This window comes from Pyrgilauda ruficollis, unplaced genomic scaffold (assembly GCF_017590135.1).
Source record: "Pyrgilauda ruficollis isolate IOZ18807 unplaced genomic scaffold, ASM1759013v1 scaffold66, whole genome shotgun sequence".
NCBI lineage: Eukaryota > Metazoa > Chordata > Aves > Passeriformes > Passeridae > Pyrgilauda > Pyrgilauda ruficollis.
Genome location: NW_024528377.1, coordinates 4,800,196 through 4,872,284, shown reverse-complemented (window position 1 = coordinate 4,872,284; position 72,089 = coordinate 4,800,196). Strand labels below are relative to the sequence as shown.

The 72,089-nt window shown below is 39.8% G+C and overlaps 1 long non-coding RNA gene across 3 annotated transcripts; it reads right to left on the bottom strand.

The window, feature by feature from the left end:
* Positions 1 to 31,023: 31,023 nt before the first annotated feature.
* LOC121362716 lies at positions 31,024 to 53,248 on the bottom strand. Of its 3 annotated transcripts, XR_005956559.1 has the most exons (7): positions 53,149 to 53,248; positions 38,980 to 39,038; positions 38,130 to 38,214; positions 37,020 to 37,151; positions 36,113 to 36,273; positions 32,547 to 32,688; positions 31,024 to 32,104 (listed from the first exon to the last, which is right to left on the bottom strand). It is a non-coding gene; the product is annotated as an uncharacterized LOC121362716 (long non-coding RNA). The 3 variants fall into 3 exon arrangements; XR_005956557.1 differs by having other exon boundaries at positions 31,024 to 32,688; XR_005956558.1 differs by lacking the exon at positions 38,980 to 39,038 and having other exon boundaries at positions 31,024 to 32,688.
* Between the last annotated feature and the right edge of the window lie 18,841 nt (positions 53,249 to 72,089).

Below are 72,089 nucleotides of genomic sequence, written 5' to 3'. Positions count from 1 at the left end.
AGCAGTAGGAGCTAAAACCCTAAACTGAAACCAGATCTGACTGTTTCACTCAGAATAGAAAGCTGGGCATTGAATTAAAGCACTGTGACTATAAAAATGTAAATTTTTATGAGTATGCATTAAGTATAAATCTTCCATGTATCTCAAATCAAACAGCTCTTTGTCAAGATAGTAAAAAGTTCATTTTTTCAATTGTTCAGTGAACAAATAGCATTCTCTAGACAGGTTAGTGATTTTGTTCATATTAAAATTCATTCACATAGCTGAATTATTCCACTTTTCGCATTATACTAGTCTTAACCCATTTTGTATCTTTTTGTACATTTGCATATATAGAGGCATGAATATATATATGTGTTCATTTTACCACCAAAGAGTGGAAATTACTTCAGTTTGAAACAAATGAAAATGTTTTTGTTCCAGAACTATGATAGGAAATATCTTAAGGCTAACAACTATTGGTTTAGAGAGCAGCTTTATCTGCTGAATGGATGAAGGAAATGGGAGTGGTTAAAAAGTGAATAAATGTGAACTCTATCTTGAAACCCACAAAATTCCCTTCCAGCTTTCCATTATCACAAAATCGTGGAGCATACCTCAGCTTAACTCTTTTTGTCTTTCAGAGTATTCAGAATATTTAAATGAAATCAGGAACATGCCACTCCACATCATATTTATTCCAGTCCCTAGTGCTATGCGTCCTTTATTAAAACCAAAGACCTGAAAAAGCAGTTGGTAGCTTGCAATTAAAAAAAAAAAAGGCACAGAGTTTCCTCCACTATGAAGCAGATTTAGTGCAAAAGCAGATGCAGCCAGCAAAGGGCTGCAAGCAAATTGTGGAAATGTGTCAGTGGGAACAGGCTGGAGAAAGGTTACCCTTGTCCCAGGGGTACTTGGCAGGAAAGAGGGTCAGAATTACATATCTGTGTTTCCTTTTTGAATTACTGTTGGTTCACAGTCCTCCCCAGCCTACAGGAAACACTGAACACCTTTGCTTTCCAAGAGCAATCAGGTGTTCTTGGTTTTTTATCACACAGGAGCAGCCTAGGTGGGTTCTGCACTCCTAAAAAGAGACAATTACTTCTTGAGGACTCCCTAAGAGGAGCTCAGAGCCTTTCTTAACAGAGATTCTGGAAAGAATAATCTGTTCCTCCTTTGTTTCATTTTTGGAAGCCTTCCTGAGGAGGAATTTTTGCATCAAATATTGTTTTTCTTCTGGAGAGGGAGACTGTCTTGTAATACAAATTAAAGACTACACTGCAGAATATTTTTTAACACTAGAAACTGAAAACAAAAAATATAAATGCCATGTGCCTCGCTGTCAGCACAAGTTCCACAGTCTCACAGTTATGATTTGGCCATTGGATTAACATGTAGTCTAAGATCCAGAAGGAGGAAAAAAAATCCAAAACCACGATACTTTTCTTAATCCTTACAGATCTTAGGAGGCTGAACTAATCCTTCACAGGGGCTTGACTCCCAAATGGCTGGAGAGCCAGATGAGTTTAGAGGCCAATATCATGGTTCATAGATGCCTGTACTCTGGGAAAAGCTGTTTTCTGCTCTTGATGCCTTTTTTTTTTTTTGTATTTGGTTTTAAGCAGGCAGGGAGAACTGCAATAGTTTGCATCCTATCTACTCAGGAACCTCTTTCTGCAGCTACAGCTATTAATTAGATTTTTGTAGGGTCTGAAAGCATCTTTTATTCCTTATCACTACCTTTTTAATCATTAGCAATCAGCCTCAGCAGGTTATTAGCAATCCAGCCAACATTCATTCCTATTTTTTGCAAGTGTTTAGCTGCAATTGGATGACAGCTTCAGGGGTTTCCTATACACACTTTTTGGTTCAGATGGTTTTGTCTAGTGCCTTATCCCAGCTCTTCAGTAGCACAGATACCCAGGAGGCTGCTCTGGTTAGTGTATTAAACGGATCTTCATGGATCCTGCTCAAAAACTATCAGGAGAATCATACAGCTGGCAGAAGGAGCTTGGATCTGATTAAAGCTCATGTGGGTGGCCAGTTTTCTGAAGAAAACAAACTCCCAGAACTGAGCAAGATCAGCCTCTAGGGGAATTCAGGTTTGCCCACTGCACAGTCTCCCAGAACCAGCCAAAAAAAAAAAAGTGCTGGGCTTTACCTGACTTCTTTCATTTCACTCTGTAATGATTTTTCAGCATTTGAACAACCTATGTAATTTTAAACAGCAGAAGCACAGGCAAAGAGCCCCTGGAAGTGTAGCTACAGAGACCTCCAGTGTAAAAGCTGGATTTGCAATCTCAAATAATGAGTTGCTCCTTAGTAAACAGCCTGGGGAAGGGATCAGACAGAGGCAAGCACGATATGCTCTCACTATTGGCAAGTTCACAGCACACCAAATGTTAAGTCAAAGGAAACACAACAATGTTATCTAAAATACACAAAGGGCATGAACTGATATGGATAATGGCAAATAGACTATATAAATAATCTTAAGAAGATGTTATTAAAAGCCAACACTTCTGTGCAGCCAATGAAATGTGAGCTACAGTGTTGTTTGCCATTCCCTTTCAATTGCACTATAATGGAAACTGCTCATTTCCCTGCTCAACATCAGTGGCAGAGGTTTCACCAGGGCAAAAAAAACCCTTACAGCTGGTGTTGGTGGCCACAGTTTAATGCTTGTTGTGTTGTGGGACTTTTGAGGGAAATTAAGGGTTACCTGCCCCAAAACTCAACACGAATAGCACAAAAAAGGAGCAGGAACCTGCCCAGCTCTTGGGCTGCTGGAAGCAGCAGCAGTTCCCGTTTTGTGGTGAGGTTTTTTCTGGGTGCTCTACCTTCCCTAAATGCTTTGAAAAGGAGGATTGTGACACTAACATCTTAATTTTCCTCACTCTTTTCTTCTTGCCAGTAGATGAAATCCTTAGCACGTTCCCTCACTGTGTCTCTCCAGGGATAAAATGTGCATTGTAGAATCCAGGTAAAGTTTGAATCCCACTATGTTATAATGTGAAAAAAACCAAACCCAGAGAGACAGAGGTAGAGACATTTTTGTTCCAGGCCTAGCAGAAGTTTAAAACATTTTCTCCAAGAGAAGAGATTAGATTCTTTGCCACTGCTTCTGGAAAACAGAAATGAAGCAATACAAACTGTTCCCCAGTTTCCTGTCTTTTATGTCCTTTCTATGAAATTTGGCTCTCCAGGTTTCAGGTCACATTTGCATAAGAACCCCAGCATTAATTATCATTTTAAAAGCAGCTCTCAAAACCATTGACTAGACAAAGACGGATGTACAAGTCCCAAGAGGAAAGAGAATGTTTCAAGGAATTGGAAACAATTCTTATTCAAAGTCTAATATAGAAGCTCTGTTCATTGTCATTCTTCCCCTGGAGAAATATAATGAGCATTTCTCTCTTCTTGCAGTGACACAAACAAATATGAATGGACTGACACTAGAAGAGGTACTTCCAGGTATAAAGCTTAAATCAAACCCAGTCTGCTCTCAAAGCATAATGAAGTTCTCCTTAGTTTTACCTAGGACACAAATAGACTACCAATTACCACATGCAACATGAATTTTAACAATGAATATTTACAAAAACTCTCTAATTTTATGACTGACAGCAACACTGAGGCAAATAGCAAGAGATTAATTTGCTCTCCTCTCACACAGGAGTCCATTGCTGTAGGACAAAGAAACACTACAACTAAGAGGGCCACACAGAGAAGAAAAAGTGCTGTTTTATGTGGGTTTTCTTTTAAACAAGCTAAAACAAAATGCAATTGCTGTTCTGTTCGTGGATTTTTATTAATAAACTGTGGCTAATGCTGCTGGCACCTTGCTTCTGTTATTGAGATGAGTCCTTCCAGCTTCCAACAGTGCTGGTGTTTTCTCTTGGGAGGGGATATGGTCTGCAAGAGCTCCATTAGCCTAAAAGAGAAACATCTGCTTGGGGTATGGAGCAATCTATTGGCCCAGCTCAGCAGTAGGTTCACTGCAGCTGGTCAGCTCTGCCCTGTCTTGTGTGCGTCACGGAGAGCAAAATGAACCAGCACTTACTGGTTTTCAGTGCATTCCTAAAAGGAGATATGATTCAGATTAAAGAGATGATTATGTTGGCCATTTTCCTTTAATATAGCTTTGAGCTGCAAGGGTAGGTTTTCCAGAAAGACAATACTGTTGAACTAAGGAGAAGGAACAGGCGAGTTGTTATTGCCTTTTTTACTGGATGTGGATTCCAAGTAACTGCATCCAAACCCAAGCTAGAAAATTACCAGGGTGGGACTACTTGAATGGTGCTTTGGCTTTAAAGTACACCAATGGCCACTTGTTGTAACACTGAAATGTAACTTTGCCAGTAAATCTAGAAAATTCTGTTCATGTAATTGGAATTGCCTCCACGTCAGGAGGTGCTTAATAGGTTCTGTTCCACATAAAAAACCCCATGGCACAGCCTCTGCTTCCTATGAAACGTTATTCAGACTGAAATGTGTTTTTTCAAGGAGATTCTTTCTAACTTAACAGTAGAGGTAGCCCTTAAAGTATGAGCTACACAGAACTGCAATTCTTAATTCCATAATTCGTAATTCACAAATGTGTCATTCAATTTTATAACAGTGCAAGTCACTAAAAACCAGCTCTGTCGAAAAAGGGCTCAATTCATTTCGCTATTGCACTGCTTTAACTGCTCCAGACATCCCTGAGTACAACCCAGACTGGTAAATCTGATGTTACCTCCTTAACTTAGGTTATTCTAACAAAATTCATTGGCAAACCTCAACAATTCTGGTTATGTCTGTGGTACATTGATAGTGTAAGTTGTTTTAATAAGGATAAAAACGTCTGGGACAGGAAAACATTCTTGTGTCTGCAATTCTGCTCTGCAATGGTTATCTAGGTGGTTTATGGTGCAGCCCATACAGAGGCAGATTTGTTTTGCTACAAATGTATGCTTTTATAAGGTGTTTTGGGATCCACTGGTATGGAAAAAAATATTATTTCCTATGTGGCTTTTTCCCAAAACTTATAGGAGAAAGAAATTTCTGGTGGAGAGCAAAGGTGAATTTCCACACTCTGCCATCAAAACCCTGGCTTTGCTTATACAGAGCTCCAAAGATTTTTCTCCCTGTAGATGTAATAACAGCATGCACAACTCCTACACCCAAACCAACCTTCCCTAATTCTCTGTCAAATCACACAAAGAATATAGCACTACAAACAAGTTCACTCTTCTTTTCACCCTGTAAACATTACAGGCCCACTAGGAACTGCAACAGGCATATAATAAACCAGGAATGCAAATTCACACACAGAATTTTACAGAAGAAGGTTTTGTACACAGAAAATGCAAACAAAATAACCTGTTATAAAAAGACACTTTGTGAGTCAATCCAGTAGAGACAAGAAAAGCTCCCTGGTGGAAGGAAACACCAGCACTTGTATTCATATTTTCCCTGTTACTGAGGGTGTCAGGAAGAAAAAGCATCACTTTCACATTGTTTTAAAGGTTAGTATCAGTCTATCTTAATTTTTTTTTAGTATTATCTCTAGCAGATTGAGAGTTGCAACACCCTCACCATCTGCTATAAATTCAGTACTTGGATGGCTTAATACCAAACCCTCAAAGAGCCATCAGTTTGTGCATCAGTCCATAAGCTAAGTTTTATAGTTTTCCATTTCAGAACCTTGCTTAAAGCTGGTTTATTCTTCAGATCCCAGTGACTTTGCTTAGGCTTGTCAGCATCACATCAAATATGTTTTAGACCCAATCTTCCCATTTGATTCTCTCTCTCTTTCAAACATTTTTTTCCTTTTATTTTGTCATGGATGCACACAGTTCCAATGAATAGCTCTTTTAGTTTGCTTCTTTAAAGCCAGTACACCGCTGTTGAGGAGTTTTCCAAAAAAGCTCTCCTGTCACTGTGATATTGCCCTTGTCCATCCATCACCACCCTCAAAGTCACCTTCCAACCACTCCTGCACTCTCCCTGGACTTGTGACACAAAGCACACTTCAGAAGCCAGGACACCACTCTGCTCTTTTACATCTATCAGCAGACAAATATTAATTCTATAAAGGATAACTCTAAGCAAAAAATGAAAAAAAAAAAAAAAACCACAACAAAACCCAAAAGAGCTCACAGTAGAGCTAACATGTTTTATGAAAGAAAGATGGTTTTCCTAGCAATATCTGGGCAAAAGGAGACATTTTGTACTATGCAGCTGGAATAAACAACTGCTGTTCTCCCACACGGGTAACCCTGAAAACACTTGAAAGCAAATTTCCATTGAGTAATGTGCTATTTCATTTTGGGGTTTGTTTGCCTTTTTTTTCTTGTCTTCTTGTACAACTCAATCCAACCCATCCAATGCAGTGAATGGTCACAGAAGACACTCTCACACATGACAGTAAAAAAAATATTTACCCCTCTAGGAACCCCTAATAGTTTTTGCTCAGCATGCACAAAAGCAAGCTCTGGCTGAAAATCCACTTACTGTCTGAGTAAAAAGTGAGTGAAGGGTTCTGTCACATTCTGTTTGGCTTTGTTCTTCTCACTTATTTTTTTTAACTGTTGAGAATGATGAACTGGACATCAAAAGCTAATTTGTAAAAACCTCAAGGCTCCAAGATCTGGCTCAGCTAGAACAGTTTTCATCCCTATCATCATACTTTCTATTTCTACTTTCAACTATACTAGGCTGGATAAGATATTATTCCCATGTCACACAGAGGTGGAGTGCTGGGAGGAGATTTTCCCAAGTCCTCACATAAAACCACCTTCAGGACAGAGAGCACAGGTGGTAAAACTCAACTTTTCTCCAAAAAACATTCCTCTGCTGTTAACAAAGTTTTGACAATTGGCATCGTTCACCAGTCTTGATTTCATTTCCTGTTGGAAAAACACAGGCAAATCATGCTACTAGCAAAAGTTCTTGGAAAATTAATAAACTCATAAATTAAACACTTGAAAAACAAACTGATTAAAAAAAAAAACTAGGAAGATTAAGGAAGCACAAATTTGCAGGAAGGAAAAATAAAAATTTTCCGAGAACAGCCGGTACTTTTTAGTTTTGTGGCAAATTGTTTATAACCAGAAGTGGATATTATCAGATATTATTACTGATGCTGGGCTCACATGGATGGGATGGCAATCTTTGGCAGGCAGGTCCAGGCAGCTGCCAGAAGTGTCAGTGCAGTGGGGAGGACAGAAAACGTGAGTGTGGGGTGGCTCCGGGGCTCCCAGAGCCACCTCCACTGGAGTCACACCATGCCAGCACCCAACCTTGGCGATGCTGGAGTCACCCCCTCTGCAAAGGGAAAAGGTGGGAGGGCCATGGAAGCCAGCTGGATGTCTTGGAACAGCAGGAAAAACCCCCCTTCTCCCCAGGAATCACTCCCTAAAAACTTACACTTCACTTAGGATAACATTTGGAGAGTGGTGGCAATGCCCAATGAATTTTTTCACAGCTGATGCTGCATTTAAGCTGTTTGTAATAGCATAATTAGTGGGAAAAAATATTTGGAATAGTTTTAGAGGTGGATGAGTACCTATATTGCTAGCATCAAAAAAGATCAACTTGCATTCCTGAAGGGGTGGCACCTGGAAATCCTACACACAGATGGAAAAATCAGCTTGTCAAATCTGAAGGTCTTTCTTGCCAAGATTCTTAATCTTTATGAAAAAAGACTATTTTCTTAAAAATGCATTCAGATACAAAAAAATTTATAATATTATCATCTCCTGTTTTTGAAGCTCAGGCCACTTATTTCAATATTATGTTTGTAATTCTAGTGCCTTAAATTTTATACATTTTTGCAATACCATCCAATTTCCTTCTTCAGTAAACTGCTGAAAATTTTAAAAGCTATAGATCTCATCTCCAACTAAACCTCACAAATCAGTGCATAAACATTATAGGAATAGACACTGCAAATGCAAGCAAGCAGGATAATCCCAAAGTAAAATTGCTACTTCTTGAACATAAAATAACACCAAAGTCAAGGAATAAATGTAAAATGTGGCCTATGTATGGCAATGACAACATTCTCTGCTAATCCATCACTCTCATATTGATTACTATTTTGATCTCATAAGTAGTTTCATGAATCCAATTAATTTTAATTAATCGTGGGGCAAAATATATTCATGTGACTCACAGTGGCAGCGTTTTGCCCCAAGGATGAGGCAAAACACACAGAAGTCAGTGGAAAGATCACAGTTGACTTTAATGGCCAAAGCTTATTCACCAAAACCAGCTCCAGTCAGCTTTGTAAAGACTCTTTGTCTTTGGAGGAGCTGCAGACTCAGCTCTAAATATTGCTTTTGATTAATAAAAAAGATGAAGACCTTACTGAAACCTTGCCAAGAGCATGCACACACAAAAAAAATACCCTTGAAGAGGTTTGTCTTCAGCTCCCTGGAGTGTGAGGAGCCCTGCCAGGTTCCCCAGTGATAACTGCAGCACAATAAACATAAATAATAATAAATAAATGTTTCACTCCAGCAGCGCCCTATGACGCACGAGCCTTCTCTTTTCGCAGGTGTTCCCTGGAAGCCAAGGAGTCCTTTTGATGTTTATTGACAGTCAGTTCAGCTTCCAAATGAAAATATGGTTGTTAGGATTAATAAGTTTGCTCTGCCATAAATCTCCGGGTTATAGGTGAGAGAATGAAATGGCAAACAAATACTGAAAAGGTCAAAAGCCCAAACGGCTGAAACACATATATCACCTCTGGATTCACTCTGTCAGCATCTCAGAGGGTCAGGGACTGTGGTACTGCTGTTAATATTTAGCACAGAAATGGTATTGCAGTTTTCCTGTGATGTAGCAAGGGCTCTGGGAGAATTCACCTCCAGAACTGGTGCTCCAGGCTTTTTTGGATTCTTTAGTTTTGTTACCACTTTCCTTTTAAAAAACACAATGACTTTTCAGAAGCCTGATTATGTATTGCCCCGAGTCCAGGACTTTTTCTGGGGAGCAGGAACACCTTCAAGGTCCTTAATCAAACAACCCTTATGCTGTCATATGGCAAAACCACAGAAACACTGTGGGCTCTAAGTCAAGAAAATGTGCCCAATAGATTTCCTTGAAAGGAAAGTGACATTAGGATCAGTCCTAGCTCAACTCAAGTCTTTGTAAGCAGGCAGCTAAAGGCTGGATCAGGTGTATTTAGGAGGAAAACCACATTTTATTATATCCCACTATGAATTCTGTTTGGGCAAGTTCACATCCTGGAAAGGTACTCTTGACAGAAGTCAGTTTTCTTCCCATTTGCCTCTGCACAAAATTTTTCAGATCTCCATGTAACCACCCTGCTGTGTGAAGAAAAGCAATAGAGCAGAAAAGGGAAGCTTCTCTTTATCATTCTAGCATGGCTCTGTCACTGACAAATCTATATTTTACAGTCACATGCTTCGTAGTTAACCCCTCTATCTTGTGACCACATAACAGGTCACAAAGCAATGCCAAAAAGCCTGAGCTGAAGGAAAGCAATTAGTAATTTGCAATTAGTAATTGGCCTAGTCCTGGCTGTCAGCTTTCTACCCAGGTACTTGGTGTGCCGTGTCTGCGATCCCCACTAAGATTAAAATTGTCTTTCATCACTTCTGCTCAGGAGTGGGCTCATTTTCTAACTGCAGATGCGATCCAAGGGGAAGCAAATTGCAAATTTCTCTCAAACACATCCCTTTCCTCATGTCAACAGGAAGGGTTCTGCAACATACAGCTCTTTGTCACATTTTCCCTGTTCCTGGGCTTTGCTAAGTTGACAAATGTCACTATTACTATAAATACAACTGCAAGAAAATACACAAAATTTAGATAGCATTACTTAGCTTCTATTTGGGCAACTAATTCAAATGCTTGTATAAAGCATGAGTTTACAAATAAATTTGTGAAGGGAACAGTTTTATTGTTCCATCTCACCTGAAGCTCAAAGCTGATATCATATGGCAGCAAAAAATTTGGAAGACTTTTTAGAAATAGAAGAATGAAATGGGCCTGAGAGTGGCTCATTTTCCCTCTCTGCAATTAGAGGTGAGCACACACATGACCTCTTTCACAAACAGAAGCTCCTGAATCCCTTATTAACTAAAGAATCTGTGCCTTATCAGATGAGTATTTTTGCTATTTCAATTGGAAATCTGTTCCATTACATTTGTCTTCCCATTGCTACAGAATTGTCTTTTAATTTCCAGTTAAATTCTAATTACAGGCCATGTGCACTAATTTGTTTTTGTTATCACATTTTCCTGGATGGACATCCCCAGTTCCAGGCCCACCAAATTCTGCCTTGGACCTAAAATATCTGTCTTGTTGAAAGTTTTATTGAAACTGGAATAATATTTCAGAAAAAGAAAAAGTTGTGGTTCTGATGAAGTGCCACTTTCCAACACACACATAAACCATTTCAACAAATAATTCCTGACCACATTTATTGCATAACTGAACATTTAAGGGTACCTCAGAGAATAAGTTAAATGGAGTCCAGTTATGTTTTCTGAGAAATCTCCCAGCTTCCTGATTTTCCTGTGGTTATATTCCTAAGCAGTATGCAGCATTACATGGGTATGGTTTGCTGAGCAACTGAAAGCATTTTTGATTTCACTGGGGTGTTTTAGCCAATCCATATGAGCAAGATCAAACATTGCTGCCATTTTTGGACTGAAGTAGACTCAGTTCCCTAGGGATGGGAAATATTGGGACCATAACTGAGAAATACATGCATTAGGAAAATGGAGGCTAGCTAAGTAAAAGATATCTGTTTTGTTTTTAATAAATAAGAGGAAGATGAAGACCCTATTAACTTAACACCCAAACTTGAACCAGACACTGGGTTGGCTCTAGTGCCAAATTTTCCTCGCATCTCTTTCGGTCTCCAAGTGAAAAACTGAATATCATGGCAATAGTCCTACCTGGAAGCTGGCTTTGCTACCTGGGGAGAAAAGAACTGCCCCTTGCCCAGATGTGCTCACAGCTCCTTCTCCCAAGCCCAAGAGTGCCGTGTGGGAGGAACTGTGACCCCACGAGGTGAGGACCAGTTCTCAAAAGCACAGTCAGCCCTGAAAGCCTGGTGACTTACCAGAGAAGTGATGATGAATTTCTGCACAAGTTCCTATGTTTTCAGGGGCTGATTGTTTCCTCTTTGCTAAAAAAGTCAGCTTTTTTCACAAGCTATTTGCACCGAGCTGCATTTAGTACTGTCAGCAAGTGCACCACGAGAGCAAACAGAAGTACATGCTCGGTGTGAACAACTCACTGAGACAACAAGAAACCTTCAACCAAACATTTTAAAAAGTTCCTATCCACTAATTGGCCTTTAAACAGATTGCACTGTGATCAGGGAATGTCTAACCGGGGAGGAAGTTTGTTTTTACAAGCTGTTGAATGTGATAGGGTGTTTTTCTTTAAATCATAAATCTGCTGACTTTTGTGGAAGCTTTTGGAAACTATGAAACATGCAATTGTTTCAGTGAGGGGTTTGCTGAAAAATGCCTGATGGTTATCTTTAAATTATTAGTTTGACTCAACAGGAGAAGTTGAATAGCTATAGATGGATAGATATTTTGCAGGGAAATACCTGGTTGTATCTGCATCATTCATCTACAGTTCTCAGCACTCCTCAAAGCCAACCATAAAAGCTGCTCTGGGCATCACTGGTTAACAACAAGGGATTTAAATGCATTTAAAAAGCCATACTATGAGGAATCTCTGCAAGAACAGAGTTAATATAAGCTCCTTGTCTGGTCCAAAACCCATGCAGTGAGTGATAGCTTTGGCTTATCATTAGACAAGCAATTTAGTGCTTCTCTCTGACTCCCAACATCCCTTAAATGGTGACTGCAAGACCACAACTGCTTTGAGCTTTTCATTGTTTAATGGCAATCTTATGCAAAGGAAAAGTGGATACAGACTTGAGAAGAAAGGGACAGAGGATCTCAAGGTCATACAAGGCTTTTTTTTTTATTTTTTCTCCTCTGCATATCACAGGGCTTTTCTTCAGCGTTACTGCTGGGATCAATTTTTTTCTCCTGAGGGATAAAATTCACCTCATCAGAAAGAGTCAGTAGGTGAAAACAACACAGCCTCTCAAATCTACAGAAGCCCAAAGGGTTAAATGTTATCTTCACTTCCAATTATTCCTATTATCAATTAAGCCAAAGAAATAATCACTAACCTACCCTTATCTGACATTAGCATGCACCCAGCTCAATGGGCTTTAAAAGCATGAGCTTTGGCTCCCAGCTGCTGTGGAGCAGGCAGGCTGCATTTATGCTCCTTTTACTGACACAGGAGCCAGAGCAAAAAAGGAAATGGTGCACCTGCTGATCATCCCCCCAAACTCCAAAGAAACCTTATCAGAGATCTCAGAGGGTAAGAACTGCTGGAAAGGGGAAGGACAGTAAAGGTAAGACCATGGGGATTAATATACCTCCCTGAAAGCCTGTGAAGGACTCTGAGATAAGAAGAGAAAAAGATAAGTCAGAAAGTTTGTTGTTTTCTTGGTGAATTTTTTTTTTGTGTGTGTTTGTTTTTGGGTTCGGTTTGTTTTTGTTTTTTGGGTTTTTTTTTTTTTTTTTTTTTTTTTTTTTTTTTTTTGCAGTCAGGTTGGGAAACCACACTTTCTTCTTTCCAGGAAAAAAAAAGTCACACTCAGTTCTGATTCAAGATAAATTAGTAGAAACTTGAATTTCATTTCGGAGTTGCCCCTTTTCCATGCAGATGAACACAATGCTTGCCCATACTGTAAATTCATGCCAACAGATGAGAAAATCCATCAGGCTGAGCGTGCCCAGGGCAGCTCCTGCAGGGAGCAGGGGCCTCGTCACTAAAATCAGGTCTGATCAATTGGAAGCCTCCAAGCAGGGTCATGTGAGGAGGCTGCCAGCACCAACCCAGGACAGGAGCTGAATGCTGCCTTGGGCTCTGCAGTGACAGGCTTGGTGTGACACCTAGAATACTCACTTTCATCTAAACACAGAGAAAAGACCCTTCTCAAGATAAATAATCTGTTTGTCAGACAACCCTTACTGCCAGTCATACACTGAAATAAACATTTCTTGTATTTACCAATGCTATTCCCAAATGATGTTTTATGAAATTTGGTGTAAAATCTATTCTTTTCAATGTAGAGCAGCACTAAGTTCAAACTAAATGCATAATCAATGAAGAAATTTATGATGTGATCAAAACAATATATTGAATTTAGTCAAACTAGTGCCTGTGAAGTGACCTGAAACTCTGTCCAGGATTTATGATTTCTATAAATTAGCAGTGGTGGAAGTCAGCTAAAGAGCATGAAACAATTGAATGCTTTTGTTAAAAACATTTAACACTATATTCCTCATTTCAATTAAACAATCATAGCTATAAATTTTCTGCAGGAGGCATTATTTCCCACACAGTCCAGAAATTACCTCTGGGACTTCATTTTCCTCCAGACAAAGCATGAATTCTTTCGCAGCGTATGTGAATATCTGTGTGAGAGTGCAGTTTATAATGCAATAGATTGTTTAGCCTCCTGCAGCTCACAAATAATAGAAGGAAATTCCTTTGTTCACTACAATGGCATCTTTCTGTAGTAGAGAAATAAACCTATTTACAATCTGGAGTAGGGGCCAGCATTTCATTAACTACCTTTCTCAGACCAGGAATATTTATGGGATTTAAGAAAACTGTGTCATGTCATGTAAGTGCCTTAATAATGAAAATAAACATTTCTAAATGGTTAAAGAGAATTCTGTCTGAGACAATGGCTTTATTCAGCGTGGTGACCACAAGTTTATTTCAGTGCTGGCGCTGCAGGTGAGGGATGGAAACCACCAGAAGGAAATAAACAGGCAATTGTTCAGTTTTTACTGCCTCTCACTTGCTGCCACCTATGGCAGAGCTCCTTAGCAAAAGAGGATTTTATTGTGCTTTGTCACAACTCCATTAGCAGAGTGGTGACATTAACATTTCTACCCTTTCTCTCTTTTGTTCAGATTGCCAGCTCTTCCCAGCAGAGTGCTCCAGAGAAAAGACCTCTGGAAGCACACCTAGAATTTCTTTTAGAAGCTGAGAGAAATGGGAAAGGACAGGCTACAGAGCGAGGATGAAATTTCTGCTAAATACAGACAATTCTTCCTAAATTTTCTTGTTCAGCTATCACAACACAGAAAAATAATGCAAAAACCTCTGCAAATGCTGATAATGATGATACAACAGTGACAATTGAAAATTGATCCATTTCCCTGGGATAAGTAACTAAAATTGACATGTCAGTTCTAATAAAATTTCAACAGAACAAAAATTTCAAATGAAACTACTTTTTACATCTTTGAATCCCTATTCAGCCTTCCCAAAAAAAGCACAGAGTTTGAACTTGGCAATTTTGATCGCTTTTAAAAAGAATATTGTATTACATGCAATACTATATTGAAAAAAACCAAATCACAATGAAATGTGAACATATGCAGACTTTTTGTCCTTTGGGGAATTTCTACAATTTTACATTTCCCACCAGAAATTCACTTTACTAAGATTTTATCTCAACTTTTTGGTTCTGGGAACCAAACAACGGGAAACTCAAGAAAGTGATGATTTGTGGACTGAAAAATGAGAGAAGCTTAACAAATAAAAATCCATTAAAAAAAATCACAAAAGCTGCACTACAAATCTATTGAGACATATGAAAATTGCCACTAATTCTTTCTGTTAAAGGCCTGGTGTGGAATAGTTAAAGAACATCCCTCAGTGTGAAGGTTCTTGGTAGAGAAAACAGAACATGGAGGGAAGAGAAGAACTTTCAAGCCTTGCTAATGGTACAAGAACGTCATTTTTTCACATGAGTGTGACCACTGTGTTATCACCTACCCACGTCTGATAAAAACTTTCCCAGGCTGTTGCTGCAACAAGGAATTGCAGCAATGATGGAGGCAGGCAGGGAGCAGCACTCTGCTCCTCTCCCAGCAGCTGCCAGAACCAACTGCTGGAGCAGATGAAATGTAAACTGCAGCTCTGTCACACATACTTTTGAGATGTGATGTCCTGGCCAAAGGAGGACACCAGCTTGTTTATCTTTAAAGAGAGACAAGAACACTGACCTTGAAGATCAGATCAAGTATAAAGTGGCCTAAAACAACAAACAAAATGTATGTCATATCTCCAAGATTCATTCCTCAACTTTACACACAAAACTCATCAGTGATTCTGGAGAGGCTGATCCTGTGAAGTGCTGTTGAGAGTTGAGAGGCCAAGAAACTGCCAGTGGAATTTTGGATGCTCAGCACCTTCCAGGATCACTCTGATGGGAAAAAAAGAAAACCAAAATGCCCCATTAGATTAAAATCAAAGAGCTTAATACAGATAGCAGCATGCTGCTCTCTCTTGCTTTTAATGGAATTATTTCTGGAGCAAGAAAGACTTGCCCTCAGTTGAGGAGGGTGAAGTTAGGGAACACTTGAACACACTGGGCACACACAAGTCCTTGGGATCTGATGGATGCAGCCATGAGAGCTGAGGAAGCTGGCTGATGGCCCTGCCTGATTATCTCTGAAAGGCTGTGGCAACTGGAAAGGCTTCCTGAGGAAGGGAAGAAATAAATGTCACCTCTGTCTTCACAAAGAAAAAGAGGGAGGGTCTAAAGAACTGCAGGTTTTTCAACCTCACCTGCATCCCTGCAAATCTGGTGAAGCAAATAATCCTGGGATCCTTTTTCAGACACGTGAAGGATATAAAGGATATGAGAGGAGCAGTCAGGACAAATTTCCAAAGGGCACATAGTGCCTGACCAATCTTGGTGGAAGCCAGGAGAGCAAGGGATGGTGTTTATTTGACACTCTCTCACATAACACACCCCTGGATAAATAGTTTAAATACAGGTTAGGCACATAACAGGGAGGGGGATTGAAAATGAATGGCTGAGCCCAGAAAAGCATCATGAGCCACAGAAAGTCCAGCTGGAATCCAGTCACTAGTGATGGATCTCCGGGGCTGATACCATGTTTTTACCTTTTACCCCTTCCTTAATGTCCTGGGAAATGGGGCAGTGCAGTGAGTTTATAGACTGCATGAGAAATAGAGGAGTGAGTTGTGTCCAAGGTGGCTGTATTGGTGTCCAGAGGGACTTGAGCAGATTTTGAAGGTATTGAAATCCTGACTATATCAGCATCACGCTGGGCAACCTGCTCTGGGTGACCCTACTTGTTCTTCTCTAACTTTACTGAGTCTGGGGCTCTACAACCTGAAATTAGTTTGGATGTATTGCCACAAACAAGCAACAACAAACCCCCAGATAATAGGTGAGAATAAGCAAAACCACAACAATACCTTCATCTTCTAAATTGTCTGCAAGATCCAGGCAAACAATGACTATTCTTGAAATATTTATCTGTTGGTTATTCTATTTACTTGTTTATTTCAGCCAGCTTGGTGATCCTGCCATATCCAGCTCCCAAGCAAAAGTGTGCATCTGCAATTCATAAGTGCAAATTTTAATCTCAAGCTTAAATACTAACGCAAAACAAATTTTAAATCCTACTTCCAAAAGCAGTTTCTCTAGAAATGTAGGACCAGAATTAAGTTTGCATAATAAAAGATAAAATCTTACAGATTGTGATCAGTTGTAAACCATAAACACAGTTTGAACTCCAGAGCTTTAAGACTAAAACAGCTGACATGGAGAAAACAGAATTCATCCCAAGTAGAGGTGGCTTTCTATGATTTTAGGAAAAAACTCCATAGGAGTTGGTTTTGCTTATTACTTACATTTAATAAAGCTGCAGATGCATTAATAATAATTAATTACTAATATTATTCTATCTGCAACCATACTAGGCACATTTTTATGCATGTCATTGGACATTTTCATACCTACAGAAGTTGTGACTCACCTCAGCCTCACACAAACAATGGCAAATCTGCACTAGCAACATCTCATGTCCACTTCAGCAAGTCACACTTATTTATTTTGAACTTCAACAAATTAGTGTTATGGTCACTGGATAACAAAGACTTGATTGCAGTACTTGTACCTGCACTGTTCTCAACTCAACTGCAATTAAAGTTCAAAGATCTTTCCACAGACCACACCTATACTCAACACGAGGTGTACCTTGAGCTAGGTAAAATTTATCCCCATAAAAAGAAAATTCATCTTTTCAGGATTCATGAGGCATTTACATCAAGGTTTGTGCTGAGCCACTGTGCAGGGGTGTGTTTGACCCTTGGTCTGCCCAAGGGCATGTGTTACAATTCAGAAGTCTCAGGGCAGGGGTGGATTTAGTTTAAAGCCTTGAAATCAATGGTAAAATAAAGAGATATATATTTTTTAAAAGATTTTTTTTTTTTTCAACTCAAAATCAAATTTGGTCTCACAGCAGAAAAAAATTGAAGAGAAGATAAACAATGGGATTTTTTTCCACTGAAGGTTCCTTGGTACGAATATCAATGGCATTAGGAAGAGAGAAAAGAAACAGTGCATGGCAAGATTTTGAGACTTTCAGGACTGCAAGCTCTGTATCAGTCATTCCACAGCCTCTCTTTTGAGGGATACCAAAACCTGCTCTTATATCTTCTTAACATTTCCTATCCTATAATTCTATGCTACAAAAATTCAGCACACAGAAAAAGAGGAGTCACAATGAGAGAAGTGCTCCAGGATTTCATTAGTGTTGGGTTGATTTCATTTACACAGGACAACACAAAACCACACGTATTTCCCATCAGTTCACAAAGGAAATAAGCACTAAACCCAAAGCACCACTTTGTTAAAAAGAAAAATCAAATGGCAGTGAGGCAGAAGAGTTTTGCAGTATAAAACGTTTGTAATGGAACTTGTCATTTTCCAAAGATTTTATTTGTTTGCACATATTCCAGATAGAGACTCTGCAGGAAGATCTACAGCTTCCATCTTCATGGATTTTCTGAGACAAAAGCAATAAACTGTAGGGATCTACACCCTTCTGGGTAGAAAACGTGCACTTGCAGCATTGAGTGAGGATAATTAGCACAGAAGTTCTCATTAAGACCAGTCTGACAAGCTGGGTTGTTGCCAATACCTTTGTCCATTTGCTCCCTAACAGCACAGAATCTGCCTAGTGAAATAATACCCTGAAAAGATCAAGTTTGAAAAAGTAAACTCTAATTCACTTGCCATATTTTTCATTTAAAAACAAAAAAAGAAAACAAAGGAAAGCAGAAAAATGGACATGATTGCTTGCTCTACTTTCTGATTTATTACTCAGCACAAAGAACCAAGAATTGCTTATAGGAATTTATCTTTACACAGAAATAATTTGTTAACCAGTATTGTTTATTTTGTTGGAGAGATCAGTTAATTGTACACTTCATTGTAAACCAGCCAGACCTCTATTGTGCTCAGCTATAACAAAGTGTATAAAAAACACACCACAAAGTTCAGGCAAAGACGTCAGCAGAACCACTGAGGTGTTATGGGCAATAGATCTGAAAATCAAGAAAGCTGGGAGCAGACTAAGCTTCCACTGAAGGCATGCTCTTTCCTCAGACCTCACAGCCCAACTTTTAGATGACTTAACAGCACAGCTGGCCAGAGCTGATATAAAGTCCAAGGAAAATTGAAATATATTATAGAAAAGTTATTTATATCTATAAATAAAAAGCATTTGTTGCTTCCAAAAGGAAATAAATGATAGCTCAGGAACCATCTTACAAAATTTTGCTGAAAAGAATCTAAAGAGATGCTAAAAAAATCCTTACAGCAGCTTGAATGATTGCAAGTGTTAGAACTACATGGTTCAGGTACAGTTGGTCCTACCACTAATGTTTCTTCAAACATTAAGTTTTACTTGCTTTATTAATTAAATCTTGTTGGCTTAATTTTTAATATACTTAGCCTTGTACTCTAAAAGATTCTAGTGTTTCTCTAATAATGACATTTAACATCTCCTAGAAGGGAGTTTTATATGTGTGTAGGCTTTAATGAAGTAAAGATGGTTCCCTACAGCAACAAAAAGCAGGGGCTGATTGCTGCAGAAATAAAAGTAACCCCAAGAACAAGACTTTTCAGTTCTAACATATTTATATTCAATGCTGGCATACAAAACCACAAATATAGAATATTCCTAAGCCATACAAAAGAACCACAAATTATTGGTCTAAATCCTACAGGTTTCTACCTCCACCAGCAACCTAAATTTAAAGGCTGACAATTCAAAAAGAATGAAAAATAATAGTTAGTTCCTTTTGACCTTGAAACCTGGTGTTTTTTATTTTAAATTATTAATATTGAACGTCACAGAAAAGCTGAAGTCTCTCTGTTAAATTGTTAGTTTAGCTCCCAAATTTTGCAAAGAAAAATGTTTTATTTTCAGGAGCAGATGTGAAGTCACACATGAAACTGAGACCTTAGAAGCACATAAAGGTAAATCTTATAGAATTATTAGGTTTGTTGACCAGGAGAGAGAGACTTTCAGAATGAACCTTGGCCAGCTGGCAAAAAATATATATTTATTATTCTTGTGATTGGAGGGATCTGTATTGAAAGATAATTATCTTCTCAAAGGAGCAGAGACAAGATCAACTGCATCCTTGTGAGAGAGGTAAGGATTGCAGTTCATAGCAGATGTGAGCACAGATCTTGAACATTTCTGCCTATTTAAGCTGAGAGAAGGTTGCACAAGCAGCCCAAGTGTACTAATAACAAGGGAACATTTTTACAACATCACAAAAAAACCCCAAAAAACTTAAAATTTGATCATTTAGTCCTGCTTTAATATTACCTCAGTTCACACAAACATAACAAGCATCCCATTTAAGGTCCGTTTGAGCTGCAGGATAGAACTGGGAGAACTAAAGAACCAAGTTCCAAAGGTTAGCTTGCATTCCAGGGAATGTTTGGCTGGTTAAGAGCACATCACCCTGCAAGGAAAGGCGTGAATAACTAACATTCCCAAACTGGGTTGAGACCAGCCACTTCCAGTGTGGATAACAATGTGCTGGGGGAGAACAGAGAAGAGTTTCTCCAGCATGTGATGCAGAGGCTGGATAACAGTGCCAAGGGATTTGGTTTAAAGCCAGGTAAGTCTAAATGAGGCACCTTTACATCTGACTACAGCAAACACAAGGGTGCAGAGGAGAAGCCAAGCCTGTACAATTCAGTATGTTCCAAAAAACCCAGAATCCCATGGAAATATACAGTGCTGCCTTTCAAGGCAGAGGTGTCACTGCTCTACCAGTGCAGAAGCTTGTAAAAGAAAGCTTAAGTGTCAAAGATCAGAAAAAAGCTCTACCACGTCAGCCTCAATCATAAATCCTCTAGCTCAAAGCCCCACTGAAATCACAGACAAATCATATTGTTAAATTGCAATTACTGTTTGACGTGGTGGTTAATTATTCCCTCTATTCACAGCAGATAAAAGTTTTCCATTGAAAATGCTCTTTCTACAAAAGAGATGCTAGAAACGTGCCTTGTGCTGTTTAAATGCTGTTGAAATTGATGCCAAGAAAAACACTTGTGCCTGGCTGACACTCGAGGTAATTTGGCAAGCTGCCCAAAAGTTTTACCGTACACCCCAATTTATTGCTGTGTATACAAAGCCACCCCATAAGCCAAAAGCTACGCTGAACTACAACAACCTTGTATGCTCTGCAGAAGAATAGAAGGTGACAAGGAACCAGTGCATTTTTCAGTATTAAAGCATATGATGAGAAACTATTTTCTACCAGAGCACATGCATCGGAATGCTTTTGTGGTGGAGAACTTTTTGTTTTGGTAAGTTTTAAAGCCTGTAGGTCATCTGGAGACTGTTTCCAGCTCAGGAAGTTTTTGAGCATGTGGTTAGACCACAAAGTGATCTAAAACACTTTAAGAAAATGTGGTTTCTTTTTCCTCCTAAATTTCTTTATGTCACATTTGTCAACAAACACATCACAGCACAAAAGGCATATGATCCCACAGCAAGCTGCCTTTAGGAGCTGGCGTTCTCAGCCAAAACTCCCCTAAACCCCATCACCTTGATGGCCAAGACATCCCTTACCATGAACCTACACAAGCTTTATTACCACACTGCTCTGAAACAGTGCAATTAACCCCAGGGTTAATGAGGCAAAGGCAGCAGGGCATTGTTTCATGCAGCTCAAAAATCAGTGAAAACCTCTTCAACTCACCCACCAGCAGAGGTGCACCAGAACTCTTTCATGAGCACAAGGACAAGTAGAATACTTGGTACTGCAGGCAGAGTGAGGAGATTTTTCATTTATGCCTCAACCAGAAGACCTGAATTGCTCTAGGAAAGACTGGCAGTGTTCTAAGCATCAGAAGAAGCAGAAAGCAAGGAAACCTTTCCTCTGTTGTCAAAACAATTTGGACCTCAGAATTATTATCAGAATAATCACTATCCCTGGTGAAAATCCATTTTGCTCAACTCAGCTACTCCAAAATTGTGATCAGGGCTTCTAAAAATTATGGGATTGAAAAATGGCAAGACTGTAAGAAAAACATGACTGAACACTGAGGTCATGGAAGTTGGCATTACCAGTGTTGAAGTACTGCTTTCAAGTCTTCAAGAGGGAGGCCAGGCTGGTTGGAGCAGTACAAGTCCCTGCTGCCCTGATCACCATCTGAGATCAAATTTTTTCTACAATTAACTCCTCTGCTCTGGAAAAAAAAATATTCAAAATAACTTGTAATTTAACTGTAACATTGAAACTAGTAATGTTGCACTTTGAAGGATAAATAAGACTTCTTTCCAATAACAGATAAACAGAATAATGTTAATTTGTCTTTGCATATCTATTTATACCTATAAGGCCTTACACTATCTGTTGTTTTTCATAATGACTTCTGTTGTTTCCCTTAATGGCACAAATGAATGACAGATTCACTTTATAAAATGCAACTTAATTCTCTCCATAACAGAAATTTGGTTAGGGTGATGGAAGTTGCCAAACTCAGCTGTCCATACAATCCAAACATAGAATATTAAAATTTTGCTTATTTCAAACAAAGAGAAAATAAAACACTAATAGCTCACAGAAACAGAAAACACAGACACTGAGTCCCCAAATGTATTTTACATCTAACCAGCTGCATAATAATTTGATGAATCCCAGATGCTGCTGTAAAGCAAGGCAAGAGCTTAACTAAGCAACCTATTTGACACAGATATATATTATTGAAATTTATTCCTGTAATAACAGTGAAGAGAACAGGTTATGAGCTTCAGCCTGAATTTCCTACATACACCAGAAACCACAGTCCTGTCAGTAAGCCACCTCAGTGGCCAAAAATGAAAGGTGCTCTGGTATTTACTATGAGAAAGTAAGACTTTCCCAGGCAGCCTACAAGAGAAGAAATCCCACCTCTTTTCTTCCAAAGTACATCCATTAAAAAGGGCCCTGAAGGAGGAGCTGAACTCCTGGTTTTGCTCAGGACGCTCTGAGAATTTCACAGAGCAACCTGCACATTGGAGTTATGTACACAAATCAAACCCAGAAACCACTCCAGGCCTCCAGGGCAGCAAAGGTTTGAGGCAGGATGGTCAAAGATTCACTCCCACTTAAAGCCTGGTCTAGCAGCAATAAGGCAGAGGAACAGAAAACAGGAGAACATGGAGAGTGGGAATGGGGAAGAAAGAACATCAGACTTCTGAGAAAGGAAAGGCTCCACATTTTCTCCAGGGGACAAAAGTCAGAGACACCTGGCATGTCCTATGAACATGGCATGAAATGGATTTACAGAAGGATCCTTATCTAATATTTTGTGTGGCCATCAAGCCCTCCAGACTGCAATCTGTTTGCTGCAGAATGCCCAGCTGTATGTAGGGTTCAGCAGCTGCATCAGAAAGGGGGAAAGGAGAGGCAGAGAAAAAAGTTCTCTTCCTGCTACATCTCTGCACAGATGCAATTGGTGTTTTTTTCCAAACTGATCTGGAGGAAAGCACACAGCTAAGGTAAATGTTAAGTTTTACCTGTAGGTTCGTGTAGTTACAAAATTAAGGGTCTTCTTTAGGCCACTTGCCCTCGTGCAGGAAGCACAGGGAGTTGGGAGGGGACACAGCCAGGACAGCTGACCCCAATTAACCAATTGTCCCAGAACACATGGATCATGATCAGCACATAAAGCTGGGGATGCCCACAGAGATGGCTTTTGTCTCCACAGCTAACCATTATATGTGATAGAGCCCTGCTCTCCTGAGAGTGCTGAACTCCTGCCTGCCCTTGGGATGTGGGGAAAGAATTCCCTGCTTTGCTTGTGCTTACAGAGTTCACTCTAACCCTTAAATTCATGAGTTTTCTCACTTATACCCTTCCAATTCTCTCCCCTACCCCACTGGGAACAAGTGAGCAAGCAGCTGTGTGGTGCTTAGTCGCTGTCTGAGGCTAAACCATGACAGGGTCTTTTCTCCTTTAGCCTGTTTAATTAAATTAAATAATATCACATGACAAAAAAAATCTAATACCACATCTCCTTTAGGACTCCCTAGGGGAGCAATCTGCTTTTAGTTGTGCTTCTTAACAGATACCTGTAGAGTTGTCATTTCCTCAAGTGCAGCTCACAGATGTTCTCAAACCTCAACCCCTTGCATCACATTTGGCTTTGGGACAACTACAGAAGTCATCACTCCCTGCCTCCCACTTTCTCCTCTGCCAGAGGTTACCATAACCCCAGCAAGGATGAGGCTGGATGGGACATTTCCAGAGTCCAGGAATTATTAGCTGAAATGATGCGACAAGTCAAAAAGCAAATTGCAGATGCACAGGTGCTACTGTGTGTGCCCAAAATGCTGGGTAAGAACCCAATCAGCTGGCACACACCAAGCTCTGCATCATCACTACTATTGCTCCCACTACTCCAGAGTTTAAAACAGCAATACCTCTGCATACCTTCCCAAGGGCTGGTCAAACTATGGATGACCAGTTCCAAAATAAAGGAAGAAAAGGGGAAATTTAGGAGTGAAAAATGTAGGGAACTGTATTAAAAAACCTTCAATTGAAATATCAACATTAAAAACACATGAAGATACCAGTGATTACTCATCATTGCTACATTGTCTAGCTTACAAGGTTTGCTAAAATGTCTCTAGGTTGTTGAGGAATTCGTCCGAGCCACTCAGGGATGAGGCCACAGCCCCACCACATGCACCACTAACCCTGGGCCTACAGGAAACTCATACCATCTATTTTTGTCATAATTAATTAGACATGTTCATTAAATACTTTTCTTTGTTTCACTAAGCTGTCTATACATAATTTCTAAACCTAAATAATTTTAAATTCAAAGTCTTTCTATGCCTAAACCTGTCTGCAAACTCACTCTGAGGCTCTCACAGGAGAGCCTCTGCCACAAGGTCCAAAATCTCATTCCCTGTAGTTATTCCATCAGCAGGATTACCCATATATGCCACATTATACACTTGGTTAAGTCTTTTGTAAAATGTGAAAATCCGACATTAAACCTTTCATGAGAAGTGAAGAAAAAAGATCTCAGGTGAGAATGAAAAAAGAGATGGATTAGCTAAAAGGGTTAGTGGCAATCTACTATATATCCTGCTACCCCAGTTTAAGAACTTATTCATGCTGCCATCCCTAAAAATAAAAAATAAATAGCCCCCTTTCCAGAAATGATTAGTTTGGAGTCCTCACTGGAGAAGAAAATATTTGCATATCATTGGCCAATCTTACTGGAATTCTAGCCACAAAATGTAAGATCTTTTTGAATTCAGCCAGGGCACAGACACTAATCTTACAGGCAATGATTAAGTTGTCAGTTTAAGAATACAACGTGGGGGCTTTACAGTTGTCTTTATATTGTGGCATTTGGTTTAATTCCTTATATGTGCAATTTTGAAAGACTTTTATTGTTGTGGAGTTGGATCGAGAATGTAAAGCACCGGTGGCTTTTATGAGCCTGTCTGGGCTATCCAAACAAAAAAATCCTTGTAGTAGGCAAGTTTAAGGCACTACCACTCATGAATTTTAATGAAAAGGCCAGCATGCATATGTAACACAGCCCTGTGCTGAATGGGCTCTAAAGTGTTTTAATGTGTTACCACTGGCTAAATTCTCAGGAAAGGCAGAGTGCTTGGGACATGTGCTTTAAATCAGAATGACGTGCATTTTCTTCTCACATCCACAGCAGCTTGTTCTGGCCACGGTGCCGTGTGTGGAATACAAGGGACAAGGAAATCAAGATGGCCAAAAATCTAACTGTATATAGAGATTGTATTTCACAGTCGGTTTTGCCTTTTTTTTCTTTCCATATTCCTAAATTCTAACTGAGAAATGACTGATGAGAATGTTCTTTGCGGTGTGCTGCAGCCAAATGAGCTCAAACGAAAATAAATGTCCACACACTGGATGTCACATTCATCTATTTCTTTCAAATGCCAAGCCATCTCTGGTTCCAAAAAAAAAAAAAAAAGAAAACAACCCACCAAAAAAATTCTCCAGCAAATCAAATAACTTGAAATCCCATAATTGTTTGTTTTTCAGGGTTTCCAAAAGTTCACAAGGACCTATTTGTGGCATCTTCAAAAATACAGTTTGTCATACATCCATGAAGTTAGAGATCCGTGGAATACTGACTCCTAACTTAAACATCTCCTATATTGCAGAAAAACAACCTTTCCTTTCCTTTCCTTTCCTTTCCTTTCCTTTCCTTTCCTTTCCTTTCCTTTCCTTTCCTTTCCTTTCCTTTCCTTTCCTTTCCTTTCCTTTCCACCTCTGGTTCTGGACTAAACCCATGTACGTGCACATTCATTTTCACAGTTTATAAAGGTATTATTTTCTTTAAATGAACAGGCCTGAAAATACAAAATGTGCCTCACAGCTGACCTGTGTCCTGCTGTTGTGGCTTCTGAAGGTGTCACCAGCCAAGCTCAGAGATTATATTATAATTTCAGTGCCTTTTTTCTTCTTGCCTGCAGCCAAGATGTTCTCTCGAGCTACAGAAATTTCTACATGTAGGTAAACCTGAGAATACAATAGGCCAAGTGCCAGTGTTTTCCACAGTAATAGGAAAGAAATACTCTGTCAGAATTTCCATGAAAAAAAAAAATAAAATTCAAAAGGAAAAAATATTGTCTGGTTTTGTTTTTTTTTTTTTTGGTTCAAATTTCTCTGATTCTTGTCCTATGGCAAAATATGAAAACTCAACCTTTTTTCATGAACACACTTAAATCTGAGCATACTTCAGGCTAACTGCTGGGATCATCTGCACAGTCTGACCTGGTTCCAGCCTGCACAGCAGCCTTTGGAGGGGAATCCAGAATGGGGCTGGAATTCAGGAGTGCAGTGATGGGAACTCCCAGGAGTTATCATCGTGTCTTGCACGTCAAAGTCTCCTTCAGATCACTCTCCTCATCACTCAAAAATCTGTGTCTGCTGTCTTGACCCTAAGGAAAAGTGGACATGCAGCTGGGTGCAGGGTGCGGAAAGCTGGCACACCTGTGCAGATCCTATGATCCTGCACCTAAAGCTGCTTGTCCCAGGAATGGGCAGGGAGCTTCCTGAGCTAGCTGTGAGAGAACGAGCTTGGCTGCCATTAGCAAACCTTTGTGCAACACTACACAGCTTAACCTAAGTCCATTTATTCTTTTAAGTCAATTCTCGTGCTGTTTCCTCTCATCATTAAGTGGTTCTGTTGCTGCTTTCCCCACCACATCCTTTTTCCAGTGGAAACGAGGTCAAGTACACACCCAACAAGTAGCTGATGCTTGGACAGCCGTGGGAGATGTAAGTCAGGCTGAAAGTCTCAGGTGGGGGGCTCAAAAGAGGATACCTATCTTAGTAATTCATACCTTGAACCCTAAGCAATGTATAATTTAGTGCACATGGCTCACTCCACCTCTCTGCACCACCATCTGTCATGTTAATTAGTGGGGCAAGACAAGAGAATGTATACAAAGGATGTCAGAAAAATGTATTTTTTGCCTGCTATCAGGTGGGAGTAGAGTTTGAGAAAGACTTCAGGGGATACAGACACAGCTTCCTGGGCAAACCCTCCAGGCTGCTGGGGAAATTAACTGAAAGCAAGGCAGACATAAGCTCGCAGAACTGCCTTCATTTGGTGATTAGGTGATTTGAAATCTCTCAGGAGATTCCACAGCAGCCCGATAAAGAACGATTAGTGGTTCTCTGAGAGTGTCTGGAGGAGCAAGCAACAATTACTGTCAGACTTATCTGGGTGCAGAGCAGAAGAGGGAACAGAGAATAGAACCATACTTAGGAGGGGGAAAAAGTGGTTTTATTTCACTTTGCCTCTAGGAAGGAGCATATAATATGTTTCTGACACTGGAAGAGACTCCGGGGTGTTATGAAGATACTGGACAAGATGAAGCTACAAAGAGGAGAGAACCATGAAACAAAATGTCCCTTAAATAAATGAAAGCTTGCCCTGTAGATCCCTTGCCTGAGACATCTCTCAGTGTGGAGGAAGGGGTTGATGGTGAAGGAAAATCAAACAGGAGAAGATGTCTGCCTAGAAATTCCTCAGTATGTGTAGTTAGAGGCAGGGAATGCCTCCAGCAGACAGTATGCAGTAGCCTAGGTTGACTGCAAGCTTTTTCAAAGAGTAAAAACTTGGTAGGCAATCCAATCCATATGCACCCTTAACTAACTCAAATTTTCTTTCCACCCTGCTGAACGTTCAATGTGTACTGAATTTAAGTTCTGCAATAAATCAAAGCAATTAAAAATAGTTAACAGTTGCGTTTACATGAGAACAAGAATTTTCAGATAATTATTCTGAAAGTTGGAAGTGGAACCAAGCAATCTGTCTAATTAGCTTTAAACCTACTCCTGCTTTTTGGAGTCAGATTGGAAAGGATTTGAGGGATTTGAATTTCAGAAAGTGTTGCTCAAATACTTTAGCTTTAACACTAGCCTGAAAGTTCAGTATGTGTCACAAACCACTGTAATAATAATGATGGTGATAATAAAACTTTGATAGCAGCCATCTGCCCATTCCAGACAGCTGAATCATTTCCAGAGCTCCCTGAGAGCCAGCACTGACATGGATTTTTATACACTATATCACAGACAGTATGTGCAGGCTCTGCAGCCGAGACCTTTCTGCAATGACGTCAAAGAGGCTGGGCAGCCAGCTCCTAAAAGTGCTGCAGGCTCGTCCTAATGACATTAGGATATAACAGATGAGGAAAGGAAGATATGTGTATCAATGTTGCAATAACAAGGAAGGACAGCACACTCAGCTCGGGAGGCAGCACTTAGGTTATCCTCCACAGAGCTGCTCTCCAAGGTTTGCGTCAGCGGAGGGCTTGGGGTGTGAATTCCATGACTAAGGGGCATAACTCAGCTGGAGAGTGTTTTAGTGTGAAGCCTGGGGAAAAAAAATGAAAAGAAAAAGGCATCAGAGCTGTTAAGGCAGAAGTTAAACATGAAACTGTAAAGAGAACAGGCTCTAACACGTCATTTTAGTGGTCTGCTGGTAGACAGCAGAGGGTAAAGTGTATGATTTAAAACAGTTTATAAGACACAGCTAAGGAGCTTTTTCCAGAAGCAAAAAGAAAAGAAAAAAAAAAAAAAAAAGAAAAGCAACTCAAAATAAATTAATGGAACAAAAGATTCAATGATCACTCACAGACTGCTGGCAGGGATGCACAATGAATCAGTTTGTTTCAGCCCTGGTGATAACCTACATAGAGCCACATCTACACGTGACCCTATCTGAGCTGGAGGTTGCTGGCATGTAAAAGAGGGACATGGATTTTTTCCCTAAAATCTAAAAGCTGCATGTCTTCTGTGATGCATCTGGACCTGTCAGCCCTCTGGGTAAGCTGGGAAGCTCACAGCAGGTATTTATAAAAAGGCATGCAGAAGGTCTGTTTCTTATCAGAGGGCAGAGAAATCTACCTGGGCTTGTCATCTGCCTGGATTTGTGCAAAGCTTTTTGTCCCCCACGGCATCCTTGTCTCCAAACTGCAGAGACATGGATTTGATGGATGGACCTCTCAGTGGATAAGACATTGGCTGGGTGGTTGTCCTCAGACAGGTTGTGGTGAACAGCTCAGCACAAGCACAGGCTGGGCACATTCAGTGAAATAGCAGAGAGTGAGTCCAGCTGAAGGTATTATAGGAATTCACCTAAAACAGGATGGATTTTAGGAAGTTTTGATGGAAATCTTTGTGTTTTTAAAGTTCAAATCAGTAAGTGTTTTACAAACTTCTAAAAAAGAATGAAAAGGTAAAAACTCCACAACAACACGCTGAATCTCTACCAGTGATTAAGATGTAAGGTGCAGATGAATTCCTAGTGCAAGGGGGTGCTCTCTTCATTGCATAAAACACACTTTGTAGAATTTTGCTTTTTCCACTCAATAGATACTCATATTTATGTAAATGAGACTACTGGTATTTGTATGAAATATGCTAATAAATAAGTTGTTTTCTCTACCTCTAAAATATCCTGTGATTTAGCCATTCATAATAGCATAATGTGAACATTTAGAGTTTCTTTATGCTCTTATTAAATTTTTGCTTCATATTTTCACTCTACTTAGCAGTACTTGCAGTATTCCAGCTGTACCTCTCAGAATAGGTATGCAGTTTAGCATAATTACACTTATCTATAATTATCAACATTTAAAAGCTTGGGTTTTACTCCCTGTACCTTCACTTTCATCTTATTTTCTGTAAGCCATTGAAAAGAGCACCTCTGGTTATATCTAATTGCATTGTAACAACCTGCTTTCAAAAGTATTTTTATTTACTGTGAATTGTTGGTCTTGAAAGGAGCATTCTGGGGACATTTAAAGGCTTTAGATCTTTAGATATGAGGAATAAAGAACGAGGCATTACCACACTGGGAGGTACTAAATGTCTCCAGGTCCTATATTTCAGTGTATGGTGCAATAAGACAGAAGTTTCACTGGGACAGGGAATTATGAATATTCCTCTGAGATTAATTTAAGAGTGAAAAACAAAAGGATCTCATTTGAGGTAATTGCAGTAATCAAGTGCTATGATTACCTTTGATTTATTACACTATAATGACCATGTTACCTGATGGAAAGAGAATGTAAAAAGAATGCATTAAGTCAGAAAATAGATAAATAAAACAACCCAATGGCAAAACCTTCCTAGGATCTAAATCCTGCAAGTGTTTCTAGTTAAGTTATTAGCAGCTGTTCTTTGTCTGTAAAGCCATCTCATTCAAACACTCTGCCATGCTGGTGACAGGGCTGTGTGGTAGAAGACAAGCAGCAAAATATCTTCTTTGCCTTGTGATTTTTCTCCTCTAGCTGGGCTTAGTCACAATGTGCTGAAAGTGACAATTCAGGAAAGCCTTATGCCCCCTAATTCTGCTATTTTTTGTAAGGCAACAAACTTTGAGTTCTTAGATAAACTACAGCAGTGGCAAATTTTCAGTAAGCAACAATTCTGACGGAGAGCAATTTTAAAAGTCACGCAAAGATACGGAAGGATACAATCTAATAGCATCAGACTTCAGGGTGAAGATTTTAACTGGGCTTTCTTCTGGTGAGAGGTTATAAGAACTACCCCCAGAGCTGTGTGGGAAAATGAGGAAGAGCTGAGGATCAATGAACACATCCCACATTTGGTGCCTGGGGACAGAGCCACAGCCAGCCAGGACGCAAACCAGAAACTCTCCTGGCACAGCGTTTGCCTGAACCTCTCCCAGCCCTTTGCTGCACTCAAAGTGACCAAAAGGATGAGCAAATGCTTCTGTGATGGTCCTTCTACCTCAAAAAGAGACTCACTTGGAGCTGGAATCCAAGGCCAGGGAGAAAGAAGCCAGCAGTTGCAGAGGGCTCAGTAACAATTGTGGAGCTGCTGGACTCAGCTCTTCACTGCCAGCTTTCCAGATGTCCTCAGGGTGTCTCAAGCTTTTGCTGTCACAGCTGCCAGGCTTTCTTTCTCAAAGAAAAGAGGGAAAGGAACTGAAGGGATTAGGAATTCTGAACAGAGGAAACATCTGAGCAGGAATATAAATGCAGAGAGTGAATGGTGCTGACCTGAGAAACATTCAAAACACCAGGATCACGAGCTTAAATTACATCACATGAATATATTTATTCACACAAAATGCCCTCAATTCAATGCATAGAAGCCAAATATTATCTCATGAGATGCAACAGACTGGAAATACAGGGTCTATACTATTTTCAAAATTTCCAGAGGAGCAGCAAAAAATAAAAAATCTGATCTTTGAGATACCCCAAACTAAGACTTGAAAGGCTGCTGCATTACTCAGAGGCCAGTTTTTCCAAGTTAGAGAGAGCAAGTTGAATATTTGACTACTCAGATCTTTGATCCCTCACTGTTCCTATGGACTCAGGCTGCCCATATGGATTGGGAGAAATCTTGAACCCAGTCTAATAAAACAGAAAGTGAAATAGTCTCTACAAGACTTTCAACTTTACAACAATGATCTGGCCTGTTAAGTGTTAATTCAGGAATACCTTGAGAAACATCTATAAATTTTTAGTAAATTTGAATCCAGACGTAATTTTTGTAGCTAAAAGCTGTCTCTAATCATAATTCTCATAAATATTCATGTGATCAGTGCTCTTTTATTTTTCTGCCCATTTAAGATTCTGATCTTTCTCCTGGGATCAACTGCTTGCTAGGATGACTTTCACAAAAGAAATCTAAAAACACTGATAATGTACAGGGATGGGATTTTCCAGTTGACTTTATTCAGCACATTTCAATATTAAATGAGAAGACTTTATGTTCACCCTTCTACTATATCCAAAAAAGCATGTTTTAATAAGGATAGCTGGTGAAAAGCATAGCTTATTTCCAAATTTCAGAAACATATTTGTTATCTTCCATTATCCAAAGAAGTAACAAATATGAAAAATGAAACTCCTGTCAGGTGGAGTTATGACAATTCTTAGACACACATTTACTTATGAACTTATATAGCTCTTTTTACATGTTGCAACATTTTTCCATGTAAAATGACAGCCAAAACTCTTTTTGTTCACAGATTTTCAATAAATAGCTCTCCTTTCAATTTGATATCAACACCACATGACTGCACAAGTTTTTATGCTGAACCCATAACAGCAGGAATGATTCTCATCTCATTATCCCTCCTTTTTTCATGATCAATTTTATTTTCCCTCCCCTGGCCATCCATAAATCCTTCCTGCTTGATTTTGCAATTTTCCTAGGGAAAAAAAAGGGATATTGGATTTTTAGGAAGTACATTTCAGATGAAGAAAACTTCTCACATACAGCAATGCAGGACAGAGTTCAACTCATGCAAACAAACCAAGCTTCTTAAAGGTTAATTACACTAAAGTAACCTTGTTTTCGTGGCCTGAAGGATCCCACAAAGAGGAAAGGAAACTAATCTCACCTAATACACTTTTTCCAAACTTGCTCCAGCCTGGAGAGCCATGCCATATTGTTCCATTAATTGGACAGAAATTTTTGCATAGTAGAAGGCACAAGCTGTTTATTTTACTGGGAGGCTCTTTTGTTCATTGCCATTTCACAGATCATTTCCAAAACCAAGAAAAGTCTGAGTCCATTCAGTAGACTCATGAAGTACAATTATCTGACTTTACATATGAATAAACCCAAATATAAGCCTTTATTAATCCTACCTAAAATCAACAGATTCAATCTTAGTCACCTAGGCTCCTTCAACGCCCAAGAATGCACAATAGGCTTGTCCAGGGAAGAATTTGTCCAGAAGTGAGATCAGTGGCTGGGAAAGGATGAGTGATCCTCTGGAGAGCTGCCTGGCTGAAAAGAGAATTTAGTCATGCAGCTTACAGCAGAAACCCTTGGCTCCTGGGCAGCTGAGCCCAGATGGAAGGAGCAGCACCCCCGGGGCAGCTGGGGCGCGCAGGGACAAACGTCACATCTGGATTTGGGCACCTACCTAACATCTAGGAATACACAGGGATATAGTCAGTATTAACAAGAAAATAATTTTAAAAAAATTAATTTTTTGAACAAAGCTACAAAAAAAAGGACATCATCATCTTCATCACCATAAGCAGCTGTAGAATGATGAAGTAAAAATTATTTCCAGGGCAGGTTGTCTTGAGAACTTCTGCCACTGTGCTGGAAGAAGGGGAAATTCAGAATGACAAAGTGAACAAATGAAGGTCTGGGAAGACAGGCTAATATTTCACAGGATTCCACAGCCTCACACACAACATTTCACGGAGTTTTCACATTCTGCATGGCTCTTCTGCTAAAAAAGCAAAGAGGAGGGAGGAAACACTGCCTGGGTTCTGCACAGGAGAAACAGAGGCTGTCCTTGCAGCTCCAGCTGCATGTCAACAGGGCAGCTCTGCCCTGAAATAGGAATGCAGTGCAGCAAGGTGTGCAGTCAGAGCACAAGCACAGTGCCAATCTGACCAGGTATTTTAGGTCCAGCAGCTGTTGCCCAGTGCTGAGCATCACTCTTCAAGAAAGAGGTGGGCCAAGTGAGGAGGCTGTGGACACAACACCAAAAAGAAACATAAAAAATATATATATATTATATGGGGGAAAGCCAGAAAATGGTGTTGCTCCACCTAATACAAAAAAAACCAACCCAAACCCACAGGATTACTTTTTTCATGGCTCAGATTTATAGGTTTTAATGGCAGTGAAAAAGAATATTGGGAAAAATCAGGAAGTAGCACATAACTCTGTGTGAGTGTTCCCACCTTTGGAGATCTTTAAAGAGCAAGCTGGATAATCTTGAGATGAAAAAACAGATGAGAATTTTTACAGTCCATCGAGTCATTTAAGTGCCTCTACTCAAACAAATTTTGTAGTGTATAACAGAAGTATCTGTACTGTGAGGAGCAGGGTGGTGGGGTAAGGTCAGTACAAGTTTTTTATCCCCAACCCCTCTGATTCTATTCCCTAAACTGGGAAGTGTGGCCAAGTGGTTTTCTTTCCTTTAGGAGCTGGTTGGGAGCTGACAGCAGTGGAAGTGCTGCTTCCAGGGCTCATTGCTTAGGGCTATTTTCCAGCATCACAGTACTGGAATATATCATATACCATGCAAATCGTTCATTTTATCTTATCCAAGTCAATCTGTAACTCATTTTTACCTCTTCACCAGCTAGATAATTGGTTCTGGAAGTGCTTCAAAAAACCCATTTAATATCTTGGCCCATGTTATGATAAAATCCAGATGAATACCAGCTCCTTCTCAACACCTTTACTCCTGGGGAAGGAGGAGAGGAAGAGAACAGATGCTCAGCATGCTCCAGCCAGCTGGGAATGATCAGCAGATCTGAGTGACCACCAGGAGCCCAGGGCAGCATTTTGGAGCCTCAGTGAAGATACAGGGTCCCCCTGGTGTCCTTCATTTGACAGAAGGATCTTCCTGACCTCCTAAGCTTCTTGTCACCTCCAGTGTGTCAGTGCCGAAAATGTGTATGCATTCTTAGAAATTTTCTTATGAAGAACTCACCTGGACTTATCTGCTTTTGGATGTCATTTTTGGTTTTTTTTCTTGGTTTTTTTTTTTTGTTTGTTTTATAATTTTGTTACAATTTTTAAAATAATTTAAGTATTTACCAGAAAACAAAGAAAGAGGAGAAATAACATTATATTACAGACTATTAGCAAGACAGCTATAGCAAACAGCAGGCCAAAAGAGTTTATATAGAAATATCTTTCATTATAAGAAACTTGACATGACACACATCAAACTGAAAAACAGTAAAAAGTTGGTTGTAAGTCTAATTTCATTTTCTCCTGTAAAGAAAATATTAGTTCATTGAAATTTCTGACTTTATTTCTTTATTACTTTCATATGGCACAAGTTCTCTGGTCTTTTAAGAAGAAGAAACACTAATTTATAATTAAAAGCAAAAATGTTATTAACAAGTCCCCGTGTTTGCAAAGACAACAGGGAGCTTCTAAAATTTTTTGAGGTCTTGTGGGCATGTTATGGTAAGACTACATAAACCAGATATTCACTATGGCATATGATATTTAGAGGAAAAGATTACCCATTAATTCTCAAAACACTTCATAGATGAAGATTTGTGAAAAGAAAAATGCAGCTAAAATATTTGTTACTGTATATTGCATTTCCTGAAAGGCTACAGAGGGATTTTTTTTTCCTGGTCATAAGAAACCACCAATATAAAATATCCTTTTTAAAAACCACATTAGAAACCAAATTAGAAATAATTTTAAGTTGTTGCATTCTCTGTTTTTGTTCAAGGGGCGCTGAGGCAATAAAGATGAATTACTGATTACTGGGGCTGAATTATCAAGAATGAAACTGAGGGGACTTTCCTTCTGCAGAGGTAATATGAATTGTTGGCAGTTAATGCCAGAATTATAGGTTCATTTTGGTTTTATATAAAACTTTATTGAATTAATTGAACTATGTGCACTGCGTCATAATGGGAAACATCAATAAACTCTAAGGGAAATTTCATTTCATTTCTGCACTGAAGGCTGCTGTAAGAGCTTGTGCTATTCAGCTCAGATACAGCTGCACAGCATTTGGCTGTTTTGCCTGGCTTTGTTAATCCCATGCCATGGAAAAGGGACCATTATCCACTAACATTTTATAGACTGTTTGTACTCCAAATATTCTATGTCAAAACTAATTTAGCAAGCTAGGTTCAGAAGGAGAAGAAAGTGCTTCATGCTAGGAGTGGAGGTTAACTTTTGGGAGGTCTCAGATGTCTGTGCAGGGCCAGGGACAGCTGGCAGGGGATTCCAGAGCCACCAACATCATCTTCTTGGAGTGAGCTGCTGCACTCCTGGGCTCTGGGCTACTTTCTCCTTCCAGGAGCCTGAACCTAAGAGTTCTGCTGATCCCTTCCTCTGCAAAACCTACTGAAGGCATTAAATGGTGAGTTATTTAATAATTGAATTGAGGCAATGTTTGCACATCATAATTCTTCTTATTATATGTTCTCTCTCTTCCCCTGTGGCACTCGAGAAGCTGACACAGACTGGGGTCACCCACAGCACGTGAATGTGGCCTTTGGAGCATCACCAACCCAGCTCCAAAAACCTCTGTGAACAAACCCTCCTGCACCTCAGGCTGCTGCTGCAGCAGGACAGACAGGGGAGAACATTAATTAGCTTATTAAATTTTTTTTTCATCAGGATAAACCCCTCCTCCATGTATCAAACAGAGCATCCCAATTGTTTTCTTGTTCTGTGATCCCCCTTCAAGAGAAAACAGAGTTACCTGTCAGTGTGCACTCCTGCATCTTTATAATGCTTGACACTTTGAAAGTCTTCGTGCTGATAAAAACTCCTATAAGCCTGGTCAAGGTTGCATCAATAAGAACCAAAGAAATTTAATTTGGTCCAGTTTCACAGATGCTCGCAATTCTGAGTTGGTTGACTCTGCAAATACAAAGGAAGTAAAAAAAATAGAGGTGACTCCACCCCTTATTTTTATCTGTATCACAACACTCAGGCAGAAAGGGTTGACAGAACTGTTGTTTGGCTCGACCTGCCCCAAGTTTAGCTCATCTGGTCTCCCTCCAGTAGTTGGATAAGAGTAACTATGCCAACAAATGAGGAATAAGCCTATTGTAATCCTATTTAACATGTCTGACTGAGCCATTTGGTTCAGCTGCTTCCCTGCAAAAGGCATGATGCAGTAGGAGCAGCTCAAACCAGGCTGCTTTGGGGAAAACCCTTTCACCTACCAGACCTGATGGCAGCTCTGATATGAAATACAGCATTTTCAGTAGTTGTGACATGCAAATAGCTGGGAAAGAACTGAGGCTGCTGAAATAAATGTTCATGGTGACAATAAAAATCAGTTCAAGCCAATTTATAACATGCAGAAATTCTTTCCAAGGAGAGGCCAGTGAATTGGATTTGTTACCACATCCCAGGGAAGCACTGTGTTTATTGATGGCTCACACATTCAACTGTGACCATCACAGCACTGATCCCAGAGCATCCCATGCAACTTCTGGGCAATGTTTTCAGATGCATTTTATCTGAATTTGCTACAGATCATGCTAGTGAAACAAAAATAAATGTTGATTTCCTGTAAGAACAGCAAAATAAAAGGTTTTCTTCACAGGCAGACAGATCAGAATTTTTGGATAAAAGTTATTTCAACTCTATTCACTTACTCTGTTGGCCAAACTCTTCCTCCCCACCCAGCCAAGGACTCGTGCCAAGCTCTGGATAAATCACTGGCAGCCATTTCCATGACATGGTTGGCTTGAAAAGGCTTGGGAGGAATTCCAGCGCTGAGAATTCAGCTGCAGGTGGAAGAGCACAATCTGGAACAGGCAATGGCAGTCATCTCCACACACTGGCATTTGCAATCTCTTTTTCTGGCTCACAAAAACCTTGTGCAATCATCAGCACTTGGTGTAACACTCCATTACTGCTCACAAGCATCTCCATCCCTGCGTGCACAGCAACAGGACTGAAGCTATTGGCTTGACTTTGAAGTGGCAAGCCCTTAATCAATTCATATTCTGTTCAGTTGGTGTCAGCATTCCTCAATAGACAGAAAAAGGTGCTTCAGTTCCATCTCCTAATGGCTGGCTGAGAATGGCTCCAAACCCACAGAAATATGCATAGCTCACAATCAGCAGGACCCTCTGTTCATTGTGATGGATGAATGTGGAGTTGGACAGCAGTTGCTCAATATTTTGGAATGTCTCTGTATGCTGGCAAGCCCCTCTCTTAGGATCTTCCTTGCTAACAGGCAGCAAGGCATTTTAATTACTGCTGACTTTTCTACAGCAGTTTTTGCTGTAGTGGTTAGAGCAAGAGGGGGGAAGGCTCCCTTCACTCTGCTTCCACTCTCACCAGTACAACCCAAATACAAGGTGCTTGACCTTTTTTTGCAAGATTACACTGCCAATTCCTGCCCAGCTTTTTGTCCACTATGACCCACAGGTGTTTATTTCACTCTGCTTCCACTCTCACCAGTACAACCCAAATACAAGGTGCTTGACCTTTTTTTGCAAGATTACACTGCCAATTCCTGCCCAGCTTTTTTGTCCACTATGACCCATGGGGGTTTATTTTGGTTTTGGGCGTTGTTTTTGGTTTGTTTTTTTTTTTTTCCTTTTGGAAAGCTCCAGTGGCTTCCAACCTGTGGGGAGCTTTTCTATCTAGGTGAAGTCAGCATCTTTAAATCTATATAATCCTTGTTTCTCATGTCCTACACCATGGTATTAAGCTCCTAATGTTCTGGTATGTTGGCAGATGAAGATCCTACTTACAGGTTTCTAAGGCAGCATTCATCTTTTTTCTGCATGCGTCATCTTAATGCATATTCGGGCTGATTCCTTCTTTAGGCCCTTTCCTCTGCAAACATCAACATCAGAGAATTGATTTAGCAAAGAGATGACACTGAAATGCTTTGTCTTGATTTTAGCCTCAAAGCACTTCAGCTGAAATGCTTAGCAACAAAGCACATCTCAGCAAAAAAAAGGCAATGATGCTCCCTAATTTTCATTTGTGAAATTGAAAACTCTGGACAATGAAAAGTGGTGTAGGCAATAAAAAAGCCTTCAGCAGGAGTATGATTTTGTTCTTAAGCACAGCAGGCCCACAGTGACAGTATAATGGCACTTACATTGGCTTTATAGCTATTTTTTGTCTGGGATTTCCTGTTTTGTTAGCTCCACACTAAAATGAGCGTCCTCATGGTAAAGATTCCCACAATCCTGGCTAAATTAAAGGACACTCCTCAGCATGTCCCCCTCAATGGTGCACGTACTGTCATTCAGATCACCAGCAAAGGCTGTTTTTCCAGAAACCTTACAGCTGCACTGGAGGTGGTGACTTAGTCTGGAGCTCATCCACACCCTTCCCATGGCGTGGGTGAGCACACTGAAGGCTTTCCTTTAATCAATTCATCCAATCAATGGAGCTTTTGGCTCCTCTTTATTGAGGCCACAAACTAGCTGGGCTTCCACAGGAGCAGCAGTTCTTCTGTTTCATGTCTAACTCTCTGAGGTGGAAGCCAACGCACAAAACTGATCGTTCTGCAAAGCAGAAAATGTTTGTAAAAGGGCAAAAGGCTGCTCTGGATCAAAACTTCCTGTCCTTGGGCTTGTAGCTACTCACCAAGCAGCCCAGAAACCCAGCTGGTGGAGGAGCTGGTGGCACATTAAGGGCTGCACAACCTAGAAAACAAAATTACTTGGTAGAAGAAGATCTGAGCCCAGAAATCAGCCTTTGTCATGAAGGTTTGTCTAAATAAAAGAGATCAGTGAGGAAAAGACTTGCCAGGTTTCTTCCCACCAATCCTAGCAGTCAGATTTTTGGGACAGAAATCAGCAGTAGGGACCTGTCCTTGATTAATCTCTACATGGAAATGTGATAGCAACAGTGGAAGTTTTTAGTGCAGAAAAAAAAAACCCGCTTGGGTTTATGTCTAGACAAACAGAAATACCTTAGAGTTTTGTTTATTTTTTCTGAATTGTAGAGGATTAAGAAGGACTGTTTTCATGTAATTTTGGAAATAGCAAATCTTGTCAGATCTTATCTAGACTGCTGGCAAAATCTATAATGCTTGCTGTGCTTAATGTGTAACTTAAGAACTTAAAAAGGGGTAGAAGTGTTTGAAAACTAATGCTAATCTAATACTAAAGTAAAATTGAGTTAACATTGAACAATTTTCAAGTCTCACTAGCATCTCAGTACTTAAAATATCTTCCAACTTAAAAGAACTTTGCACTATGAAGCAAAATGCACAGGAATTTGCTTCTAAGATAAAAAAAAAAAATAAATTAAATTTTAAGAGAAAATAGTGCTTAATGTGTAACTTAAGAACTTAAAAAGGGGTAGAAGTGTTTGAAAACTAATGCTAATCTAATACTAAAGTAAAATTGAGTTAACATTGAACAATTTTCAAGTCTCACTAGCATCTCAGTACTTAAAATATCTTCCAACTTAAAAGAACTTTGACTGCACTATGAAGAAAAATGCACAGGAATTTGCTTCTACGATAATTTTTTTTTTTTTAATTTTAAGAGAAAATTAAAAAAACCTGAGACCTAGAAATGATTCAGCAAAGAAATTATGTCATCTCTGATAGGAAAAGCAATCCAAGAGAGGAGCCTCAGTACAGTTTATAACCATGACTAGAATAAGCACAAGAAATGGAACACAAGAGATATAATAGCTCTTTTTCCTGCTATACATCCTGCTCTGACACAAAATTGACATGACAGACTAAAGTACAATTCACAAGAATTAATTGCCAAATGCTGAATGGTTACTATCTTTACAGCAACTGATATTTTTATTTCACCTGTTTGCCACAATCCATGAGCTGTTTCATTACAATCTCTCACATGTTCCCGCCCTGTACTAGTGATAATAATCTTCCTTCCCATGAAAAATAGACCCTGTCTCTTTAGGATCATGCAACAGAGATAGGGATAGGTAGCAGTCAAAACACAAAGCAAAACCCCAAGTTCTTTGCCCCAGACACAAATACATGACTCAGGGTCATGCATTTTTTGATTCATTGTGATTTATACTGCTCAAATATCTCATCAATATATAAGAAATAAAACCAAGGAAGTAGCTACAGTAGGCAAAACCAGGACTCCAAGAACAAATTCCTCCAGGTTATTGAGATTCCAGTCCCTGAATCATAAACCAGATTCATGGGTTTGGCCCTGGCCTCTGTGCAAACAATGTGGAGGCCCCTCTTCCAGCGAGGTTCAGCTTTTGCCAAAATCTTTAAGGAACAGTATGTCACTTTCTTGAGGCTGAGCTGAGTGATGAAACTTTCACAAGGAGCAGCTGACCCACGTTGCTCAAGAGGAGCACTGTCCCCGGAGAAGATGAGCAAAGGAACGACACTCCACTTTGGATGAGAAATTTCATCAAGTAATTTGCCAAGTTCTTTGACTCACACGAATCAGAATCTGTCCCTGGCCACCAAACCCACACTCTGACCTATGTTTAATGCAGTGCTGCCCGCTGATCCTACCTTGGCACAACACATTTATTGTTTCTGGTTAAGATATGGCAACACAACCGTGCTGTTTCTTTCCCTTGTACATAAGGTAACAAAAAAGGAGGATGGCCAGAAGAGTCAGAAATATGTTCTGGCTATAAATAGACTCCTTAATTGCTTAGCACGCTTCAATTATTTTGTTGCACAATTACAGTTGTCAGTTCTTCACTCCAAAGAATCTTTCTCCACTGCTAATCCAGAACTATGATTTAAAGAGAACAGCATTAGGAATTTCTGTGTGCAGCAAAACACAACCAATTATAATCAGCACTGGCGAATTCTAATTTGACATTAAACATAATTAACTCCATGAGAAATTACCCTTATAATAATATTCAACAGGAAGCAAAGGCATCTTCAGAAACTCATGCTCACTATTTGGTATAGTCACAAAGTTCCTGTTTTTGATTAACTGCCTGACGCAGAGGCCCAGGATTTTTGGGTAGCCCAGGTATCCCTGGTACTACATTCTTCCAAGCAAAAGACTTCTTCTATCATCTCCCACTGCAGCAGAGCCTAAGAGGATCCAGAAAATTCCTAGGATCCTAAGGGAAGACGGAAGAGAGCCTATGGCACAAAATAGACCTTTCATTTTGGGCTCCTAAACCTTTGACATGAAAGAGAAAGGTAAATTCAAGTATGCTCTTGAAGTCCTGGCAACCTTCCAGCTTAACATCAGGAACTGGATGTTCTCTTCAGTTTTGAAAATTCTTCTCCAGTTTTAAGCCCATCTTCTGCCCTTCCTTACTTCTGACAGAATGGTTTAGACCTGGTTCTCTTCTGACAGAATGGTTTAGACCTGAGGATATGGTCACTCAGAGGCATCTTGTCACAGCAGCTGAACAAATGGCAGCTCCTCAGCCTAGGTGGCTGAATGAGGAAATTGATTTTGTGGAGCAAATAGTCTCTCTTATGTCCAGGTCTTCTCCCTGTTGCAATCTTAGCTACAACAACGTTGGGTTAGAGGTCTCATTTTAGGTGAAAAATGTAGCATGAAATAAGAACTGTTCAATTGGTTTGTTCTGCTGAGTTCAAAATGGAAAAGTTCAACTGTTCATCCAGCTTTGGAAAGCCAGATAACCCAAATCAAAACCAACCCAAATTTGTGGGTTGTCCCAGGCAAAACTGGAAGATGGAGAATGACATCAGACAAGGCAACAAAGAGGGAAGGAGAAGGGATGCAAGAGGCAGTACTGAGACCTGATATGCCAGATTTCACAACTGTCCTTGCTTCAAAGAGTTGAGTGTGACAGAGAAAATCACTCCCACGTGGCAAGCCTGGTGACAGTGACTCTCAGTGACACAGAGAAGTCTTTCTGAATTTCATTAAGTACTAAATTTCATTAAGTCACTGTAGTTCTTGGCACCCTCCACTATTGTATACCAGAGATAATAGTATTTCTTCACACTTGCATTCTATAGCTCGAAAAATATCATCAGAAACCTTCAGGATGAAACCCTGGGCCCAATGAGGTTAATTAGAGTTTAGCCATTTGGTTTAGGAGAGCCAGAGTTCATATTTATAACCTTCTCATTTTCTGTTATCATGCATTCTTTTTCAAACTTTCCTTTTTCCACTTAGAAAGTGCTCTTAGGATAACAAAGCAAACATCCCGTGGATATAGAAACCTGACAAGGAATGAGCCTCTTGTGCTAAAACCAATCCAGACCACTAAATTTTTCATTAATTAGTATTTCTCAGAAAGTTTCTGATTAGCCTCCCAGCTGTTTCCAACACTTCAGTCTGAAACAGCCCAATAAATACGAAAACAAGTTTTCACATTTTTAAAAGCTAATGGCTCACAGCTTCTAGCTTTTACATAGGCCAAGATGACCAGAAATAAACTGGGCAAAAAAAATGAGCAAGGAAAGCAAAGGCAAGTTCCATGAGGAACCGCTTCAGAAACCACAAATGAGGAAAAACAAGATAAAAATTAAAGCACTGTAAAACTGTGTCCATCATCCTTCTTGATGAAGGATTGCTTTTTACTGGCAGCACTAATTTTTCTAAGGTTAAAATACTGTTAGTACCACACACACACACACATATATATAAAATGTCCATATGATATCTTCAGTGTGGCTACTAAAGGTAAAAGATTATCTATGATCCAAAAAGATGATTTTGGACTCAGACAATTCACTGGTAAGCAGACATGCCTTTCTGTAAGAACAAATGCAGAAAAACAAAACACTGATGGAAGCTGTAAAAAACCACATGTGATGTCATATTGATCCTACAAAATGAAGTCTCTATGTTAATTTTACTCAGAGTATTGTTATTTGTAATCAGGGCTGAGGGGAAAATGCATCACAAGCACGCTCATTTTTTGTCCAAAAGTAAGGCCCGTTCCCTGACCTTGCCTTCTTTAATAAATACACAACAACATTCATATTTAAAATAACAAATTAACAGGACACTTCACTGCACACACTTGCATCCCTGGGGAGAAGAAGAGAGCACAAACAACATGTGACAGATGTTAATCACATAACTTAATGCACTACTGAAAGTGGGTCAGCAGTAGCAATGAAGAGCAGTCCATTGGAACCATAAAAAGATGGAATAGAGCTAGAATAAATTATAAAGACCTACGATTGAAATGTGACTAAGGAATTTGGTTTGTTTCTGATGCATGAGAAAATTTGTTTTGAACACGTGTTTGCAGTGGAAGGCAACCTCTCTTATCTGGACAGCTTGTGTCAGGATCAATGTTTAACTTTGGAGATGGCAATTAACTAGACATAGCTCACGTGGAGATGTGGTTAAAATCAGTAGGAGAGGGAAAGCAAATAAGAAATGAATTGATCTTTCTAATTGCATTTTTTCAGACAAATGCCCTTTGTATGATCATTTTCATAAAATCATTGACCAAAACCAGCAGTATCTTCTACAGGGTAAGGAAGACCTTAACAAACAAACATCTAATTTTTTCTAATGATGAGTTACACGTAGTTTGCTTCTCAATGATTCAGCAATCAAGAAACAGGAGTTCATACTTACTACTAAAAGCCTTATAAGCAACCCTAAACCCCTTTACTAAGGTATTAACAACAGAGTGTGGTAGGGAGGAGTAGAAGGATGATGTTTTTGTGTCAAGTAATTTTGGTCAAAGTAGAATTATGGGCAGCACACTTTATACTTGCTAATCTCATCTCCATGATTGCAGCTGCATTGAGATAACTTTGACTTTTGCTCCACTGATTCACTAGAATTTTTATTTCAGGTATCAATTTTGTTTCAGGAATACTTTTTGTGCTGCCTTCTTGCAGTGAAAATAAAATTCAATCTGTCTGAAAAAGCCTGGATAAGATATTTTCTTCTCTTTTATCTGTTTGCTTTTCCTCCTAAATATAAGTTTGCTGAGAAAGAACTGCTTCTATGTATTAAACTAATGCCTAGAAAAACATGACTTAAGATTTTGACTAGGGCCTCAGACAGCTACAACAGAAATAAGAAACAACCATAATAAGTTCTTTGGAAGAGCCTTCCTTTTGCAATCTGTCCTAAAGGGAAAGGATTGTGCAATTAGAATGACATTTTATCCTTCATTTCTGTAGAAGGGAAAAAATAAAAGAATATTGACAGAAGGATTGGCCTCCTAAACTAATTTTGATCTGACTGCAATTTCTCAGAGTCTGTACAGCACTAAAATTACAAGACAGAGATAAGTAAATTCTGTGAAATCTGACCAAATAAAAATTGCAATTGTTCCAAAGTTCTTCAAACAAAAAGGAAAAAGAAAAAAAGGCAATAACCAGGTCTAATTACAAGAGGACTAAAAAAGAGCAATCTAAACATATCAATTCCATAATGAAATACTAAAAGACAAGTGCATAACTTAGGAAATTAGGAATGCATTTTGGAAATTCTTTTATTTGAATAATCAATCAACCGGAGACTTAATAAACAAATTATTCTTTCCTTACACAGTGTCCCTTTAATTAATATGTATACAAACTTCTGTGACTGGAACTCAAGGAAAAAAAAAAACGTAGATGACAGTAAATATTATTATATTGCTGATTCCTGCTTTGGTGGAAAGTACAACCATTTGCAATCACAGGCCTGAACACTTTTCCTCCTGCAGAAATTCCTGCAGAAGTTCCCCTGAGGGGATCAATGCACTACAGAATCATTTGAGGCCAAGAGACCTATGGAGGTCACCTGGTCCAACACTGTTTAAAACTCAGCTGATGGCACTGTTTAAACTACTCCAGTTTATCAAGATCTCCTTCACAAAGATGGGCTCTGAGCAGGACAAGGTGGAGCTGCACAAGAGCCAAGCTGAGGTTTGTAAGAACCTCCCAAAATAATATCCAAGCAACTTTCCTAAGACTTTAAACGTGATGACCTTTAAATAAGGGGTTAATTTTGCAAAAGGTTAAAATGGATTGAAGCAGGGCTGTCCACAAGCATCCGTTCAGTCTTGCCTTGGCTACACCTCCAAAATGTGACCATCAGGACATGTGGGCACAGCTCTCTGGCTTCCCACAGGAAAAGGTCTCTGAAGGGATACAACAGAGGGGTTTTATCACAACTAACACTCTTAGTCCAAGTGGTGCAATGATGCAAAGTGAGTGCAGCTCTCAGACCCTGTGGAAAACAAATCTGGTGCTCACTGATCAGAGAGATGGAGATCCAAAAAGCAGATGTCTTCTCACAGCCACTTTAGGGCGGCAGCTGCTTCCTGCTCCCATATTTGAAGTGCCAGCCCTCCCAAGGCAGGGAAGGTGGCAAGTCATGGCCAGGAAGCTGCACTGCTTGGCTACACAGCCAGTGAGTCTGGAATGGTTTTGAAAGATTAAGCAACAAAAGAAGTCTGGGGGAGGGAGATGCTGGGCGGGGAGCAGAAGGGGAGAAAATACTGGTTCATGTTGTAAAACTACCAGTGGTTTTAGACAGCTTTTCACCAGCAGGGCTGCTGCTGGTCTTCCCCAGAGTGAGCTGGTGAGGCTGATTTCAGCCTGAATCCTGAACAGAGCTGGAGGTGGTGGGGTCTCCCACGGGGGCTGCCATGTGCAGAAGAGAGGAGCTGTGCCACAACGACACTTGTTCTGCCAGAGGAGCTCTTGCAGGAGAATGGCCCACCAAAAAAGCCCCAGATTGTTTGTTTTATTGCCTAAGTATCAAAACAAAGCTTTTAAGGAGGTCTTCTACATTCAGTATTTTATGCTTCATGGTCTAGAATCACAACTGCTTTGGCTAAATGCAGTGTGGTGAAGATGAAGGCAATTTCACTTTCAAAGTGAGCCCCCAAGCTCGCCTGCCATGACATAGTTAAGTATTCACTACATAGCTGTTTATATGATTTAAATCTTTGGTGTATTTTATTTTGTATCTCATTTTTGGAGTGGATTGAAACTACTCATATTAGTCTTGGTAACTATTGAGAAAAATGTCAAAACAAAATGTGCTGGAATTCAAGAGGGATTATAAATACACAGAGGGATAAGATAGGAACTTGGTTTAAGCTTTAACTATCACATGTCAAAAGTTATTTTCTAGTGGGTTTGAAATATGCTACTTTTATTTTTTTTCCTTTTCTGTTTTAGTCCAGTATTGACACAAGGAAAATATCAGCTCAGGTTGTTCAATGGCAGCTCTCCACATGGTTCATGAAGGGAGAGAAGGCACCCACTAGTAAAAAGCCTGAACCCAAAACCTCGGATGATAACAGGCTGAAATCTGGAGATGGGTACGAAATTTAAAAAGAAATTTGTAAGGAAGCATAGCACTAACACTGTGAATCCTTCCTCAAAGGGAAGGATTTTTAATGTACTGTGTGCCAAGTCCCTTATCTGACAGTATCACTGGATGCAAGCTGCCAAATGCCAAGCTTAGAAGTTATTAAATTACTATAGATCAAATCTTAAACTGTTGTCTTTCTTGGGATTGTGTGAGAAAGTGCTTAGAGTGTTTGGGCTGATGCATGCTTTTTTCTGCTTGTATCCACCTAAACAAACCCTAGACGGAACACAGCTCCCGTGCAAACTTCCTTCAGTAAAAATCCCTGAAAAGAGCTTCACTGGCTCCAACTCTTTGGGTTATGTTATGAGGGAGGCTGAGCTCTTGCAATAAAGCACATTTTCATGATGTTAGCAGGGTAATCTCATAAATCGCTTTCTTTAAAATGACATTGAAAAGAAAACCCCTGTGGGAGACTAATTGTGGTTCTAGATGAGTAATTTGGAAGAAGGGGGTCTTAATGGTGAACAAAACATTCCAAGAGATGATAAAAGCCTCAATTCCTCCTTAAACTAATTGCAAGAAAAGACTCACCCAAGAAGAAATAACTTCTATTGTTATTTCACTCTGTGCTGAAGAAGCAATTTAGGATGAAATCTTGTGGTTCTAGAAGACAACCAACACTTTTACTGATGCAGATATTTCAGTTGCAAGAGATCCTATCCTCTGTTTTTCTTATTCTGGCATTCTTATGAGTGGTGCTGGTAGAGTCTTCAGTGTTTTTCTGTCAACTATCTCAAGCAGTTCAAGAAAAAATGCTCAAAAAAGAAAGAACGTTAGAGGCTGGAGAGAGAAATATGAATGTGAGAGTTCAACATGGAAATAAGTGAGAAAACAACCTCAATATGTCTGAGGTGACAGCAGGGGATTTATTCCTAGGTCTTGACTCTCTGTTTGCAACAAGAAATCTTGGTGGGAGGGATTGATAAAGTAAGGGGCAAACTGAGCTGGGAATGAAGAACTTGCTTGTAAAAACATGTAGTGGGTATGCCTGAGCACATTCAAATCTCCTCTCCTCAAAACAGCAAAAAAATTGTGGAAACAAAGAAAATATGTTTTTACTGAATGTGCCAGTTCGTGAATCACAGTGCCTCATTTTACATATTAACAGGCAATATTTCTACCATATCTTAAGCTTTTTGTTCTTCAAATATCTCATAAATTTACCAACCACCTAATAATGAATACTCCCTGAGCTAACTTTGTTAGGTGTTACGAGCAATTCTCTTTCCCTCCTCTTCTCACATGACCCTCTTTCTTATTATATGTGAAAATATTAGTTCTTAAGAATTATTTTCCAATTCTCCCTTAAAAAAAGGAAAGATCCAGAGAATTGCCTGCAGCTCAGGTAGGTCAAACTGCTGTAACTTTAAACAAATTATCTCCACTTCCATAAATGTAAATACTTGGAAGACAAGAACCATCAGCAGTGCCTGCACATTCATGCTTACCCAAAGTTTTCAAATGGAGGAACCATGATATAAATAATATAATATAGAAATAATTTTAAATACAAATATAAATATTAATATAAATATTAATAGAAATATTAGCAGAAATAATGTGCCTTGTAAATATGCCCTCAAGTTGAAAGGGAAAAAGCCATCAAAATATGTGGCTGTTCTATGACAACAATGAATGCAACAGAAACTTACCTAGACAGCCTAGATGAAGGCACTAGTTCAGGTTTATGAAAGCATCTGAACTGGCAATGTAATACATGATAAGGCAACAGGATTTTGGAAATAAGGGTATAAACACAAGACTTCACCATTCTATTTTTCTGACATTAAAGAAACAAGAGATCAGTTGCATACTGATCTAGTTTCTATTCTCATGAAATGAAGCTTCCACAAGTTTTCTTCATAAATCAAAACACCATAGAAATACAGAGCAGCATTTAGGAAAAAGAGACAATTGGATCCCATCGGAATTATGATCACTACCAACCCCACCAGCCTGCTTGCTTTATCTTGATCTTGTTTTCTCCAGAAAGATTGAGTATCTTTTGCTCTTTCCTCCACTATGTGCTCTGAGGACAGAAGCTCCTCTACTGAGTCCAAAAAACATCACAATATATCACTTAATAGCTGTACAATCTGATGAGGAGTCCAAATTCCCCTAATCTCACTTATGTGACAAATCCCAGTGGTTTCTCTAGGTCTGTCAATGTAACTGCAAATTGAACATTAATTTGAAGTCACACCATGCTTTTAGTTCTACATTAGATTATTTCTTCACCAGTTTCCTGTATCTGTTGGTACTCTTTACTTGCTCATACTATGTTTTAACTCATGTAAAGCCCTTGATTCAACTTCTGCAGAAGGAATTAAAGGCTACCAGCACCAATCTGCAAAGATACACAGCATGCTCACTCTTCAAAAGGAGACCTCAAGCTTCTATGGTCTTTGTTCCATTCAGCTCTGAAAATTGTCTTGAATCCTGCAGAGTCCTCTTTCAGTTTCCATATCTGAGTCCAACTTTTGCTTATCTGGAAGCTACCCTCATGTTGCTGCTTTCTAAAAGGTATTGGATCCCAGCTCCTTGGAATGCAGCAGTTACTAGTGAAACCTATGGAAGGCTTATCAATTAAAATAGTGCATCATTTGGCTTTAAATTTTTAACTCAATAATGAAAGATTATACAATATCAGTTTAAAATTTACTGCTTGGCTAACTCTGCTGTTGACCTTTTATCTTTTCTTCTGTGGGGAGGCTTTACTGACCATTTCCATGGAGAAACTGAATGACAGAGATAAGAATCACATAACTGAAAGGCAAATGTCTAGACTTTGGCCCCAGTTTGTTTTATTTTAATACAGTTGTTGCATAATTGCTTGCAAATATCTTTTGAGTTCTCACAGCTCTAAGATTTATATCACCCTGGAAGCTGGCATTCATGAGATACACAGCGCTCATAAAAACTGATAACAACAGGAACAAAAAAAAAATGCTGGGGGAAAAGATGATTTGCAGACACTATCTGAGACTATTGATCAATATCTCTGTGTTGATACCCTAATATTCAAGAAATATGCAAATTTTGCACGGCCAGGAAATGGCAGGTTTATTTTTAAAGCAATAATAGTTTCTGTAAGGGGATTCAAAGCTCTTCTCTCTCACAGCTCCTTTGCGTGAGCCCCAGGTGGGGAGCAGTACAGTCTGGTGATGCTGAACAAAGTGTACTTTCTCTCCTTTCCAGATACAAGTAAGAATAAAGTAATTAATCCTCTCTACCTGCTGATTTGAAAAGCACTGGCTGCCTTTCAGGCCATGCAGAAGTACTGGCCCTTCCTTTGGGTGTCAGACAGGGAGTGTGTGCACCTTGGGCTCAGAGGAGCTGGATGCCTCAGGCTCTGAGCACATCCCTCTGTGGGCTTGTGTTTGAATGTGCCCCAAACTGTTCTGAAGATAAGACTGCAAATAAACAGCTTGGGCCTTTTGGCACCAGCAATGGCAAAGTGTTCCTAGTGTGGCCTTTTGAAGGCAAGACAGTTTCTCCACAATGGGCTTTTGATCAAATTCTGTAACTATTATGTGCAAAGTAAAACCATTAAACTTGTTATTTTAGACTAATGCTTTAAGATTCCAGCTTTCACCTATGTCCATTTATGAGGTAATTTGTTAAGGTGAAAGCCATCAGGGTGAAACTAATTTTAGAAAAAGTCTAATAAAGTTACAACCATATGTTTAACCAAGCTCAGATGGCCTGATGGCAATAAAATAAAAATGTGCCATGATGGAAAATCTCTGCTACAATTTTAAGAACACCAGAGTGGGGAAATCCGAGATGCATCTCCCACAGCTGCAGGACCTCAGCTCTGTCACATACAAGAGAGCACAACTCCCACTGAATTTAACTGAGCTGCATTTTCCATCTCTGTCTGTGACGGGTCAGACTCCTGACTGGTATAAATCAGCCCATTCCATTAAAGCCCATGACAAGCTGGACTGATTTACACCAGCAGAATGCTTGGTCTGACCTCTTCTCTGTCCTGTTTAAAGCCCATGACAAGCTGGACTGATTTACACCAGCAGAATTTTTCTGACCTCTTCTCTGTCCTGCAGCAATTGCATGAGCAGCTTATAAAGGCTCTTGGAAACCAGTTTCATTTGTGCCTTCAGCTTCTAGGCAATTGTAGTGTCCCTCTGCCCATGGAGCAACAGGTCTTGGAAGGGGAATAGAGGCAATTTGTGGCCCAGGTCCCTGCTCAGACCCAAGAGAAGGCCCATGGAGAGTAGAGGAGCTTCTCATCAAAGAGCAAAGGCACTGCAAGACTAAACAAATAAACATATGATACCCTCCACTCCCTCTACAGCTCTGTTTTCTGCTGTTCAGATAAACAAATGGCTGCAAGAAAAGTGAAGCCATCTTTGCCATTCACAGTTTGCAGCTCCACAAATACAGTGCAGAGCCATTTGTAATGCACAAGCTGTTTTGGGTAATGAATCATTAACTGACAAAGTAAACACAGCATCACTATAAGTATGCTGGAAATGTTTTTGCTCATGTTCAGCATCCTTTGGGAACTTCTTGTACTTTGCTCAAGATTGCATCTCTGGAGGATTATTTTTTCCCCCCTTAAAAATATTGGAAAAAACCAGCCATTGATTGTGAAAGCTACACTTTATTGTGTAGCTGCTAGAAAAGACAATGCTGTCCCTTTTCCTCCTTTCCTTTTTCTTACATGTAAAGAGCAAACAGCAGCATTAGAACCAGAAATGCAACCACAATTAATTCCATCTCTCTCTCACAGCCACTGGCAGTGCTTGGTGGGAGCTCACATCCCCTGACATCACACGGGGATGAAGAGGATGCTGAGAGGGCTGCACTGGAAATGTGAACAAATCCTGATCATGTGGCACTGGCTCCACTCTCAGGGCAGCCTTTTCCTGTGACTTGAATAAGTTTTGAATTGGCTTGAATAAGAGACAGATATGTTCATCCCCAGTCATCTTTCATCATTGTCACTGCTTTTTAATGAGGGGATGGGACAATCTTTGGGCTAAAATCGATTTATTGCTCAGATAAACATCAGTCACAGAGGCTGTGAGATCTAGAGGAGCAAGCAGTTGGTTGTAGCACAAAGTAGTCACAAGTTCTTTGTTACAAGGCAGTATAGAACTTTCTAATCTAATAGACAGTCACCACAGGGTGTATTTTGCTTTTCTAACCTAACACCTTTACTTATTTCTGCTGCACTGTGGATACTTTTACCCAATGGCTATTATCACACATGCACACAAATGTTTCTATTATCACTTCTAAACTCTTTGCTTATTTTATACAACCACAACCCTGCACTATAAACCCCTCACCATCTTATCAATCCAGTTTCTCACTCACTTAAGGCATATTCTTTCTTACAACTACGGAAACATAAGTTTATTATTTGTCTACTTAATGTCTGTGTGCTTTATTTTTACATCCATCCAAGCTCCTTCCAAGGCTGCAGACCAAACCCTCCTGCATCTGTAGGAGTTTCTATCTTTCCATTTCCCACAATATCTCGTGCTCTGTTACTACAAAAAGAAGCTCACATGTGCAACAAATCCATTGTAAGGAAAAAAATATTCAGGATGTGACCAATGTCTTCATGACTATACCTTACAGAGGCATCTTTTACTGTCCATGCTCATCCTGCTTTTTCCCCAGTGTTTTTTGGCTGTTACCCAAGGTGTGTGCTTGCACTCATGAGTGACACACTAAAGCACATCATGAGCTGCCCCTGCTCTTGGCACAGCCCTCTCCTGCCAAAAAAAGCTTCTGAGCTTTGACATTGAAGGTTGTGTATGGAGGCAAGGGAAAACAGAAAGGAAATCAAGCCCAGCAATCTTCCTCAGAATGTGTCACACAATTTTAAGTGCTATTTTTTATCTCAGGGGTTTGTTTAAGTGGAGGGCTGGAAGAAGAGAGAGGGTAGAGAAGGGAAGTAGGGTTTTATTTTTGTGAAAGTTGCCTAATCAATCTCTTCCAGCTTGCAGAACAACATTCTTCACAACTGTACTGCAGCACCTGCCTCTAAGTGCAGGGGCAGTTCCCTTGAAAGAAGTCCTTTAAGTATATTTTAAAAATATAATACTTGGCAATATCTAAGTGCTAAAGAGGATTAGGTCTGAATTTCTTTCTATACAATTAAATAAAAAAATATTTTTTGTAAAATAGATTTCCCCTTTTATATGGGAATGGGACAAGTAAATTTAAAAATCCATGAAGTGTAAATTTTCTGTAGAAAAATTACCTGATGGGTTACCTGGACAGTGCTGGCAGCTATAGAGCTCATATCCAGAAAGCAATTACAGACAGACCTTCATTATTTCTTGTTGTGCTAAAAACCAAGAATTTCCTTACTTGGGCTTCCCATCCATCTCTTGGTTCTAAAGAACAACCTGATTATCAAATCTCTGCAGGGAACCAGGGCCATCTACTCAGACACCATTTGGAGCCCAAGTTCTGTTCACTAGGATATATCACCACCATGGGGCCATGCTATCAAAATATCTTATCAACTTACCTCTCACAGGTATTTTCTTTGAGATTGTTAAAGGGGGAATTATTTACTTCCGTTCAAAACCACCACGAGCCAGGAAAGAGTTACTAGAATGCTTTCTCTGCCTGTAAGAAAAAGAAATTATTTGGGATTACTTTTAGCACGGTTCCAGTACACTGACTCCAAAAATAGGAGGTAGCTGCAGCTGGCCTGCTTCTCCTCTCAGTTTGTCCCTGAACCAAAAAAACCTGTAACCAGGAGCAGCCAGACAGCATCCAACCCTTGTGAAGAGGTGCTGAGCACAGCTGTGCTGTGCTCCCACCTAAAAACTGCCTGAAAAACAGAAAGTGAAGGGTGCACGAGCTCCATCACTCAGACCCAGCGGCTCAGAAGCACCTGCAGCTCTGCAGATGTCTGAGCAGAGCTGGGCAAGAGGAATTTTGTGGATGTTCAGAAGCTTCTCTAAACCAAATGGAACTGTGAAGACTGAATTTTGCCTGACTTTTAAAGAAATCCTGGGATAAGGTGTTCTACCCCTGCCATGTCACGGGAAAATTTTTAATTTTCTGCAGAGTTTCTTAGAAGTTATAACACTTTATCAGAGTCCTTTACTGATAGAATGCACTCCTGGGGCACTGACCAAGCAGCACAACAACCCTCTAAAACAGAGAAGACATTTCTTTGCTCCTTGTGTTAAAGAGTCTCTTGCTCAGCTAACAGAAAATAGAATTTCTGCCCTGGAATCAGCGTTCAGCACTCACAGGAACATAATGCACAACAATGACAAAGGCATTCAAATTCTTGTACAACAGTAAAAATAATTGTGGAAAGTACAAGACTAGTTAACATTTGGCAACAGTAAATTAATGTTATTGTTTTAATTAGCTTCCTTTTCAGTCCATGAGTTGACTTCATAAAGCTGTTACTCTGTTTTGATAGACAAAAACGTTCACAAATGCTCACATTCTGCAAAAGCAACAGAACATTAAAAGTCTTTTCTCTTAAAAAAAGAGATGGGTTTATTCATCTAGCTATAAACCAGCATATTAGTTTAAAAATAACCTAGGAAACTATGTCTTTCTGAATTGTGATTTTGCCAACACAAAGAAATAGCTCATATATTTATCTATCATTACAGCCTGGTTATGGGAACTAGAACAAGGAATGCAATGATAGGAACATTAACCTTTAACAATGGTTGAGCTATAAGCCACTCTTGTTCCAAGAGTCCAGTTGCACAATGGGCCTTTTTATGATAGTTTAAAATGTCTTTTCTGATAGCAGTGTTTATAGAATTAGCTTGAGATGACATCTTCTTTTCTATTTCTCAGGGCCCTAGTAAAGCAGGGGAAAGAATGTCTCTGCATGGGGAAAACCAGACAGGGGAGAGCTCCGTGGCTATCAGAGAAACGATTTGCCCAGACATTTTGTCAAGGTTTCCACTGAGCAGGGCAGCATTCCCTGTCACCTCCTTCCTGAATACCAACACTCACTGCACAGCATGTCCTTCCCCACTCCTTGGGGCAGAAAGGAGCTCAGATATTTTTCCATCCCACTTCCCACTGCACTTTCCCCATTTGGCTCTCCAAGAGCATTGCCCTTCACGCTTTTATCTCACACCCACTAAGAATTACACAGCCAGCTCTGATTTGCCATCTTCCTACTAAATACAGACTATCTACATATTTTATAGGTGTTTTCACACGTGGCAGCCTGAAGAACTCATTGTTGAAGCAACAGCTCTTCATTTCCAAAATGCTGAGTTAAAAACATTTCAGGAAAAAAAAAAAAAAAAAATCTCTGCTTGTTGCAATGGGAAATGAAGCAAATTGCACAAAGTTAAACAGAAAGAAATGGTATCAGTTATGCCAATTAAAATAATTCTTTGCATGTATGATAATTTACATTCAGAAAAGTTAAAAAATTTGAAGACATGTAAATTTTCTTCACATTTAAGCAGGTCTCACGATTGTATTTACAGATGAGGGCACATTTGAGATTAATTGCAAAAGTTTTCCTTTTTAAATGTTTTTTGGTCATAGGATTTAGCTGGGAAAACCTGATGTGTCCAGACTTAGCATTCACCTGTCTAGCATATGAGTCAATGAAATCAAATGCTGGTTTTCAAATCAGCCATGCAATAATGCCTGCAAAAAAAATTCTTATTTTTAGTCCTGAAGACAGAACTTCTTTACCAAGTTACCAATGCAAAGCCCAATAAAGGAGAGAAGTTATGACACCTCCATTTGTTTTGGTTCAGAGTTGTGCTGCAATTTTGAGGTAAATTTCCCAGTCATGGCCACTTGCTGGGTATTATTTGGAATTTCACAGAGTTATTTCACCACACATGGACTAAATTCCTTAGGAGGAAAGCGAACATGGTTTCAGATGTGCACCAAATGTCCACGCCAGCTTCTACCAGGGACACAGGCCCTGGAGGAGATTGGTCCTGTGAACAGCTTCAAATGGAGCTCAGCTGCTTTCTGCACAAAATTTTAAGATGCTCTTCTTTCTAACAAATTAAAAATTTTATACAAAACAGCACCAACATGCTGGAGAGATTCTTTCTCAGCATCAGGTCTCTGAGAAAAGGGGATTAATCATCTTGATTCCAGACAGTCATTGAGCTCTCTGGACTTGTATTACTGACAACCATAAACTCCTACCTCACAAAAGCATGTTATACAAAATAAATCAGTTTTTATATAATACAGTAGCTAATATTCAAGGATTGATTTACCATATTCAAGGAGCATGGATAGATGTTTGGGAGAGATGTTTACAAATCCACAAAAAAAACCACACTATGTCTTGGATTCTGTCATTAATCCTGTGACTTTTGCACTAGATATGCTAGCCAGGAAATATCAAGGAGAAGCACAAATTCCCTTTAAATGTTACTGTGCTTTCACTGGTAATATCTCAAGTTGCATTTAGAAAAAAAAAATATTATAAAATCATGTTCTACGTCTACACACCCCAAGGTCTCCTGTCCTTTTATTGGATTCAGCTGGCATGGCTTGGAATTTCTCACAGGGGACATTTGACTACCCACTGGTATTTTACCTAATTTGTATATTAAGGTTCATATTTAATCTGGACTGGAAGTGTGTCCACTCCTAATATGACTGTAAAAAACAAAAACAAAACAAAAAAAAAAATTACATGTTTGCAGGTTTATAACCTGTCAAGCAATTCACCAGAAAATCTGTCCAGGTGCCAAGATGATTTCTGCCTGTCAGCATTTTAAACACATTCTAAAATAAGCATTTTAAACACATTCTAAGATAAAAATCCACTAAAATTATTGAGCATAGTAGCAATATTAACAGGCAGTGAAACATTACTATGACTCAAGATTTCCTCCATGCAAATTTGTTTGAACAAATTTTAAAAAGAAAAACCTCTCCATTTCCATATCATTCATGTTTTTTCTTGGGGACACAATGATACAGGACAGTCACCTGAGACTGTTTATCATTTGGTTTATTCATGCTGCAAGTTTGGTGCAATGCTGAAGCATCAAACCAGAGAAAATAAGCAAACCACACATCAGAATCTTTCTGCTGGTTGGTTGGGTTTGGCCGTATCTGTGCTTAAATTATTCTGTCTTTTTCAACTGGGGCTATTTGCTGTTGCAGCAACACTTTTTTGAGCATAGCCATGATTATAGATCTATTTTGTCATGATTTATATTTTTATTTCTCAGTGATTCCATAACTCATTAATGGAATAATATGGGATCTCTCTAGTGTACAAAATGATAGATATAATCAATATGTATAGACATTAAATCCAAATGATTAGCTATTTAAAGTGTTTAAGAAAATTGTAGGTTTCAGGATCAAGGCCTTTTGGTTTATCATTGTATTTTTACCTTATCAAACTTCCAGGACACTTCATGGTCCTGACCAGTACAGTTCTGGTGCTCAGCAGCCCTATGAAGTCTTAGACAAGCTGAAGATCTTGCATCATTTTTTCCCCCCTATCTGTAACATTCCAGTCCACGTTTTCAGGTTTAAATTTTGGCCCCAGGTGATATCAGCTGACTCTCAAGGAAAAATATGGCTCTCAAGTACAAAATGAAAAATTAAATAGCTCAGGAGTCCCCTTTTTGTTGATTCCTATACTCATCTTTTCTTGATGGCTGGACTTTTTCAGTGGAACGTGTCCTGCTGTGAAATATGTTACCTAATGATCTTTGTTCTCCCTGTGTTCATCATAGAGTGCACAAATGAATGACATTCATAACCACTTTGAGGTCTATTAGTAATAGGAAATCTGGAAATTAATTTGGAGGTACATGACTCTTGTCTAACTAGATGAGACCAAAAGAAATTTGCAGCTGCTGGAAACCTGCATTTAAATATTTCAAACTACTGTGTTGATTTTAGGGTTGAAAGAACAGTTGCAATCAGTGAAAAATGTTCATAAAAGGTCACAAGGTATATTTTACCAAACCATAACATGGCTTTGACAAAGTGTTTAGCAGTGTCTTGTATTTAATCACACTTTATATTATGCAGAGTAGCTGTATTCAAAGACACTGGAAACCACACTGCAACTTGAATACTAGATCAGGTTATCATTTAGGGTATTCTGACTGTGAAATCAGACTTCCTCTTAGTTTTGACAACATTTGATTGGACTTGTTTCGGAATACATCAGTCCCTTCCCACCCCAATGGCGAGGGAAAGCTGTGCTGAAAGAAAATAACCCACTTCCAAGCATAAATAACCAACCAACACGAGCTCCTCCTCACATGGACCTAAATAAATGATGCTGTGGTATTACAAGGTGCTGCTGTGCGAGCCAGGAAAAGCCTGAAATAGAAAAGAGAGAGCCACACCATCCAGAAATAGAAAAGAGAGAGCCATACCATCCACTACACAAGCAGCCAAGCAAATGGAAACTTCCTGCTGCTAAATCTTTGGAAGCTCCTAAAGCAGGGCCAGTCCTGGTGACAGCTCCTTGGACAAGGCTCCTGTTGTCCTGCTCAAGTCAAAGTCAGCTTTATAAATTTGATGTATAATGTATTGAGCTGAACTGCTCGTTGCCATCCCCTCAGAGCGCTGCCTCATCTCACATCCTGTGACACAGTCTCACCTTTCCTAGAGGAAAGGCTTCCAAAGTTAATTGTCAAGTTATTTTATGGGAAGAACAGACATAATCTGTTGATGACCTGAGGTGAAGCAGGCAGAAAACAAAGTTTCAATCAGCTAAAATGTATTTCTGTTTCATTTTGTTTGCAGTAAATTTGTTTCTCCCAATTTGATCTCAAAGCTTCAGGCAAATAAAATAATTAGATTATTTTATATGTAAGATTATATATTTTTCTCATTTAAACAGCATAAAAACAGATTTTTGACCGCCTTTGAGATCATCTTCCTTACAGTCCAAGGATGATTATATTGGTTTATGCCTTACGTTCTGGGAGATAAAAACAGAGACAAAAAAGGAGCAATGGCCAAGGAAACTCAAACTTGTAAATCTCTCAATGCCTACAGACTTTAAAAGTACAGGGGAAAAAATGGTCATAGACTCTGAGCCAAATTAAAACACCGCAATACAACTTTTTTGTGAGGCTCTATGACATGTCCAAAATGAAATTTTAAAAGCAGGGCATATTTAAAAGCTTGATCAGGCAAAATGTCTTAAGTGATACTAAAGGGCTTTGGAGTTTCAGTGGATTGGTCAGTACAACCACAAAGGCACAGGGCTTAGGAGGATTGCCTCACCACATTATACAAACATCAGACAGGATGAATCTAGGTAGCATATGCACCTGCCAGACTAATCCAAGGTCTATGAAATTGGTGAGTCTGGCATGATTCCATCTTGATATTTGCACCATGATGCTTACCCAGAAAATCAGCTGAAAGAATGCTGCTTTTGACAGTGCAGGTTGCACAACACTTGGGCAGGAGGATGGCTGACTGCTTCTACAAAAAAAAACACAAAAAACCCAAAAAACAACATTGATCTCTTCCAGGCTCTTCCATGTGGTTTCCCTGATGTTATAGTAGATGCCAAGAGAAAATTCTTGAAGCCCAAGCTTCTGGATTTGCTGTCTGCAGGCCCCCACAACAATAACACCCAGCGCCCTCCAGGTATTTGCTCACTTCATCACCTGCTGCTAAGCACTCTAAGCTGCTAAGCACCTGCAAGAACTCCTCCTCATCAGTCCTTCTCCAGAACATTGATAAATTTAAAAGAACCAGTTCCAAAACTGTTTGGGGTTTACAGCTGCCCATAACAAATTCTGCAAAGATGCAGAGCACCAAGCTTTTGTATCCCCCCATCCTATGAACAGAGCAAAGTCACTTGTAGAACTGAAGTCTAGGTCCATGAGTGTCTCACCTACCACCCAAACAACACAAAGTTCAAGAATTTTTGGACTCTGGATCTTTGCATAGTATGTTCTCAGAGCAAGTACCCATTGCTCACCATTACGGAAATGTAAACTGCATCAGATAAAATGGTTTTCCCATTCAACACGCAGAAAAGGCCTGAAGGAACAAAACAAAAGCTTAATAAAGAGCATAAAGAAAATTAACAGGAATTCCTCTAGGCTGAATGTTAGAATACAGCCAAAACTATTGAAATGCCCGGAACCCAGGCAGCGCCCAGCTAGTTCACAAGTTCACTCAGGGTAGGGAAAGGGGGAAATGTGGTCAGATGCTTCTGTCAGTTTGAAGAATATCTGTGGGGCTCTGACAAACAAGATGAATGTTCTCATTCAAATGCACCACCAGTTATTTAACTTACTTCCCCTGAATGTCTGGACTTCAGCTGCCTGAAAGACTGAAATATTTTGTCCCACAGGCGTTTCTGGTTTACTGATTTATTTGTATCGTGTCCTGACCCCTTCTCAAAGAAAGATTGCTGTTTTGAGCATCCACATCTGTGCACAAAACAGGATTTTAAAGCATGCTTTCTTCAGAGCCCTTGCCATCAGGTACTTGTCCATGTCACCAGGCTGGTTTACATCGTTTGTAGGGTTGTGGGTTCCCTTTGGGGAAGTTCTGAACTGTGGGCTTTGCTAAATAGCAACCTAAGCAAAACTTCCACTAGGCTGGAATCCTCTTTGATTTCAGCTGTTAAACATATAAGACATCTAAAAAGAACCTGAGTGTTTTCCTTGCATTGATGTGTGATTCGCTGTCTTTTACTGACACAAAGACAATTGAATATAGAAAAGAACAGAAAGAATTACGCAGAAAGTTTCAGAAAGAAACACTTCTAATAAATGATGTCTCATGGTAAGATTAAGACCCTAACTATTTAGGGATATAAAATAGTTCCATTCTAACCCAGCAGCAATTTTACTAACACAGGATTCTGAAAAATGGCAATGCCTGTCCATTTTGCAATGCATCCTTGTCTAAGGAAGGACTCCTGCATGGATCTAGAGTCAAGACTCATTTTTAAGTAGCTATCACATTGCAGACCAGTGAATTCACTCGCAAAGACAGACTGACAGAACAAGTTATACCATTAATCCACAACACAGCCAATGATGGGACAGAAAACAGGCTCCCTGGCTTAACTCAGCCATGAAGTTGGGCTTGGCACAAAAAATCCTCTGTTTTTAATCTCCACAGAGGAAAGCCGACACCATCTTTCACATGGGCTCAGTGCTGTGGGAGTTCTCTATTTATAAATGCCCAGAGTCACTTCAGGGATGGTGCTAAATAAAGCAGGCAGCAAAAATGTAAACTACTGGCTGATGTTTTGTTTTGCTCCATATAGCCACCAGGAAAAAGTGAAATGTTTCAGAATCCCCAGAGTACAAGTGGAAAAGAGTCTGCACTACAGCTCTGTCTTATTTTGGCTGTGCAATAAAATGAACCATTAACCATTCTCAGAGTGCACATCAGCACTCCTCAGCCAGTAGCTGTGTGACCTGCCATCAATTTCACCTCTGAACTTATTACAATGTTCAGAATTTTCCAGGGAACTGAGAGAGCAGGAAAAGCTCAGCTGGTGTACCATTCCATTCACTGAAAAAAGCCATTAGCTGAACTTATTTGCTGCAATTCCTAAAGTCTGAACTTTAGAAATGTTACATTCCAGCTTTTATTGTAAAGGGAAAGTGTGAGGGATAAGGAATTCCCTCCCTTTTCCGTGTCACATATTAACTGCAGCAAACCCAAAGCTCCAGTGGCTGTTGTGATCCTGCTGTGCAGCTTCCAAATTTTCCAGTTCTAGAGGTCTCCTCACACTCTGGGCTCATTACTTTCAGTTTCCTCTCCTACAAACAGGATCAAAATCTCCTCTCATTGCCAGTGACATTAGTCTGCAGCTACTTCATAGATCTCCGTGACGTTCTGACAAGCTCCTTCCACGTTGACCAAGAAGAAAAAACTCCCTCCTGTAAATGATGTGAAAACATAACTCACAGAGAAACAGAGCATTAATTCTGGGCTCTGTTGAGGTCAATGGGAGTTCTGTCACTGGTTTCAGCAAAAGCAGGATTTGGTCCCCACATACTGAGTAATCCCAGTGAAGTCAGTACATATCCATTTGGCAGGAGAACAAACCAACCTCTGCTTCCAGCTACTGCTACACAAATCCTTTTATTTCAATGCCATCACACACTCCCTAATTAACTCTCAGGAGGTTTCCTACACAAGAATTTTTTTGGAAGATAGTGCTTAGTAATACCTTATGCTCATGACTGGAATTCACTGATACTTTCATCTATTTTAACATTGGATTCACCTACTGTATTTTATGTGAGGAAAGAAAAATAATTTCAACTAGCCATCCCCTCCTTTCCTCTTTTCAGATGTAAGTGCTTGCAAACCTAAATGGAAAGACTGATGTATTTAACATACTTCTGTGCTGTGTCAGTCATGGCAATGCTGTCAGCAGCACAACATGAGATCTAAGAGAGTTTTAGTGGTATTATGCTAATAGCTCTGCAGTATTTAGGCAAAAAAAGACGTTATCCACAAAGAGTCATTTACTGGAGAAATTGACTCTCTTGATCAAAACTCCCAGAATTGCTAGTTTTATGCTCCTTTCAATGAACCCAGAAATTCATCTGGGCTCTGAAGTTTAACATCATTAACTATTCTGATAAAGCAGCATTCTTCAACTATGCTGGGGAAAATATATTAATGGATAAATTTATTTGGCTAAAAGTGCTTAGCTAATTGATTATTCTCTTTCTCTAGAACAGCTCGTGTTCTATTTGACAGCTGATCTTCTCCTGAAAGGAAATGAACCTCGAAGGAACTCTGCAAATTTAATTGTGCCATTTAGTGACTCCTGGCAAAATCCTAGTGGCAAATTGTAAATATGACTGAGTTCTCAGTCTTAAGAGCTGCCCATAGCACAGCTTTAAATGATCTGTTAGCTACACAAATATTTATTTGAGCACATTGCAAATTTAAGGGTAGTAGATAACAAGAAAACACTTTTTCCATTTGTGCTCTGTTGGTGCCACCAGCTGCACTGTGATCTGCATCGTGCCCTTGAGACCAGGATCATCATGACAGCTCCCTCCTTCACACCATGTGCACCAATTGATGTATTTATTTTAAAGAAAGAAACTGATTTCTGCAGGGAGGACAAAATGGGTAGAATGAGAAATGGAAAACAGAGTCATCTACTGCATTCAAGGGTTGGCTCAATCTACTCTGAAAAATTTGAGTAAGATCATGTAAAAACTGTCTTAAATCTCTATTCCATCTTTTTTCTTGATATATTTAAATTTCAGAATAATACACTAATGTTTCTAAGGGGGATGCAGAGATGCTGTTTTACAAAGAGTTTAAAGTCATTCTTGGAGAACCTCAGTTTGCTAATATCCATCATTTTGGGATCTGAATCTCACTAGGCTCAAGACATCAAGTCCTGGCTTAAGTTCAAGTAGATCATACAAGAATATTGCCTTTTATTCTCTGTATGCTGCTGTGGACACAGAACACAAAGATGCAATGCTAAGTAAGCTCAATTCCAAGCATGAGAGTGTACCCACAAATAGAAAAGGTCAAGAAGGTTTTGTTCTTTTCAATAATGGGAAACATCAATGAAAGAGGATAAAAACTTGGTTTCAGATCTCTTAATGGAGAAAATGCAAGTTGCATATGCATTCAGTCCAAGTATATCAAAATCCGTGTCTTCATGTGTTGAAGGAGAATTCTGAGGAGAAAACATTGGAATGCTAGAAAACAACAAAAATTATTAGATCAATATGCTGTCAAAGTTGACTCTGTAAAAAAAAAACAAAACCCCAGCTCACTGCATACTATAATAGTTCTGTGGAAAAAAGGACAAGTTTTGTAGTTTAGTGCTTTTCTGAGAAAAAAAATTGCTCTTCTTGATGATGATTAATACCTACCATATATTTGGCAGACTAATCTTGATCGTTTTTCCTCCAGCAGCTCAAAATCATCTCCCTCAGGGATGTGTATGTCAGCACATTACCTAATGATAATCTGATAGCTGAATCTGCTGTTAAATAAAATCTGTAACATGACAAAGTGCCCACATATGTTTTTTATATGTTTATGCATCTGTAAGTGTTACAGGGGGCAGATCTCCAAGTAAGTTCAGAAAAAGGAGGAGCTAAAAAAAAATGCTGTGTGATGAGTAGAAATAAAATGGACACAGAGTAGTGAATAATGGAATTAAACAACGTGGGAGATTTCTCCTCATAAGCTGGTCCTTCCAAGAAAAAGAGGGGGAGGGGATTAGAAATCAGTGAGGACAACGGAAAATTCAACTTCCAAATGGTCTTGGATGCTTCTCAAGGGAAATAAGGAGCTGCAAATAGATGTGAGGACAAATGGCCACAAGTCCACAGGAATTTTTTTTTCCCTATCAGGAAGTGATGGAATATTATTTTTGGGCAGCAGGCCAGAACAGTTCTTACCACAGCTAGTTCTAATCAACAGATGTATAGGGTTGGGAGTGTAAATGCAGAGATGCCCGAAAAATTACAGAAAATTACCGCAATAGACAAGTGCAAGTCAGTCTCCCTTCCTGAATTTCCAGGAATGAGCAAGGGAAGAAGGTCTTCAACACTCTTCAACAAGGAAGAACTGGTCAGGGGTGTGAAGGTCAGGGTCAGCCTTGCTGCAGTGACCACAGGATGGTGGAGCTCAAGGTCCTGTGAGAAGGAAATGAGGCAAAAAGCAGGACTACAGATGAGTACAAGATTTTCCTCCAGGATCTGCCTGAGAGAATCCCATGGAGACAGTCCTGGAGAGAAGGGAGACCTGGGACTAACTCCTCCAAGCCTTGGAATGTCCCAACAAGAGAACACTCAAGGATGAATCCTGCATGGATCAACAAGAGGATCCTGATGACTGCAACAAAAAAAGGAAAATAAAACATGCAAGATGTAGAAGCAGGAATATGTGACCGAGATGGAATAAAGGCACTGTTTGAGTGTGCAGGTATCAGGTGAGGAAAATCAAAACACCAAGCTGAACACAAGGCAGCAATGTCCCCTTGCAGCAAAAAAAAGCCAGCAATGCCCTGGGATCCATCAGCAAGAGTGTTGCCAACAAGATAGTGAAGAGAAGTGATCCTTCCCCTCCACTGAGCAGTGGTGAGGCCACATCTGCCGTGCTATACCCAGTTCTGGGTTTATTGGCACAAGAGAGACACACTGAGTTCATCAAACTCCATGAAAAAATTGGAGCATCTGTCATACAAAAAGGATGAGATAAATGGAACTGTTCAGCCTGGAAAAAAAGAATGTCTCAGGAGGAGATGGCCAGTATGGGAGAACCTTACCCAATGGGAGACAATAAAGGAGACTGGTCTGACTCTCTCACACAGCAAATTCCATTTAAATATAAGTTAAAGGATTTTCACTGGAGGACAGATAATTCAGTGGTTGCCCAGAGAGGTGGTTGAGCCTCTTTCCTTGAAGACACTAAACTCTACTGGAGACAGCCCTGAGCAACATCCTGTGGCTGACCTTGTCTTGAACAGAGAGGGTGGACTGGAGGGTCTCCAGAAGTGCCTTCCAACCTGCCCTGGTCTGTGATTCTGTGAAGGTTTTTCCGTTCTGTGATTCTGCTGTAGCAAACTTTTTTTTTTTCCAAGTTTTGAATTCCTATTTACACAGGTACTACAAAAGAGACAGAAAGAGGAAATAAGCAGAAAATTATTCACTAACCTGTTTATCTTAAAAAGAAAAAACAAACCAGAATAGATTTATATTTAATAATGAAATGAAGCAGCACCCTCTCTGAAGCAAATTTGGGTGATTTTGTAACGCAGAGTAAAAAAGGGGGAGAAAAATCTAGAGTATTCAAAATCTATCAAATCAAGAAACTCTCAAAAGTAATTTCTGGAGGCTGGTCTATAAAACTCTGAAAATGAACCATGTCTTGTACAGAGGGCTATAAACAGGGTGAGAGAGATTAGAAGGGAATGAGGCATCTCCAGTTGCACAGAGTGCTCCTGCTCAGGGGACAGCTTGCAGATGAATCTCCATGAAGGAGAGCAGCCAAGCTGCTGGGAGGGAGGGTGATGCACATCCTCTGGCACAAGAAACACTCCACAGAAAGTGCTTGCCTCTAATGCTGCCTGATGAGAATGGACAATCAGAGCACCACTCAGCACACTGAGGACAGCCCCACGGCACCAGTCATCACCAGGAAAATCCAAGCTCTTGTCACCATCCACAAAGGCATGGGGAGAGTTTGCAGAAAGATTTTATGTAGCTAAACAAAACGTGGCCTGACGCAACATTAATCAACCACTGAATGTCATCACCAAGGGAAAGAACAAAACCCAAGAAAGAAAATGGGTTTCTTTGATTGTTTGGTTGGAGGGTATGCCTTTCTTCTTCCTTTTCAGTATTTATGGAGTAATTTTTCATACAACATCAGTTTGTCTTACATTTTGCTTTCAAATCATTGGGAAAAGATGTTTTTTTCTATTCAGTTGTAATAATCCAGATCCTCCTGACAAAAACATTGAAGCAAAACAAAATTGCAGTCAGAAGAGAAGCTCTTTTTGATCTCCTTCCAAAGCACAACTCTTCAGATAAAAATCTTAGTTCTATGTACCACATACCACATTTAAGAAAACTATATGAAGTGCAGCTAGATACTGTTTGCTTATAGCTGAGCAGATTTGGCTATTATAAGTTTAATGTTTGGAAAACTACCTAAGAAATGCCTTTTAGAAGTTGTTGCTTTCAGAAACAAAAAGGTACTGATCCACCTACCTATAAAATCTAATATTAGAAAAGGCTTAGATGGTTTGGAGCTGTTTCTTTGTTCTGAAATGGCTTAGGAAGTTAAAAATGCTAAAATGTTTCTTCAGAACAAACCCCAAAATGTTAAATCTTCTCACAGAAATGTAGAGCACTTCATACTGGGACAGGTCCAAGGGGACAGGATATTTGTCCAGATGGAAAGTTCTCCCATTTGAGGTTAAAGCATGGATGTCGTTAAAAATTTCTATTCCATAGTACTTTGATGTTTCTCCCTCTATCCAGAACTGAGAGATGCTCAGGAATACAAATAAATGAGTTACTGTCAAATAAATTATTTAAACTTTTTGGCATCTCCTGGAGAGTTTTTGCCTGGAGTCCTCTAAAAAAAAAGAACTGTTTTGGCTATTGTTTATCTGTAAGATCAGGTAAAGCACGGGGAACAGAAAAAAGAGTGAAAAACTATGGACATTCCATTATTTTAGAAGCTTTCTAACATATTCATCACTGTGGTATTTGTCTGGACCAGAAAAAGGAAAAAAAGAAAAATACAAAAACCAGCAGAGACCTCAGAGAAGGGAAAGAAGGCAGTGGTAGAATTCCTAATGAAAATAAGAGTTGCAGTATGGGTGGTTTAACCACGCATCTTCCATTAAAATTCATGGAAAATTCTATGGCAAAATCTTTTAGCTTTCCCTTAAAACGTTCATTACTGAAAAATGCCTTTCACAGAGTCATTTTTGTTTTCTCATTTATGCCTTGCAAAGCATCTGGCCCTAAGAATTTACAAAGGTATTTCTCTAGGCATGAGAACAGATTTGGTTAAACCAGTACTGGATTTCGACATAAAGAAAAATGTTTAGAATTTATTTTTCTTAAAATATACATTTCTGTGTTTCAATGTGCAACAAACATTTGTTCTTTCTCAGCTGCTGCAAATTTTCTGAATGAAACATGCAGTTTATTCAGACAATCTTATACAAGAGTGTCTTTCTTTAGAGAACCTCAGGCCCCCTTGAAAACCTGACTTCTCTGCGAGTTAAACACTTGATTCATTTTCCAAGCAGTGAATGCATGAACAACAAGGAGTGACAAACCATTAATCAGCATCCTGGTAAGCTTTGCAAATCAGGAAAAATCTCGTTTAGAACTTGACAAGAGAATCAGATACAATATCATTATTTTTGTGAAACACCTTGAAGTTTTCCTGGCATTCAAGGTGGGGTTTTGCTGCAGAATAAGACTCAACTCTGATCACTGCCTAATGCATTGAACTGAGCTGTGAGAGCTCTCACCCAAGCAGCTCATTAATCTCAGCTGATCCCAAAATAGACATCTAAGGCTCAAACTGGACACTCATGCAAAAGTTTTAGAACAGTGGTTTTCTCTCTGCCTCACCGTGCAGAGATTAAAACATTTCCATATCAAATTACACCAGGTTTACAGGTCCCACAATGTAACTTGGAACAGAGTTTTTGCCAAGTGTAGAATTGAATATAGCAAAAATTAAGTGACATTTTCTAAAGTACCATATCAAAGAAACTTCTAGTGAGCCTCCTGCAAACTGCAAATGAGTATTTTTGAGGACAGGAAATGATTAGACTGGAAATTAGAGCAGTACATCAAAATCAAATTTAAGAAGCCATTATTTTTTTGTTTGATACAAAAACAAGTGCAGGAGCATTTGTGTAAATATAAAGCCCAAACAAATCCCCCAGCTCCACCTAGAGAGCTTTTTCCAGGTGATTAGCCTAGCAGTGCTCTTCCTGCTTTCACAAAACCAAACTGGTGAGTACATGGGGCAGGCCATAGGACACAGAAGCTTCCTAGAGACTTTAACACTGGAAAGAGAAGGGACTGAGAATACAAAACATGAACAGATGCTGGCCTGGAGGAGGGAGATTCTGTCTCCTGGATCTCAGGACCAGCATGCCAAGAAAAGGAAGATGGTTCCTTCCTCTCCAAGAAGGATCTGCACCTCCCCAAGAGATGGGAGCAGTGAAGTTCTCCTATCCAGCATCCTCAGATGAGCAAAGAAAATGCCAAATCCTCTCCAAAAGCTGAGGGCTCAACCTAAAACAACAAACTGCTTCTCTTGCCTTCCTGAACCAGCTCTTGGGCCTCTCTCCTGAACAATTTCATGGCGTGTTGCTGTGAGATTTGTGGAAAGCAAGGAGAGCCTTGCTGAATGCCTCCTTCCCCTGTAGCTTAAGCCAGAAGGGAGCACAGAGCTGATTATTAATTGTGTGATGTGATGAAAACACGTTTTTAAACCTCTTCCATAAGTACCATTTGGGAACTTGCAGGGACAGAAAAACCCCTCTGCTTTCCCACAGCAGGTCATATTTTAGGTGAAGGGGGGTTTCCAAGGCTCTGAATGAGTCAGACGAGCAGCGGGGGACTCTGAGGCTCTGCATGTGCCTCATACCTGCTGTGTTCCCTTTCCCTTCAGAAAAAATGCCTGTATTTTCACATTTGATGAATTCTAAGGAGTATGAGAGAAGGGAAAGGCACAGCAGTTTATCTCCCAAAAATCTTGTTCTTTCCCAGTATTCAGGAGAGGGTTAGAGACAAGCACTGTATTGATTCACTGTCGTTTTTGTGCACATTAGTCTTGATTAGAGGCATCAACACTGAGCAAAATGACTATGTAATTTATCAGAAAACCTCATTCTTCCTGTTACATGCACTCAGAGAACAGCAGCACAACTATTAAATCTTCCTCTGAACACATGCACTGGATCCTGCTTCCCCAACCACAGCAGGAGATCCATTTGTGCCCTTAAAAAACAAGTTACCTTCCTTATCTTAGCTTGAATATCCTACAGCATTATGAACGATCTTAATTACCCAGCTCTCTTTACACAGGGGTTCATGAATACCAAAATGCTCTGATTAAAGCAGCTCTGAAGTTCCATGCACATTCATCTCTGGAGGCAGCTCCATCTCAGTTAATGGCCTTGCAGCAGGGCTCAGCTCTGCTCACATCATGCTCACAGCCCACAATTAGATGATGAAGTGACGTGCTGAAGAGCAGATTCAGCCTGCTGGGGTGAAGCAGGGTGAGTGTCCTGTTACAGCCACCAAGAGCCCTGCACAGGGGAGCTGGAGGGAGAGCAGTGGCACTGGGACAAAGCAGCCCTGCTTTCACTGAGCCTCAGCTCCCAGCTCTTTATTCCACTTTTCCTCCTCAGTGATCACCCTGCACACCTTGCCAAGGCCAGCCGTGGCATTCTCAGCCTCAAATGGGGCATGCCAGGACCCCATCCAGCGTGGCATGAGGACTCCTCATGTTGGAGCCCCTGGCAGCCTCTGCTGCCTCATTGTCCCAGAACAACCCTGCTGGCTGATGGGATCATGCTTACCCTGCTCAGTGCTGCAGCGAGGGAGAAAGAGCAGAGAGGAAGGGGCAGATCACCACCTGTGGCCAAAAGGTAATGGTTTAATGGAAATAATCAATTCTTTTAAGAGGTGACAAGTAGGACTGCCCTTCTGCCAGCAAGTTTCCAGGGAGCAGCTGTGGTGGGACAAACGAGGATTTGATGGGGGCTACAGACAACTAAGGAGCAAAAAAGGAAGGCAAAAGTTCAGAATATCATTGCTGGTGGCAGCAGCTTCACAGTGAACAAGAGTCAGAATGAACTTAGTCACAGCAACCAAGAGAGGGCCATAAATTCTCCCACAAAACAGCAAAAATGGCCTTGCTGGGTATGGGAAGAGGCAAACCTAACTAGGAACACAATATTCTGTTACTGAGTGACAGAGAGAGCAAAGGCAGATGTCTGAGGATCAAGTGTTAGATCTTCCAGCAAATCTGGCAAGTTTGTTAAATGGATTGTTATGACTCTTGATTTTGGCAGCCAATTTTATCTGATTTTTGTAGTAAGCCAGAGACCTCCCAAGTGCAAAAGCTGAGCAAGAGATCAGATATGAAATGGTTTTTTTCCTCAAACTAAACTTCAACACCAATCAGTTTTATATGTTCTACTTTCAAATGCCAAAAAAATTTTAACACACTAGTAAGTCAGGGCTCCAACAGCAAACTCAGCTCTGGGTATTGAAATGGGGAGTTTCTCATGTGAAAAAGAAACCCCTGGATACTGTGAATTGGGAAGCCTTCTCACTTAAGAAAAAACTTCGCCAAATGTCATTTATATGGAAGAATTATATTACATTACTCTTCATTTGTGTGATTGATAACAGCCACTTAACACTGTCAAAATGGAAAATAAATTATGATTCTCTGTGTCCTAACGAGGAAATACAGAGACATGTATTTGTCATGTACCCGAAAAGCAGCTGACCTGAAATAAAAGAATTCTTATCTCTTTGTTAAAAGCATGGCTTTTAACCTCTGGGAAAGTGATGAGCCATATCTAAAAAAAAAAAAAAAAAATAAATGTTATTAAAGTGGACACCAAATCTTTGGTAATAAAATCTGTCTCTGGGAAGAGCAGAGAAACTTGTTATGAATTATTGTTTCCCTGCTTCTTCAGCATTATACATTATGTGAAGCATCATGTGAAGTGAGCTCTAATTCCACCAAAAGTTTTATCTGTTTGTATAAAAGGGATGGGGAGAAAATAGTATTACACATGCCTCAAAAATCTGAAACTGCCATGCCCAATAAATCCCAGCATTTCTGAAATTGATTACTATTGTTCCAAACATATCCCCATTCTCCTTTCTGTGATGAGAAATGTACTTGTACTTGGTATTTTCATAGCTGAGCAAGGGCCCTGGGGACATGTACAACTTCCCTACTTATTTATTTATGTTTTAACACCAAGAAAAGTTAATAATCTTTTGACAGAACAATGACCTGCCATAACATTACTGGGAAGGGCTCAGCTTCAGGCCTTATGAAGGGATTATATTTTCACTGGCCTTGGAATCAATTGTTTACTTTTGAAAGGAAGAAAGGAAAGCCTGATCCCATAGATTTAAAAAAAAAAATGCAACAAAGTAGAACTGAATAAAATCAAATATGATAAGAACATGCTTAGAGCACCCAAAATTCCCTGACACTGTCCTGCTGCTCTGAACAGTGCCAAAGAGGGGATGGAGAAAGGTGAACTTGTATTTTACTGCCAGCTGGTAGGGCTGGGCACTGCACCGCATCCACCACAGGTACTGATCCAAGGAGCAGCTCCCCACTGACCTGAGAGAGCCCAGAGACATTTCCCATGGGGAAATCCCCAAACACCACTCTCCCAAGGAGCACACAGCTGCCACAGAGACACGCAAGAGAGACAAAGAGAAGGGCAAGAAACTGTGAGAAGAGAAAGGGAGCACAGAGTCAGGATGCAAGCTCAGAATCTGTCCAGATGTTCAGAACTGACAGTGGACTGGGATCTGCAGCTCGTTTGCATTCCCACAGAAAGTGAATAAATCAGCTCCAGCCCTCCAACAATTCATCCTTCCTCCTCCCAGCCCTCCCTTCACAGTTGTCACGTTTCTGTGCTCCCTTTGCCCCACCAGCCTGCCTCTCCCCTTCCCTCTCCTCTAATCTGGCGCCAGGCTCTTGCCCAGGTTTCCCTGTCTGCTGCTGTAAGTGAGGAGCTCGTCCCCATCTCCTGCCTTCTCCTCCAGCCCCTCTCTGTCTCACTGCTGTGCACAGAGCTCGAGACATCCCTCCCAAACACAGAGCATGACACAGAAACTTGAGCTCTGTGGAGGCCTGTTTGTTTTGGCTGTCACTGTGGCTTTTATTAATAAATGCCTCCTGGTAGACTAGACTCCATTTATCATGACATATGTTATCTAGCTTATGTTC